The sequence below is a fragment of the Anolis carolinensis genome, chromosome 1, assembly GCF_035594765.1.
Source record: "Anolis carolinensis isolate JA03-04 chromosome 1, rAnoCar3.1.pri, whole genome shotgun sequence".
In the NCBI taxonomy this organism is placed as follows: Eukaryota; Metazoa; Chordata; class Lepidosauria; order Squamata; family Dactyloidae; genus Anolis; species Anolis carolinensis.
Window position 1 is genome coordinate 106,412,717 of NC_085841.1, and position 72,089 is coordinate 106,484,805.

Sequence of the window (72,089 nt, forward strand, 5' to 3'; positions counted from 1 at the left end):
AGCTTGGATAGCAATATATATGAATTATATAAACAAATAAAGATAACATCAATGCTTATTTTATTTAAGTATTAAAATACTGCAAAGCCACTTCCCACCCCCAAATTAGGATATCCTAAGGCAGTTCACAAATGAAAGATTAAAGCAGACACTAACGTAATAAAAATAAAATAAGAAATTTCAGAAAACAAAACTAATTAGTGGCATAAACTGCAATTTGACCCATATTCATGTCCAATTGACTTTTGGGAGGAATCCAGATCTTAACATTCATAAGGAACTATATTTCTGTAAGGTATTGGTCAATAATGGAATTGCTATCTTAAATCAGATACTTAGTGGGGGTTTTTCCATTTTATTACCTCTATCAGTTAATTTGCAATATTTATCACTGAAATATTTCTTAAAACCAGATTTCTTACAATCCAGCTTTAAGTGCATTTAAAATTCCTATAGTCAATTATTGAGGCTAAGCAAATAAACAAACAAAAATTATATATATATAATTTTTGTTACCTACAAATAAACATGGCATGCAAGATTTGCAGTAAGAGTGGAAGAGAGAACTGGAAAATCCAGATCTGACTAATCAATGGCCATCATTTTTAACTTTTTCAACTAGTACACATATAGATCTCCAATTATGTCTTATAGAGCAGAAATAGCTCTTTGGGATATAGATTATCACAACATCCATTCAAGAAAGAGCTGTCTAAATCAGCAAAATGTTGGCAATACAATACTGCTAATGTTTCCATAATACATATATTTTGAAGTTGTCTCATAGTCACTATATTTTGGGAGAAAGTAGCCACATAAGTAAATTTGGTCTTGAAAGGTTCCTTGCTATTTAGGAGCCTGCATCTTCTTTTAAATGATTTGTTTATATCTTGGAAGGTAACAAATGTCCATTGGAACTATATTTTTACACCATTTTAACTAATAAAAGATTGATTCTTCATTAATGGAAAGATAGTTTTTCCCACTTTTGATCCAATTGACAAAAAATTCTAATTATGCTTATAGCATTTGAAAAAATAACACATAGACAAAAACTATAAAGGGGCTTATATTTGGATACTTGGTAAGCTTTTATAGAAACTTCCAATTAGTATGTTTTCCCCTACTGTGGTTTGTTATATTGGAACATTAATGTATATAGCTGGAATACCTTCTGGATATAAATAAACAATTAACAGCATGAACAGAAAAAATGAAACTTCCTTTAGTTCTAATACCTGTGGAGGAAACATTTTAAATAGAATGGTAAAAATGAATTCTGCCTTCAAGACCTTAATATAATCAGTAATACATTAGTGCAGTCATTCCTTTCTATGGGCTGAATCAAGTTTCAAACTAATCAAACAGAACATAAAAGATCAATACCAATGTAGTAAACACAGTACAGGGTATAGAGACCTCTTTCTTTCAATTACTGGTAAAGTTATTTTCTATAAGAATGATTTTGGGGGTTAGCTGAAAACAATCATTCTGAAATCTGCTTAAGCAGATGGTGGCAACTTACTGTATATACTCGAGTATAAGCCTAGTTTTTCAGCCCTTTTTTTAGGACTGAAAAAGCCCCTCTTGGCTTATACTCGAGTGAGGGTCCTCTCTGGCTTATACTCGAGTATATATGGTACATTTATTACTTTTCTCTATTTTCATTGGTATTATTACATTTATTATTTTACTCTATTATTATTGTTAGTATTACATTTATTTTACTCTATTATTATTATTATTATTATTATTAATAATAATACATTTATTATTTCACTCTGATATTATTATTGTTATTACATTTATTATTTTACTCTATTATTATTAAAAGGATACATAAGGGCATTTACATTGAAGAAGATGAAAATAATGATTTAATCAGAGTTGGACAGTCTTATCTTAAATTAGAGTTTTATGTAAATATTCAAAAACATTTAACCTACCGATGGCTCGATTAATGTAATTTTATTGGTTTCTATTTTTATTTCTGAAATTTACCACTCTTGGCTTTTACTTGAGTCAATGTTTTCCCAGTTTTCTTGTGATAAAATTAGATGCCTCGGCTTATATTTGGGTCAGCTTATACTCGAGTATGGGTTTATGTACCGTAGTACATAAATCCACAAGAATCTGGGTAATGGAGCCAGATTTCAGAAAAGTTTCTAATTTGGGTTTCAGATTTATCCATGCCTCAAGCAGTATGGCCCGGAAACTGTAGTCCACAAAATAGATGCCCCCAAATTTTCAACTGGATGCTGCAGCTGAACTGCATTTTAGTTCATGAAATTAAAGCCCTAAATGCAAATAATGGGTTTATAAAGGATAAAATATAAAGCAGTAAACTTTGTGTATTAGAGAATATGTGTATATTGCTGATAACACAGACATGGGCCAGTTCTAATCAGAATGCTAGCATAACTATAAACAAGATAAGAAAATGTTCAAAATTAATTGCATAATAATTATAAGTACTGCATTAAAGAGAATGGCTGGGCCAATTGGATGGTTGATATAATCTGAGGGAAGACAGTCAAGAATTGAATGTGCACAGTGTTATGTCAGGGAGGAGAGCAATTGTTTACATAAATGATCACTAGTAACTGTCTCTTACTTTTTTTGGATGAAATATATCCTGATTGGACTGGAAAAACTACCAAACAAGCCAAAAAGAAATAAATGTCAGACTGACTTGTCAGTCTCCATGGCAGATAAGGCTGCAATGCATCTTCTAACCCAGTGGCACAGTGGGTTAAACACTTGTGCTGGCATGACCGATTACTTGAAGGTTGAGTTGCTGACCTGAAGGTTGCCAGTTGGGGGACCCCAGGTTGAGAACCACTGAGATAGACCATCCTGGTAAGTGAAGAGAGAATCTCTGCTTTTAACTAGGTTTGAAATTTGAGTTCTTCTATAGATGATCCTGCTGAAGAAATGCAGAAAACAGAAAGGTTCAGTCCTTACGAAAGTGTAACATCTTACTTGCCATACATACTAATCTAATGAATGTATGATACATTACAAGCAATATAATGCAATAAAACAATGTACCTAAACTTTAACATGTCTGTATTTCTCAATAAGGTGAGTGTGTATTTTGGTATATCTATGACTAAATATAATAAATAGCCTAAAAGATTAACAACCTATTCATTCTTTTCTAAATATCCTAAGATTCCAGTACTTCAGAACACATAAGAGGAATGCTGATATTAACTCTGCCTGTCTGGATTTTACAATTAGCCACAGACTGGATGCCCAGATGGCTAGAAAGTGATCAAAGAGACCACAGACTGATACAGATTAACAAATTGCGAAAAATCCTCAATCCATGAGTTTCTCCTATCCTATTAAATTTTCATTGATATACTCCTTTGAGCTTCACGCAAATCTACCATTTGCCAAAATATACGATCCTGTGCTTTTCTTTTCCATTTCTGGCCAAATAGCTTAACCATTGGTTCATCTCACTGAGTATGAGGTCTGCCCAAGGGCCGCTTGTGGTCTCTTGGTATCCAATTTGTTAGTCAACATGTCAATTGGTTGTCTTTTGTTTGTGCTATATGCTCTGCCCATCTTCTTTTTGCCTCATAGATTTCATTGACCATGGCACATACCCCGGTTCTTTGACACAGCTCTTTATTGCTGACTTTATCTCTTATTGTCATGCCACGCATCCTTCTTTCCATTGCTCTCTGAATCACTGCCAGTTTTTCCTCCTCTAACGATGTTGTTGCCCATGTTTCAGATGTGTATAGCATTGCCAGTAAAACTGTAGTGTTGAAGATATCTGCTCTGACCTTCATTGGCAGCTTATCGTATGTTGCCATTGTCCAGTTTTGATTAAAAGCTGTCCAAGCTGCCTTACATCTTCTTGCCCATTCACCATTTGCCAAATTATTTGACTGTACTTGTTGTCCAAGATATACATATTCAGTCACTTCCTTAATTTCATCTCCGTTTAGAATGATGCAGCTCTGGACACACTGCTCATTTTTATTCATTTCATTTTCTTCAAGTTCATTTCCAGTCCTAGAAGAATCCTACCCAGAAGAATCCTCCACCTTGTGTGACTGTGGAACAGAACAATCAACTCCGCATCTGTATGCTTGCCCGCAATGCCCTACCTCATTCACAGAGGAGGAATTGTTTAGAGTTACGGACAATGCAGTCACTGTTGCCTGTTTTTGGTCTAAATTATTTAGTCGCTTATGCTCCCTCTATTTTATCAGTTTTATACCTATTTATGCAATGCTTTTGACAGAAAATAAATAAATTTACAGGACTGCCCACGAGACCACAGCAGCAGCAACAGATTTTGGCTTGCTGGCAAGAGAAGATCCAGAACTTCAAAATGTATAGTTAGCCAGTTCAGCAGCAGCAAATGTGTCTCTCAGCAATCAGAATTACAAATAAAGCCCATATTTACCTTCAAAAGCATGTGCTTTGGCATACAGTAGGAAAAACACAAGCAGCTGTTGCTGAAAGAAGCAGTTGGGAGGAGGAGATAGGCTAGGATATAAAACTGAGAAGGGTTAATGTGTATGTGTATATATGTGTGTTTAACGGGAAGAGGTGGCTGTAAAGGTGAGGATGTGATGCAGAGAAACATCCTATATAGATGTGTGGGAAAGAGGGTGGGAATTTGAGGAGAGTTCTTCTGAGCATGTGCAAGGAATGAGGGCAGAGACGAGTAAGACAGGGCTCTTTCCTGCTAGCTTTCAGTGAGCATTATTTGCCTACTTTTTCCCCTCCAACTTGCCTATCTCTCTCCCAACTCCTACGGTTGGTGTCATCCCTTTGATGAGGTCACACACCACTCTTGTAGCGACATTATTGGTTAGGTGTGCTTTACTTACTTAGGTGATCCCTCGTAGCCCAAGGATGATGCACCTCCAAGTGTAGTGGCAGTGGATGCATAGGTGGCTGTGAAAACCTATTCTTGACCCGTATATTCTTCTCCAGTGAAGTGCAGGGTGGTGACCCCTCTGGATGCGGCAGTCCAGTCAGGGATAAGAGAGGCATACGATGTTTAGGACACCTTTTCTAGCCCCTTTCCCATATGGGGTGAGCAGAGTGGATCCTAAAAGGGGCTGCTCAATCATCGATACAGCTGTCGGACTACTCAACTGCCTCGGACCTTGAGGTAAAGTGACTGAGTCCGTATCCATCGCCCATGTGCCAGTCTGTGACTAGGAGCTTCCAGATTTCACAGTCCTGCCCCCGTCGCCACTCACTGATCGCCATGGGAAATTTGTTGATTTGTTTTTATTTTTCTTGGAAGACGCCTGTGCTTGACCTTTTTTAATGTGTGAAGGTCAGTGCACAGCCGATCAACACACAGTCTTCACAGAGCGGGGTCCAAACCACTGGCGTGGTTGACACTATGTCGATGGCTTCCCAATCTGTTGCAGCCTTCTTCCACCTTCACAGGCATTGTAACGTGTACCATGTTATCCTCTGCCTGATACGTTGTTGAGGACTTCAAGTCTTCAAATTGTGCTTAGTCTGGAACCTCCTACATGGCCCCTACTGGGAGTACATGACTCTGGTGGTTTCACCCGCAGGTTAATTGGAACATGCAAGCCCCCTCACCACGACAAGATGACAATTGACTAAAGCCTAAAGGTGTAATCCTATGCATATTTACTTGGAGGCAAGTATCACAATATTTCTTGGGGTTTACTCCCTTATGAGCATGTTTGCAGCCTGGAATTGAGAGTCCCATAATCCTGGAGCCATCACTCTCTGGCTTTATGAAAAATGAATTAATGAAATTAACCATGAGTAAATTTTGCTTTGACTTTTAAAAAGCTTTACATGCATTCCTTTTGCATGTATATCCCAAAGCAGGAATGGCTGGTACCCTCATTATCAAGGGAGCAGTAAATTTTCTCTGGGTTTTATTCTGAATTTTAAAGAAGGTATCCAATCTATTTTGGGAATAGGGTTCAGTAATTTGATTTACAATGTATTTTAAAGGGTGAATTGGCTTTACTGTCCCATTGAAATGACTAGAGCTGCCAGACTTCCTGTGCAAAAGGATGATAGCCAAGAGCCAAACACAGTAACTTCCATTTGTGAGGAAGCATAAAAGAAAGTATTAATACTGAGATTTATTGCTGTACTTGTATTCCCGAAATGAGCTTTCTTGTGCTGATTTTAGTATTTTGAAATTAAAATATTGGATTTGGAATCACAATTTAGCCAGCAAAGCGTCACATGCAATATATAAATATGCTTGCAGATCTACAAGCATTCAAATATAACATTTCTAAGAGTTTAGGATGTAAAAATCTTCAGTGCAATATATCCTTTTCTGCATTCACAACTCACAGGCAAACCTCACAAGGCTTTTTCAAACCCTTTGCACAACATCCAGTCCATTTGCCTTCTGGCACATGCAGATTGTGCCAGAATTTGCAAGCCACACAAGTCCTGGTGCTGAATTGGACACAAACCCCACACCCTTCCCTTCTCCATGGATGGATACTGAGCCCCACTACTTCTGAAGGATTTGCTCCAAGAGGAAATTACTGGGTAACACTAGCCTATCATGAGCCACATTGAGCCATGTGACCACCATTTCCTCTCCCGCTGCTTCAGCTCCCCTCCCTTTGATACCATTCATAGTTACTAGGCTTGAGCGATCCATGAAAAAAATGTTTCTAAACTCGCTTCAAAAGTAGGGGGCGCTGGTGCTTCGTTTCTGAAACTACTTCCGAAATTTGGCCCAAAAAAGTTTCAAAACTTAAGAATATTTGGAATATTCAAAAATAATTCGTTAATGGTGGACGCACATGCGCAGTGGCCAAAAACAGCAGGGGGGAATTTACAGGACTCTCCTGCGCTCATTTTTTTTAGCTATCCTCTTCAAACTTGGTACAATGGTAGAACACAGTTAACACTGCTAGCTTACAAAAATTCAGAACTTTTCCCTTATCCTCTGATTTTTGGCAAATTTTGATAGCTTTTATAATAAAACCATTTTTAATAATTGCAGAAATCTGTTCCTGGTTTGAAAGTCTTATTTCCAGTTTCATTGGGTTGTCTTTACTTTTAAAGTCATTGTTCTACTACAGAAACTTTGTTTTTGTGGCTGAAACTTTGTTAAATTGGTGGACAGTGTCCCAGGAAACCATATGTGCTATAGCACCATGTCCCTTGTGCAAAGACAAAGTTCAGATTATATGCAGTGGGGACATATATTATCCTTATCCTCCTTATCCTTCCCCTCCTCCTCTTCTTTTTCCTCCTCCTTCTTTCGGAGGAGGTTTGCAAAGCTTTGGAGAACTTTTGTGCAAAAGAGGGAGAGAGAAAGGGAAGCCAAGGGAAACGTCTTCTCCTTTTTCCCCTCCTCCTCCTTCCTTCCTCCTTTATCCCAGATTATATGCAGTGGGTGCTCATATAATCCAGTTTAAATCAGATAATCTGGAATCAGATCCTGGGATATAAGGCAGTGTAGATCTTCAACACTCTATGTCAAGATCTGATCCCAGATTATCTGCTTTGAACTGGATTATATGTCCACACTGCCAGATAATAATCTTGGATAAGATAATCTAGGAGTGGATGTCTTCCGATGGGGCTTAGCCTGCTTCTAACCAGGAGGGGAGGGAACTCGCTCAGGAATGGGGCTTATGTCACATACACACAAATATAGAGCAAATTTTAAAAGGAAAAAAACATAGATTCCCAGAATGAGACTATTAATATTATATATATACGAGGGTTATCCAGAAAGTTCATTACATTTTGGAATTAAAAATATACAAAGTATAGAAGAAAACATTTACCATATTCAGTTGAAAGCCAGACCCAAATACCAGTTCTCACCATAGTCCCCACTGAAATCTAGGCAGTTTTCATAGCGATAAAAGTGTTTGGAAAGCCCTCCCTCCCCCAAACATTCCCGCCTGTCCTGAATTAATCTGCTTTTACCAGAGGAATCTTTTAGATACCTCCAATAAAATTCTGGCAGGGCCCACATTTTGGGCGCTATCTGGAAGCGTTCTGAGATGATCACCAACAAGCAAGCAGGATGACTTCAGCAAGCAGGATGTTCAGCAAACAGGATGACTTCCACCTCCTTCCCTTTCCATTTTTTCAACAATTAATACTCCACATGCCTGGCTTGTGTCCTGAACCAGGCTGGCTTCCCTTCCCTCAGCTGTGCATGTGCTGCACTCAGATTTCCACACAATCTTCCTGGATTGCTCTTCTGTTTTGCAAATGCTTGCAAGGAAGGTTTTTTGGGACAGGAAAGGTGTGCTTCTTGAAAAACCTTAGAAGAGCACCTTCCTTGCAAGCATTTGCAAAACGAAAGCGATCCAGGAGGATCGTGGGGAAAGCTAATGGGAGTACTAATTGTTGAAAAAATGGAAAGGAAAGGAGGTGGAAGTCATCCTGTTTGCTGAACATCCTGCTTGCTGAAGTCATCCTGCTTGCTTGTTGGTGATCATCTCAGAAAGCTTCCAGATAGGGCCCAAAATGTGGGCCCCGACGGAATTTTACTGGAGGTATCTAAAAGATTCCTCTGGTAAAAGCAGATTAATTCAGGACAAAGTAGGTACACCTGCTTTGTCCTGAATTAATTTGATACCACATAAGACCCAGGCCTTCCTGAAAGGCCCAGGTCTAATGGGTTATGAGACCTGTGGGTAATAACTACAGGGTAATCCTGGAACTACCGAGGGCCAATCCCTACTTCCCATCTTGCTTCTTCAGGTTCCATGAGCACCCACCCTCTCCACAAAAAGCCCCCCAAAGGCCCTTAAAATAAATAAAAACTTACTGGGCCACCATTATGGTCCTCCGACAGACCTCCTGGAGAGTAGAAATGATGTACCAAGAGGTGGGAGGCCGAGGAGAAAAATTGCTCCTCCTCCCACCTCCTGGTGTAATTTCTACATGCCAGAAGGCCTGCCAGAGGAGCATTATGGCAGCCTGGTAAGTTTTTACTTATTTTAAGGGCCCTTTGGGGGGGGGGGGGGTGGCCCCATGTCATCCCAAAAGTTACAAGGATGGCATGGGGACACCCAACCGGGAAAGCCTGGGTTTTTTGAGTGGGCGTGGAAACAAAAACCCATGCCAAAGTGGGTTTTTTAAACCCATTTTGGCATGGATTTTCCCTATGTCTGGAAGCGCCCTTGGTTAAGACCACAAGAAAAGCCCAAATAGATTAGATGGAGGCAACAGCAAGAAGTGAAGGTACCATCACCAGGGGCTTTGAGGGAAGGGGCAGTGTTTGTTTGGTGCTGCCAGACTCCATCTTGACCAGCCTCCATCTCGGCATCCTGGGGTCAGCACAGAGATACCGGCATTTGTTTCTTCCAGCCTATGTCCTTGACGTACCTGGGCCCTCTTGAGTGAATGGTGGCACTGTGACCCCAGTTTTGTCTCATTCTGCTCCTTTAAAACTTTGGTTTAATCTGTTTTAATGCATTTATGTGTTTTAATTGTTTTATAATTTGATATATTATATTTATTATTTGTTGTATAATGCGGCATTGAATTTTGCCAAAATCTGTAAGCCGCTCTGAGTCCCCTTCGGGGTTGAGAAGAGCGGGGTATAAATATAGTAAATAAATAAATAAATAATCTAGCCCAGCATTTTGTTCATACAGTGGCCATCCAATTGCCTATGGGAAGTCCTTAGTAGGATGAGAATGTGACAACATCATCCCATTTTTGATCTCCCGTAATGTATATACAGGGACGTACTGCACTAGTTCTGGTTCTGCACTTGTGATGCAAGCACCTAGTTGCTGTTGATGGGTAGGGATTCTGATGTTGATCTCCATGATGAATTTTAAACTTGCATCTTATGTTAAATCTCTGTTTTGTGCATTTTAATATGCATTTTGTGGAAATATATTTTAATACGTGAATTTTAAAGAATGATTTTAGAGGAATGTGTGTTTTAGCAATGTTGTAATCTACTTCAAGCAGTGAGGAGAGGTGGGCTAAAAATAAAAATTATTATTATTATTATTATTATTATTATTATTATTATTATTATGTTGTATGACACAGCAAACAAGATAGACATGCTGGATTTCGTTTCACAAAACCACAAGTCGAACACTTCCCAAGTGTCTAGGACTGTGTGATGTATTTTCGGATGATGCGTGCAGATCCCAGCAGGGTGGCCTTTTGCAGTTGGCAGATCGTAATTTTGTCAATGTCTATTGTTTCCAAATGCCGGCTGAGATCTTTTGGCACGGCACCCAATGTGCCCATCACCACCGGGACCACCTGCACTGGTTTCTGCCAGAGTCTTTGAAGTTCAATCTTGAGGTCCTGATAGCGGCTGAGTTTTTCCTGTTGTTTTTCATCAATGCGACTGTCACCTGGGATGGCGACATCAATTATCCAAACCTTGTTCTTTTCCACAACTGTGATATCTGGTGTGTTGTGTTCCAGAACTTTGTCAGTCTGGATTCGGAAGTCCCACAGTATCTTTGCGTGTTCATTTTCCACGACCTTTGCTGGTTTGTGATCCCACCAGTTCTTTGCTGCTGGCAGGTGGTACTTGATGCATAAGTTCCAATGGATCATTTGGGCCACACAGTTATGCCTCTGTTTGTAGTCTGTCTGTGCAATTTTCTTACAGCAGCTGAGGAGATGATCAATGGTTTCGTCAGCTTCCTTGCACAGTCTGCATTTTGGGTCATCAGCTGATTTTTCAATCTTGGCCTTAATTGCATTTGTTCTGATGGCTTGCTCCTGGGCTGCAAGGATCAGGCCTTCTGTCTCCTTCTTCAGGGTCCCATTCGTGAGCCAGAGCCAGGTCTTCTCCTTGTCAGCTTTTCCTTCAATTTTGTCGAGGAACTTTCCATGCAATGTTTTGTTGTGCCAGCTGTCAGCTCTAGTTTGTAGTGTGGCTTTCTTGTACTGGTTTTTTGTCTGCTGTGCTTTGAGGAGTTTCTGATTTTTGACTTCAATCAAAGCAGGTCCTTCACTTTGCTTTACATATTCTGCCAGGGCATGTTCTTCTTCTTTGACTGCTTGTTTTACTTGTAAGAGTCCTCTGCCCCCTGATCTTCTAGGCAGATATAGCCGGTCAACATCACTGCGAGGGTGCAGTGAGTGATGAATGGTCATGAGTTTTCTTGTTTTTCTGTCCAAATTGTCCAGTTCCATCTGTGTCCAGTTTATAATGCCAGCAGTATATCTTATGACAGGCATGGCCCAGGTGTTTATGACCTTGATGGTGTTGCCTCCATTGAGCTTGCTTTTGAGAATTTTTCTGACCCTTTGTGTGTATTCTTTACTGACCACAGTCTTCACATGTTCATGCTTGATGTTGTCCAGCTGTAATATGCCCAGGTATTTATAGGCCTCTGGCTGGTGACACTTTATTGTTTGGCCATTAGGCATATTATTATTATTATTATTATTATTATTATTATTATTATTATTATTATTATTATTTGCACATAATGTTCTTGCATTTCATTGAACCACCTATTTCACAACACCTTCCCAATCAGCAAAGCTTTTCTGGGGCAACTTTCATGCACCACCCATGACTCTTATGCTGACTTACCAAAAATGTCAGATGCATATTCTCAAGCACCTGTATGGGTAAACCATTTATGTATGGGCTTACTTATAAAGAAAGTTGTGCAAACATTATTTATTTATTTATTTATTTATTTATTTACCCTATTTATACCCCACCTTTCTCTACTCCAAAGGGGACTCAAATAAAAAATATCTTTAAGGTGCACTGTTTGATGGCCAGAGTAATAGAATTAGTTTAGTCAGCAAATGTAATAAAAAAGGGTATTGGCATATTACTATGCAAATTAGGAAAATAAAAAGTTTATTTTTTCACTTCTTGTAGCTCTTTTTATTATGTCAAAAAAGGCTGCCTTCTCAGACAATAGTTCATTTTTCAGTTAGTTTTATTTTCATTTATTAACTGGTTCTACATTTGGAAAATAATCTATTTTACAACAGTGTGTTATTAGTGCAAGGCAATAAAAATCTAATGAGGATTGAGTTGAGTTTTTTCTAGCAATGTTATAGAAAGCAAAATAATTATGACTATTGTTCTTGTTTAATTACAGACTGTAGTTATATCTGAAGTCACAGTAAAAGCTTGAAATGCATAAATCAAAAATAAAGTAACAATACTACTAACATGCCACTAGAATAGTTTCCTCACACTGCCAGCCAATTTGAAATCCTTTAACAAGCTCACTATAGACAATATATACAATACTTGCCAAAGGCACAAATGAGCTTACAGGGCATTCTTTTTATTATCCTAGGAGAAAGAAATGATCAAATTTGACGTGCAAATCAATTTTGCTGTAGCATTTCCTAGTCCGAATGCATTTCAAATGCAAAGAAACTAAATCTTGGTAAATTAACCCCAAGTTGTTGGGTTTTTAAAAAAATTTAAGCACTATGTTCTATACAAGTCACACACCTTTATAGAAAAATAATTTTTGAGAAACTAATGGGATAAATTTAATATTAGTCCTAAGGTGGATCACTAAATGCATGGGACTTGTTAGTCATAAGTTTCCCATGATTTCAATGGATTTGTTCTAGGTAGGATTTATGTTGATTTCAGCCCCATATGTTTAGGCAGCCTGGCCAAAACTTTAGAACTGTATGTGTCTGGGTTCCTTGGAAATATACTTTATGGTGTACACATGGTTTTGAACCAGTTGAGACTGAAATGTGCTGAAGTGGAAATGTGTAGACATGGTCAAGATCATTTAGGAAAATCTTAAAATTTAATATTATATATATATGTGTGTGTGTGTGTGCTTGTGAAACTCTTCCGGCTTCCTGCTGTGAGATGAGCTCACCTGAGGATACAATGCTGTTAAACCAGAAAATCAATCTTTTTAGTCAGCCTAGCCCCTTCCTTCTGGGTGGACTCTCCTTATGGCTCCAGCTTCAAAATTGACAAATGATAGCTTTTCATTTTTCCTGTCACAAAGGAGACTCCATCCACTTCTGATGTCACAGGGATTCCCTAGCAATGACAACCTGGCTCCAAACCTGAACACTTTTCAACCAATCAGGGAAGGGAGCAGGGACTTAGAATTACTGTCAAAGGGGATAAAATATTTTACATTGCATTGCATGGCTATGCCTGGTTCCTTTTGAGCAGAGACTCTGTAGCAGACATCATTTCAGGCCTGAAAGTAACAATCTTCTGTTCCGTCTAACCAGTTTGTGTTTTGATCTGGTTTAAAAGTAGCAGACACGCCAGGCAGCGGATCCTCATCCCACCCCTTTGGCGGGTAGCTGAATTTTGACTTCAAGTTGAAGAGGGAAAGGGAAACAACAAACATAGCAACTACATGGTAGAAGGAAATTTTTATTACAATTGTACATCATCATCTTGGCATAATGGTGTAGGGAAGAAAAGTTTAAAATTGAATCGAAGAAACTTGCATTAACTTTTCAGGAGATTTAGCCAAAATTTCACATGTAAGAGAAGCGATAATGAACAACGTTCAACATTACCTGGTGGTAACTCTTGTTTGGCAGTGGAATATGCTGCCTGGGAGTATGGTGGAGTCTGCTTCTCTGGAAGTTTTTTAATAGAGGCTGGATGGTCATCTGTCAATAAGGTTTTGACTATGTATTCCTGCATGACTCTTGTGATCTCTTTCAACTTTATGGATCTATGATTAGTAAATATTACTGTGGAGATAGAATGTGCACTAAAACACCAGCACATACCACTGCTGATTCGTAATCATTCTTACCAGCATGCATTGTGGATGAAGATACAAAATAACTTAATATGAGTGCAGGAGCGGCCCTAAGTTTTTTTAATATGTAAGTAAACCTAGGGCTGCGCCCCCCCCCCCCCCGACTCAACGGCGTAGCGGCGGCGGCAACCATTGGGTCGCTCTCTGCGGAACAAGGAAGTACTTGGTATTCTCGTGAGATTTTGCAAGATTTCTGCGAGATCTCACAAAATCTCGAGAGAATACCAAGCACTTCCTTGTTCGGCAGCGAGTGACCCATTGGTCACCACCGCTGCCGTTGCCACTGCCGCCACCGCCGCTTCGAGTGCACCCAGCAAGGGCTGCTCCCAAAGCGGGGGCTTCATGTGCCTGTATGTGTATGCTAGAAGATTTTTGTTATATGTATCTGCCATAGCTGGGAGTATGCAACTTTAAAATCACATGCATCCCTCCTACTGGAATGATAGGATCTTCTTCCTTAAATGAACATAAATCATGAATATGACACATATCTCTATATCTTCATTTAAAAAGAAAGACCATTATACCGAAAAGCCTGAGGTCTTTAACTTAATAAATAGTTTATTGATTACCTAGGTTTTATCTTCTTTCTTCGGGCAAGGTCAGGCTATAATGTTTTCCTATATTCAGGAAAAGAAAAAACTACTGAAATGAACTATACTTAAAGATCTGTCCATGGTGTCAGTGGCTTTTCCAGTTAAGGGTGTATTTCTACTATAGAATTAATGCAGTTTGACATCACTTTAACGGCAATCACTCAATGCTGTGGAACCCTGGGAGTTGTAATTTGGTGACGCAACCACACTCTTTAACAGAGAAGGCCAAAAACCATGTAAAATTACAAATCCCAGGATTCCATAGTATTGAGCCAGACAGTTAAAGTGGTGTCAAAGTATTAGTTATACAGAGGCACCCTAAGAGTGCCTCCATGCTGCACATAGTAATCAAGTTTGCTGAGGTTCACAAGAAAGAGAGTAGCCCTATTCAGGCATCATGCCAAAACGGGGTACAGTAATACGTATATAGTAAAATGGATGGAACTATGCATGTTGATCCTGCCTTTGACAGACTTCAAAGGGAAATCCATAATAGGCTATTACACCAATGTTGGCAAAGGGTTTTTTTTTAACTACAACTCCCAAGATCCCCCAAATAACTCAATTTTTCTAAGATTTGTATTACATGTATTTGAATGTTATTAGAGCCTCCATGCATTCAAGTTCACAGATGTTGCAATGGTCTTACTTATGTACAAGATGTTCAGAAAACTCTGCATAGGTCCCACTAAACACAGAAAGATCAATAACTGAGAAAGCACACTGAGTGCACAAGAGGATGTTACAGTAGCACACACATACATGTTACATTGTAGATAATGTGTCAAAACTACATATAAACACAGGAATATGATGGGCTAAATGTAGACTGCAGTCTATGACAGAAAGCCATGAATCATAGAACAGTCACAATGAAATTTCTCAGATCACTCCAGAGGTTCTCCAGATATATGACCTTATTGAGACCTCAATCTTTTTCATTTCAGTAGGCACATTTTTTTAAAAAAGTACTATGACATGCTGATAATTTTCTCAAGCAATGGAAGCAAATTGCATCCTTCACACTTGAATTCTGCTACCCAAGTAGTTTATGAACTAAGGAATAAGGTTAAGCCCAACCCTACAATTAATACAAATCTACATTTATTATGTATACTTAAAGGAAAGTAAAATCCCACTGGAAATTATTTCTAGAAGATCAGGCTACAAGCCTGTAACCTTTCTATATTCTGTAACAAAATTACCTGTAGAAATCCATGAAATATAGCGCACTCATGTTTGTTGCTACACCAACAGCTGAAACAGTAAGCTAACAAGCTTTTAAAAATACATATAAGTGCAAGAGACATTTCAGGCTTCAACAGATGGCTAGCTTAAGCAGACATGTTTCAACAGATGGCTAGAACGACATTCTGTTTAAAAATACTGGTTTGCTTGGTTTTCAAATTTGGACGAAGAATTCTTCACACGCACATACCCCACTTCCCCAATACCTTAAAAGGTCTCTGAACTAATAGAGTGCAACAGTTTTTCTCTTCTGGGCATTTTATTTTCTACTTACGATCACACATTGTTGGAGTATGGACCAGTTTCAATGCAATTGAATCTGAATGCATCATCTGACTACTGCCAGAAAGACCTGCTGTTATGAAAGGGAGTCATTTGGTGGTTGCAGAAGAACACTACAGAGGAACCGGGTAGCTGGCAGACACCAAGCCTAGAGAACGGCTGCTGTTATTGCTATGTGCCTTCAAGTTGATTTTAACCCTATGGCCCTATCGTAGAGTTTCTTTGGCAAGGTTTATTATTATAAGGAGGTCTATGATTGCCTTTTTCTGAAAGTGTGTATCTTACTTAAGGTCATCCAGTGGATTTCTATGAGTACAGATTTAAACCCTGGTTCTCCTAAACTTCTCCTTAACACCCAAATTACTATATTATCCTGATTCTAGAAAATATCTAGCATACCCAATGAGGTCCAAAAATGTCTTCTGTCTTATTTTCATCCATGCAGATTGTTTGCAAACAGATAGTGCCAGATCCAAACATTGCCACCCCCAGGCAAGACCTGGAAATATTCCTGTCTGAAACCCTGAAGAGCTTCTACCAGTTAATGTGGATGATACTGAGCTAGATGAAGTAATGGTCTGATTCGCGGTATCATAGGTTTCATTGAAGGAAGACCCTCTGTCAGCCACGAAGCCCTTCCTCTCTTTCGTTGCTATGCAACTGCAGCAACTGAGTAATAGGCAAGTGTATAAGCAAACATTGCAAGCATGTTATATTACAGAGTATTCTACTCATTATCTCTAGTGTGATGGATGCTTCAGCTATGAGCAGTTTGACGGGCTGCGGCAGGTATTCCAAATTTCCTAGGCTAAAAATGTTTCAATGTGGGAAATACTATCATCAAAGCAAATACCCAAGCATCTATTTTTCTTCATGCACCCAAGCTGAGGATTGCTGCAGTTTTTCAGAGCAGGCAGCAGAATGATGAAAATGTATAAAAACAAGTGGAAGGTAGCACAAAAAGAGGGAAACCACATTACAGGTGGCCTACAAGGAAGGTGCAGCTCTGAGTCTGCAAGATTAGTTGATGGCCAAGGCTGTCAGTCAGACACTCTAAAGTCAAATTTGACTTGACAGTAAAATAACATGGAATTAATACTGCATAGCTTTTTAAATGCAGTACAACCTTCATATCTGCATGGGATACACTCGTAAACTGGAAACAGAAAACTATGGATGAGAGCAAAATCTATTGAATGACTTCAGATGGGAGTTACTATCTTTTTGGAGAACCTAGAAAAAGATAATGATGCCAGAGAAAATGGAAGGAAAAAGGAAGAGGGGCTGACCAAGGGCAAGATGGATGGATGGTATCCTTGAAGAGACTGGTTTGACCTTGAGGGAGCTGGGGGTGGCGACGGCTGACAGGAAACTCTGACGTGGGCTGGTCAATGACGTCACAGAGTCAGAAGCGACTGAACGAATAAACAACAACAAGAAAATTCCTACAGAGGAAATCTCTCCAGGAATTTTCTAGGTCCTATGATAGAGTAGATTCTCTCCAGAGAGTTGCTAGTTCATCCAGTGAGACTCTATGGTAACACCTAGTGAACTTGTCTGAAAGAGCTAAAAATTCTCAGAAATTATGTATTTTGCCAGATACAGGTAGGAGAAATTGCAGATATTAGGCACATGGGTGTACATAAAAGATATATAATTCTATATGTAGCTTTAGGAATAGTCTTATGAGAACACAATTTTATACCTAGGGTCATATAATCAACCCATTGGTCTGTCCAGGCCAGTACTTTTGGAAACAGCTCTCCAGGGTTTGGGAAGGAGTTTTTCCTGCTCTTACCAAGAAATATAAGGGACTGAACCTGGGATCTTTTGCATGCAAAGCACTGAGATACAGCCCTTCCTCATACAGGCATAGATATGTGAGAAATTGCTGCGAGTGTGAAATAGATAATATCCTGTCTTTAACTGTTTTCCTCAATATTTGGAGAGCTCAATTGCTTCTTGCTTGGCTGTTCCAGACAGCTGTTTTCAGTTACAGCCTACCTCAAGTTTATGTGAGATAGAAGTTTTTTAATGGTGAAGACGCTGAGTAACTCTGACAGACAAGTTAACAAAAGGAAGGTAAATAAAATTATATGGTGGGTAAAAGATTGATGAGAGCGATTATAAAACCAAGCACTTGTCAGCCTAATGCACTGGGTGAGATAACAAGAACCCATTTCATCAAATAATTTGAATTTAGGAATGCATGTGGGCCTTTGGACAATGCCACTCTCACAAAACTCTTTACAAATGCTAAAACGCTCCCTGTAGTTAGTTATTCATTGTTTCCAAGTGATGGATTGTTTGGGACTGAATCCTCTCTTGTTCAGGCAGGGCTCCACTGGGCACCTGCTAGAATGCTATTCACCCTCATCACTAATGCTGAGTGCAGACAAGTAGATAAATGGGGGCAGGCCACTGAAGCACAGCAATGAGCATCTTAAAAGCCAACCTGAGGTCTATATACAGCCACCTATGTAGCTGTCAGCTAAAGAGAGATAGCTGACACATAATGTGACATTTTTCCATTTCCAAATTTTTAGAATATAATCCAGAATGCAACAGAAAATCAGCAATGCCTTTTGTCCAATTTCTAGAGATAACTGAGTCCTACCTCCCTTTGTACTTCCCAGAACTACAGAAGAAGAGCCCTCTAGTAGAGAACTATTAAGTACAAGCTGAACATTTCTTATCTAGAATTCCAAAATCTAAAATTCTCAAAATTTCTTACATGAGCGGCTGAAACCGTGGCATCTTTGCCTTCTGAACATTCACTGTACACACACTTTGATTCATTTACAAAAATATTAAAAATATTATATAAAATTGCCTTACGACTATGTGTTTAGGGTATATACAAAACACAAAAGAATTTATTGTTTAGACATGGGGCTCATCTCCAAGATATCTCATTAGATATATGAAAGTACAGTATTCCAAAATCTAGAAAAATCAAAATATGGAACACTTCTGGCCCCAAATTTTGGATAAAGGATACTCAACTTGTACTGTAAGAAATTATAAAATCCAGGATTCCTTACTATGGACCCATGGCAGTTAAAGAAAGTGGAATCAACCTACTACAATGTGCAGTGCCAATATTCTAATAATGGAAGAGTTCCCTGCTTCCAGATCATAGTGAAAGGAATAAAGGTTTTTGATGAGTTTCTGCTATAATTTCTCTATGTTTAACAATCTCATTTTCTTTGATTCCAAAATCTGTCCATTTTTCACCATATTATTTTCAGACTAATATGGAACTACTGATTACATGGTATCCTTTTATGTCTTATGTCTGTGACAAAAATGAGCAGTCTCATAATCTCACATCTTCATGAACAAATTTGGATACACCAGTCTTTACACAATGGGCACTACAGTATATTACCAAGGTTGCATTTTTGTTTTGTTTTGATCTGCGAGTGTTTCAAAATTTCTCCAGATTTCAATGCTTGTCCCTAAGTCACCATATTTTGTCAGCCATCTCCAGGTTCAAATTTTCCAGTTTTGACTCACTCATTATATCTGTACAAGAGAAAAGGCTATGTGCAACTTTCCAATTCAGCAAGTAGATCAGCAATATGATATAATATCTAATATTTAATTGATTTGTTGCTGCAACTTACAAAGATTCTCCAGAAGAGCTATGTATTTAATGAACTTCCTCTTTCCCTTCCAGTCATTGCAGTGCCAGGGCTCGTGCTCTGCTCTGTGTCCACCTGTTCATGAGTAACATGTTTGCTACACCAGGATTTCTTAAACTTTTCCACTGGCATCCCCTTTCAGCCTGGGAAATTTTTACATGACCCCAGGTATTTTTAAAAGAGGTATAAAAATCAAACATTTCAAACAGAGTCCACTCTAATCACGATACAGCAGATTCATGTAAATGTCCAAACAACCACTAGATGACATTCAGATTTATTTATTTTTTACTTTTTCCAATTTTTTCAGGACCTCAACACTGAGCTAAAGGATGCCTTTCGGGATCGGAACCCACAGTTTAAGAAGCAATGGGCTAGATCCTGACCCAGGTGAGGCCCCCTTACCTCAATGCTGGGGTCACGAGAAATTTGACAAAAGTAAACAGTTTCTGAACATCACCCATTTACACCAATCTGTTAGCAACAACACACAAGTTTACAGTGGGCTCTGCAGAAAATACTTCAACTGTACTCCATAAAAAGGAGTATCGGACTGTTTAAGCAAGCCTTGCAAATGTTGATTTGTTATCAGTAAATGTTTGATCTTTATATCTGGTTATTATTCCTATATACTAGAATCATGTAAAAATTCCTCAGGTGGAAAGGGGTCATGAGTAAAAAAAAAAAAGGTTAAGAAGCCCTGGGCTAGATTAAATATTATCTCTTTAATAAGCAAGACAGAATAATCTCCTTATTTGACTTTGATCTGTTTGTTTATTTCCAAAAAAGAAAAATATTCTCTCTTCATCTGCATTTTGTATGTTTGTTTGAATGGCAAACTAAATAAACTGTGGTTGATACTTAATGCACAATGCTTAATAGTGTCAACAGGAGCCATCCCTTGATCTTAAGGTCTGGAAAGACCTTCAACTGGCAACCCTACCCAGAACACAAGTATTCCAATGTATTCCAGTTCCAATGATTGGCCAGAATCAAATGCAGATGGACTTTCCCCTTTGTTCAGCAAGCTCTCATGAAGCCAAGAGACCTGATCCAGAGATTTTGGGAAAAAATCTAGACCTGGTCTCTGAGTAACATTGAGGGAGGGCAGGGGGAGAAACCTGCATCATGTTGGTGCTCAAGCCTCACAAAATATTGGATCTGTACCTCTGTTTAACCATTAATCAATATTCAGATTGCATTTGCTGGAAAACATTACATGGTGGCATAGTATTTCTGTGTTACTTTTTAAAGCAGTTATTCAAAACTCTATTTCTCAACAGATGAATAGTTCACATATTAAGGTTACTAGAATATAGTAGAAGTACAGGTTTGCAATCATGTTGCCATAGAAAATAAACATTAAAATGCTACCACTACACTAAACCCACTCAGATATGGCATGTGATAAATACAATCCTCTTATGCACGACTTCCATTGCCATCTTCTTTGCAAGCTCAGTCCTGTTTCCAGCACTTCATAACAGATGGTGTTCCTCTTCTGAAGCAAACTCTCACCTTGTCAGCCAGTTACTATGCTTCCATAGAGCATTCCTAGATAACATTTTGCTTCTTCAAAAAAATGCATGCAGTGATATAGACCAAAGAGCTCTGCTGGCCACACCAGGGTTGCCAGGTATCTCCCTTAAAAATAAGGGACACACAGCCAGGAGAGGCAAGCTTTCTGGGCATGCTTTCCGGGGCCTTGGCCAATGAAGGCGAGCCTGGGACAGGCCGGTGGTGGTGCATGCCAGGTGATAGTGGGGTGGTTGCAGCAATAGTTACCAACAAGGAGGACCCTCATTGATCTCGCACTGGCATCAAAGCCTGCCCTACACTTCTGGCCTGCCCTTTGATTTAATTGGCAGGTCAGAAAGTCAGGAGCAGGGCCTGGCACAGCACAAGGCCAATGGGGCTCACCTGTCCAGTGGCAGGTATGTGCCGGGTGGAAGGGACAGTTGTGATGGTGGTTTTCAATGGCAACTGCCTCACCAACATGTGCCCATCACCATACATATGTGCCCCACTGGCCTTGTTCTGCACCAGGCCCGCCCCACCTTTCCAGCCTTCCCTTTCAATCAAAGGGCAGTCTGGAAGGGCAGAGGCAGGCCTTGGCACTGGTGCAATTGGCCCAAGGGTGCTCCTGGATGGGGTCCGAGCCAGTGGGCATGTGTTGCTGGCATTGCTGTTGGGAGGGTGTGGTGGGGGAAGTACTGCCTGAAAATGGAACATAAAGAACAAGAAAATGGGACACTGGACACTTACTTGAAATAAGGGAGTGTCCCTTAAAATACGGGACTCCTGGCAATGCTGGGCCACACACTGGTAATCTTGGAGCCAGAAAATGATACAATAAATATCCAGATCATTTAAATTCATTAGTTCTTCACAAAATATAAACTCCACCATCACTATCTTTACATTACATTTGTTTGCTCTGAAAACTTCTGCACATATCCATTTCTGAATAAATTAATTTCCTTGCTTTCATTACTGACTTCCCTTAGATGCTGTTCAGGGACGAATCTGTGTAGAATTAATGTAGCGGGTTAAAGATTTTGTAAAACTACAACTCCCATGATTTCATAACATTGAGCCCCACAGGTATATCTACATTGTTCAATTAATGCAGTTTGATGCCACTTTAACTACCATGGCTTGATCTACTCACATTTACATGTTTTCGAACTGCTAGGTTGGCAGAAGCTGAAGCTGACAGTGGGAGCTCACTCTGCTACTCGGATTCAAATGGTTGACCTTTCAGTCAGCAAGTTCAGCAGCTCAGCAGTTTAACCCACTGTGCCACCGGAGGCTCTTTACTACTATTTTATATAAGGTACACAATTTTGTTATACCATTATTTATAATGCACTTGGCTATTTTAGTATCCATGTAGGGGATTCCAGAAAGAAATCCTCATGAATATCAAAGGCCAGTGTTCCGAAAAATATAATAGAAAAACTTCATCAAGCTTACTACATGAAAAATTGTATATACTCATGAATACATCAACCGTATGTATGTATATATTAAGGGTAGGATTTCAGGCAAAAAATATTGGTTTTGATATGACCATGGATAAATTGAGGGTTATTCTATAGAAAGGGAAATGTACCAATGCTCAATCAGGGGGCTAGCTGCTCCTCAATGTCACAGCCATTTCCCACTAAGGTATTCAAAAAGGCCAGGAGATTAAAGGGATCAATGCTTCTTTTAGATTCTTCTGGAAAGGAATAAGTGTTTGCCTTCTGGTACTCAGAGAAGAGGGTGGTTTCTTTTTCGATAAGAGTTAAGGTGCAATTATCTGTAAATAAATTGACCCACTGGGGTTTTTAAAGGATTTTTAAAAACTAAAATTTTGAGACTTATTCATGGGTAGATAGGATATATCAAAAAAGTAAACAAAAACATAGCAATATGGTGTATTAGTTTCATTGCTGGGCTAGGACACTGAGGCTCCATCAACACTGCCACTAAGTGCAGTGTAGCAAATGCATTAGACTAGGATGTTCAGATGCACACAGGCTAATGCGTTTTAACTAGGAATTAACATTTAAATCCAGGTTTATTTCAGGTTAAAAAAAATACTTACAAAGTTCTGGGTGTTCCAAGGAGTACCATATCTTGTGGGTGCTGTGGCAGTGGAGACTGCCATCTGGGATTGCTATGCACAATCCCAGATGGTGTCCCCACAAAATGATAGGAACAACTCCTTACCTTCATAGCAGGTTCTGCAGTTCCTGGATCTGCATCACTGAGGACACAACAAGATTTTGTATGATGAGAGGGCTCTTCCTGCTCCTAAGCTCCCATTGCATCTTGGTGATGCACATCCAGGAACTACAGAGCTTGCTGCAAAAGTAAGGCATTATCACTGTTGTTTTGCAGGGGAAACGGGGTACAGGAAAGGTAGGCAGGCTGTGTCCATATGCAGCTGTGCCAAACAGGTGTCAGCACAGTTGGGCAGTGTGGACTGCTTCTTGTCACTGAGGTAGCATAGGGCAGTCACATGTGGATGCCATACAGCTGCTGCAGCAGCATTATGTGACTATGTGGAAATGCCCTGAGGAAACATGGTCTGAATCTCCACTCAACTATGGCAATCCACTGGATGCTCTTGGGCAAGTCACATTCTCTCAGCCTCAGAGGGAGGCTGAACAAATCCTGTCAAGAAAACCTCATTATAAGTTCCACATAGGATCATTGTAAGTGAGAAATTACTTGAAGGAACTAAGGGGGAGAGACATTTTAGAGGAAATGGAATAAGTAGAAGGTGCAATATTTTTATTATTCATGCTCTCACTCTCTTGCATCACTTCTTTTTTTCTTTTCATCTTACCCATGTACCTATAACTCCAGATGAATGTATACTGCTCTATCATATAGAGGTAGTCAATCCTAAATTCCCAAAACTGATGATGATCATAATAATGATGATAATTATGATAATAATAGAAAAAGAACATTTGTTTATTTCCAAGAAACACAGACAGTGTTTTGTATAGTTCCTCAGAAGTAAGTGCGATGATAACATAACCTCATTAAATGCACTCACAAGAAAATCTTGGAATTTTTTTTAATGCTTTTACTACTCTACAGCAAAGTTGTGAATGAAGAAAATGCAGCAAGTTCCCAGTTCAATGCCCTCAAACTCCACCCCCTCAATTTTCAAAAGTTCCTCTGTTCAGCCTCCAGGTCTCCCAATCTGAGCAGGTTCGACTTACCAGGCTCTTTCCCACACTGGCCTCCAGATGGTTTCACTCTGTTTTCTTAAATACACCAGATATGAGTCCATGACAGTAAGTCCCACTGTATTCAACGACATTTACTTCTTGGTAAAAGTGTTCAGGGTTGGAATTGAAGTCTGCTTCTCATGTCCCAGCATTTATACAATGCTAACCCATAATATTGTTACTTTCCATCTTACTTAAATCACATCTGCTAAATGAATCTGAGAGTATCAATTAATTAAACGTGAATAGCACATTTTAAGTACAGGAACAATACTGTTGTCAAATAAAAGAAATACTCAACTCTGTGATTAGACATGATAGGATATGTTACACCTACTTCAGGAATTAACATTTTGAAATGACTGACATGCTGAAATTTTCGTCAGTCTAATATAATCAAGCAAGATACTTGTACATAGAGCTGTTAAAAAGTGAAGCATTTCCCTCCAAAAAATGTATTTTAATATATTTACTGTCAATGCCATTTCTACAAATAGTGTACTCCTTAAACATAACTAAATACAAGGGGCTCAAAGGATTCCAGTCTAAATGTCAATCCAATGTTTCAGCATTTGTCCCCAAACTAGTTCACAACATAACAGAAAGAAAATGTGCAGCACAAACCATGTTTTGATTATGAATGCTATTGTGCAATTTTCTCAAGTCCCTACTTCCCAGCTGCTACCCCTACACCATATCTATGACATTGTGTTGGTTCTGCACACTTTCAAAATTACATTATCATACCATAGGTCTTGCACAACAACAAGAAGGGATAAGTAGGGAATCTTTCTTCTGTAAGCAGAATTTTACTCCTAAAGGTTACGATCCAAGCCACTATACCATAATAATAATAAAACAACTGCAATGCAAAAGCAAAGGCTACATTTAATATTAGTCCTGACCATAATAGACCTGCAGAAAGAAGGTTTATACTGGCATATAATGCAGTCACTACTTCATATCCTTCAATTGTCCCAATTCTTCTTCTTCATTCACACAGTCGTTTCCGACTCTTCGTGACCTCATGGACCAGTCCACACCAGAGCTCGCTGTTGGCTGTCGCCACCCCAGTTCCTTCAAGTTCATGCCAGTCCCTTCAAGGATACCATCCATCCATCTCACCCTTAGTCGGCCTCTCTTCCTTTTTCCTTCCATTTTCCCCAGCATCATGATCTCTTCCAAGCTTTCCTGTCTTCTCATGATGTGGCCAAAATACTTCATCTTTGCCTCTAATATCCTTCCCTCCAGTGAGCAGCCGGGCATTATTTCCTGGAGGATAGACTGGTTGGATCTTCTTACGGTCCAAGGCACTCTCAGGATTTTCCTCCAGCACCAAAGTTTGAAGGCATCTATCTTCCTTCGCTCAGCCTTCCTTATGGTCCAGCTCTCGCATCCATAGGTTACTATGGGGAATACCATTACTTTCACTATGCGGACCTTGCTTGGATATCTGGCAACTCTCGCTCCATGTATTGCTGGAGTCTTCGTTGCAGGATCTTGAACATTACCTTATTGGCATAGGAGATAAGTGCTATTGTACAGAAGTTAGAGCATTCTTTAGCATTTCCCTTTTTTGGTATGGGGATATAAATTGATTTTTTTTCCCAATCTGGTGGCCATTCTTGTGTTTTCCATATTTACTGTCATATGGCATGCATCACCTTGACAGCATCATCTTCCAAGATTTTAAATAACTCAGCTGGGATCCTGTCGTCTCCTGCTGCCTTGTTATTAGCAATGCTTCTTAAGGCCCATTCAACCTCGCTTCTTAGGATGTCTGGTTCTAGTTCACTCACCACACTGTCAAAGCTATCCTCTAAATCAGGGGTCCTCAAACCTTTTAAGTGGAGTGCCAGTTCATGGTCCCTCAGGCTGTTGAGGGGCCGAATTATCATTTGAAAAAAGAAACGAACAAATTCCTATGCACACTGCACATGTCTTATTTGTAGTGCAAAAAAACAACAACCCAATAACAACTATTTATTAATTTATTTACTACATTTATACCCCACCCTCTCTCACCCCAAAGGGGACACAGAGCAGCTTACAAGTTGTATGTACATACAATATATTATATTATTGGCTTAGCACAATATTAGCATTATATATTACTATATTGTCCTATACCACTACCGTAATATTATTAGTAATATTACATTTAATATATAATGTATAATTAATATTATTATATTGTATAATTATTAGTATTATATTGCATTACATTATAATATTAGTATCAATATTATATGTATACACAATATATTCAATTATTACCATAGCACAATATTAGTAAATGAAAGAACAATACAATATTTAAAAATAAAAACAGTATTAACCAACATAAACCTATCAGGATTTCAATGGGAAGTGTGGTTCTGCTTCTGGCCACTGAGATAGTCAAGTTAAGTAGGATTGTTGGTATTGTGTGCCTTCAAGTCATTTCTGACTGAGGGCGGGGGCCAGGTAAATGACCTTGGAGGGCCGCATCCGGCCCCCGGGCCTTAGTTTGGGGACCCCTGCTCTAAATTATTATCCTTCCTATACTGATCTTCTGTATATTCTCGCCATCTTTCCTTGATCTCTTCAGCTTCTGTTAGGTCCCTGCTGTCAGACCCCTGGCAGCAGGGCACCAAGAACCATACACGGAGGCCAATCTCTATCTAATATCTTTATTAAGGAAATGTATAAAAGTAATAAAAACAAGTGAAGGATATAGTTCAGAAGCAGACCTTTCAAATGAGGTCAAATATAGTCCAAAATGTATTGTCCAATAAATGATATTAGAGTTCAAAGTTTAAATCCAATACCGAAACACACACTATTGCCAAGCAATAGTGTGGGGAAATGCCAGAGTCTTAGGAGTCCAAGGTAACTTGACAACAAGGCTGGATATAATCTTGGTTCTTTAACAAGGTCCGTGACTAGGAACAAGGCAACCAGTGATTCTTGGAACTAGATCCGTGGTTAAAAGCAAGGCAAGGCAGTACTTGAATTCTTGATCCGGGAAGCAAGGAACTGGGGTTACGAAGTCCACACACGATCTTACTCCTGAAGCAGCTCTGTTGACTCCGCAAAGATTCTCCCGCGTCAGGCACCTATATTGGGGTCTCGTTTTCCCGCCAACAATCTCTTTCCCTAGAGAACGGGAAGCGAAACCCAACTTTGTCCAGATGCAAGACTCCTTAGAATTTCCCAAGGGAAGCAGGTCTAATCAGCCTGTTGTTTGGCTGCAATCCGTAAACTCCTGCAATTCTGTTCCCTCACTCCTCTGTCAGCACAATAGGATTCTCTCCTAGGGAACGGAGGCGAGGAATGTCCAAGGTCTGTTTTACTGAATTCTTGGGTACAAACATCAACATCCGGCAGGTGAAAAGACTCCGGCTCTTGTTGAGCCGGCGAAAACCCCATGTTTTCGTCTTCATCTGCCACGATGGCACTAGGAACAGGACTACAAGGCTCATGAGGCATCACACCTGCCATCTTTGTTTTTGATCATGCCCATTTTTGCCTGAAATTTACCTCCAATGTTTCTGATCTTCTGGAAGAGGTCTCTTGTCCTTCTTATTCCACTGTCTTCTTCTACTTCCTTGCATTGCTTGTTTAAAAATAGTTCCTTATCTCTCCTGGCTAACCTCTGGAATTGTGCATTTAATTGGGCATAACTCCCCCTATCACTGTTTCCTTTCACCTTCCTTCTTTCTTGGGCTACTTCCAGTGTCTCAGCAGACAACCATCTTGCCTTCTTGGTTTTCTTTTTCTTTGGGATGTACTTTGTTGCCGCCTCCTGAACAATGTTGTGAAGTTCTGTCCATAGTTCTTCTGGGACTCTATTTATTAAATCTAGTCCCTGAAATCTATTCTTCACCTCCACTGCATATTCACTAGGAATAATTGTGAGATCATATCTAATTGGTCTGTGTATTTTCCCCATTCTCTTTAGTTTGATTCTAAATTGTGCAATATGAAATTCGTGATCTGAACTACAGTCAGCTCCAGGTCTTGTTTTCACTGACTGGATGGATGTCCACCACCTTTGGCTGCAAAGGATGTAGTCAATCTGATTTCAGTGTTGACCATCTGGTGAAGTCCATGCGTAAAGCCATCTTTTAGGTTGTTGGAAAAGAATGTTTGTTATGCACAGTGAGTTTTCCTGGCAAAATTCTATCAGTCTACATCCTGCTTCATTTTGTTGTCCCAGACCATGCTTGCCTGTGATCCCGGTTGTCATTTGACTGCCCACCTTAGCATTCCAATCTCCTGTAATGAAAATAATGTCTCTTTTAGGTGTATTATTGTTGTAGTTGCACCAAGGGGCAGTTCTGGTACTACTGGTAAAATTGCTAGTAGGAGAAAAAGGGATAATGTTGAGCAGGTGCTTGATGAGGAACAGCAAGTAAAGTGGGTTCGGGAAATACTTATGGCTCCTATTGAGGATGAAACATTTGAAGGATTCTCTAGTGAAGAAGAGTCAATGCTGGAAGATGATGGGTTAACAGAAAGTAGAGGAACTAAGAGGTCAACTCGGGAGCAAGAGTCAGATGAGGAAAGGGAAAGAAAGAAGATCTGGGATATACTTACTGCTCCCATGGAAGATGAAACATTTAAGGGTCTTTCTGGGGATGTTGGGTCTGAGAGTGAGATGGAAGAGGCTGCAGGTTGGACTCAAGTAAATGTCTGTGCAGCACCAGTTTCTGAGGATGCATCGGGAGACTGGCATACTACTGGTACGCCAGGGACATGGGGAGATCTAAGTCTTGAACAAAGATGGAGTGATTGGAGGGCTGGTGGGCGAGGTTCACATATGAGATCAAGATCAGCTGTGGATAATGATGACAGGGCGGAGGCCTCATCATCATCGGACTCCGAGGTGTAAGTTAAAAGTGGAATTGAAAGTGAAGGGTCCTTGCAGAAGGCAAGGTGTCTTTTGGGGGACATTGCTTTGTCGCTGCCTGTTCTCCTTGGGTCCTGGCTGTACAGCTTCGTGTTCCTGAATCCGGACTGACTCCTGACGACAACGGCGTTCATTTCTGGCTTGGCGTTCCTGACTTCCTTTGGCTCCTGAATCCAGTTTGGCTTCTTGACGACAACGTTCATTTCTGGCTTAACGTTCCTGGCTTCTTCTGGCTTTTGAATCCAGTTTGGCTCCTGACGGCAGCGTTTGTTCCTGACTTGGCGTTTCTGGCTTCCTCTGGCTCCTGAATCTGGTCTGGCTCCTAACTATCACAGCGTTTTGCTCCTGGCTTGGCGATTCCGATTTGGCGTTTCTGGTTTGGCATTTCTGGCTTCATCTGGCTCCTGAATCTGGTCTGCTTTCTGACAATGACAGTGTTTGCTCCTGGCTTGGCGTTTCTGGCTCCTCTTTGGCTTCTGAATCCGGTTTAGTTCCTGATGACAGCAACGTTTGCTCCTGGCTTGGTGTTCGCTGGCTCCCCTTTTGGCTTTGAAACTAGGCTTGGCTTTTGACAGCGGTATCGTTTGCACTCATTATTTGAGAGCATTTGGCTCTTCCTTAACTCTCTGTGCCACAGCATAGCGTGGCGCTTGTTCCAGTTTTGGTCGCATAGATAATCCGGGTTATTTTTCTGTTCCTGTTTAGTGCCTTTTCTTGAAGCAAAGACATTGACTTTTGATTGAAACACTTAAGTTAATTGTTTCTGAGTTCAAAATATCATTTAATAAACATTTGTTAACTTTACTAATTGTGTGTGGCTCTTTAAGAGGAATCTGCATCACGACAATTATCCAGTAGGTGCTGCAGATCCTCATAGAACTGATCTAATTCTGCTTCTTCCGCAGCTGTGGTTGGGGCGTATATTTGAATTACTGTGATGTTAAACAGCTTGCCTTGAACTCGAATTGAGATCATTCTATCATTTTTGGGTTCTATCCAAGCACTGTTTAGCAACTTTATTATTAATTATGAAGGCTACTCCATTTCTTTGGTGTTCCTCTTGTCCACAGTAGTAGATCTGGTGGTCATCTGTTGTGAAGTGGCCCATTCCAGTCCATTTCAGTTCACTGACTCCCAGAATGTCTATCTTTAATCTTGACATCTCACCAATAACCACGTCCAGTTTGCCCTGGCTTATAGATCTTACATTCCAGGTTCCTATAGTGTGTTGATCTTTAGAACATCAGATTTGTCGTTTGCCTCCAGCACTGTCGGCCGTTAGCCTTCCTTCCAGCTTTGAGCTAACTGCGTCATCACATCTAGGGCTAGTTGAGCATGTCCTCTGTTCCTCCCCAGTAGCATTTTGACCATCCTCCGACCTGGGAGTCCCACCTTCTGATGGCATACCGACATTTCTCTGGTTGTACTGGTCCATTTAGTTTTCATGGCAAGAATGCTGGGGTGGGCTGCCGTTACCTTCTCCAGGGATCGTATTTAGTCTGATCTCTCTGCCATGATCTTCCCGTCTTAGGTGGTCCTGCACAGTTTAGCTCATGGCATCATTGAGGCGCACAAGTCCCAGCACCACATCAAGGTAACAATCCTTTGCATGGGGTTGTCCCAATTAGGTGGGGGGAAATTCTAATTAATCTTCTGTTGTCCCACTTTTCAGCTGCTTTTACAGTTTCCCAGTTTTCTCTTGTCCTCTCATTTGCCTTCTTGGTCCTTCATTTGTGAACTGAGTTTACAGAAAGAGGACTTTATAAATGTTTTGTTGGAAGAATTGCTATTTACATAACAGAGATAATCACTGGTCATCCATCTGAAATGGCAGCATTTTCACACCGCCTCCTTTGCCTTGACTTAAAATGATTTCTGCCCCCTACTACAACTCTTCTGGAAAGAGTTATGACACTGTTTTGAAACATTTCTAAAACAGTGCAAGATGTCATGGGAGAAGTTTTTTGCTCATCCTTCTGTTAAACTAATCTTATAAAACATATCCAGAAAGGAAAGACTGGGATCTCATTAAAACTGCACAAATATAACCCTACCATCCCACTTTAATTGCCATGGCAATTTGCTATGGAATCATGAGGTTGGTGTTCTGTTGTAGTGAAGCTCTCTGGTTGAGAATTTCAAATCCTTCTTGCTAAACCGAAATTCCCAAGATTATTTAGATGGAACTAAGGCAGACTAAGACCCCATCTATACTGCCATATAATGCAGTTTCAAACTGCATTGTATGGTCAGTGTCAACTCATTTAATGCAGTTAAACTGCATTATATGATTCTACACTGACCATCTATATATATAAATGAGTGATGGCATCACGGCGACCCACAAAACAACAAAACTACAGGCCCCCCAACCTCGAAATTTGACAACACAACCCATCATCCATGCTTCTAGGTTGATACAACAAAAAGAAAAGAAAAATAAAGTCCTAATTAGAGGGAGAGCAATAATTGTTTTTATCCAATTGCTGCCAGTTAGAGCAGGGGTCCTCAAACTTTTTATGCAGAGGGCCGTTCCACAATCCTTCAGACTGTTGAGGGGCCGAATTATCATTTGAAAAAAAAATACAAATTCCTATGCATACTGCACATGTCTTATTTGTAATGTAACAACAACAACAACAACAAAAGAACAATACAATATTTAAAAATGAAAACAATTTTAACCAACATAAACCTATAAGGATTTCAATGGAAAGTGTGGGCCTGCTCCTGGCGAATGAGATAGTCAAGTTAATTAGGATTGTTGTTGTTGTTGTTGTGTGCCTTCAAGTCATTTTAGACTTTAGGTGAGCCTAAGTCTAAAATTATTTATTTACTGCATTTATTTGCTACATTTATATCCCACCCTTCTCACCCTGAAGGGGACTCAGAGCAGCTGTATGTACATACAATATATTATATTAGCATAGCACAATATTAGCACTATATATTACTATATTGAACTATACCACTATAGTATTATATAATATTAATTAAATAATTAATTTTATTATATGGTATTATTATTAGTATTATATTGTATAACATAATATTATTATCAATAGTATATGTATATACAATATATTATTAAAAGTGATATAAAAATATATTATAAAACTGAGGGCGGGGGGCAGGTAAATGACCTTGGAGGGCCGCATCCGGCCCCCTGGCCTTAGTTTGGGGACCCCTGAGTTAGAGGGTTAAGCTCCACACATAGACCCCCTCTACCCTCACCACTTTCACATTACACAAACAACCAAATGCATACTAAACATAAAAACAACCATACAACACACATTCAATACCACCACTACCTCAACAATTTCTCACCAACACCACCAGACAACGCCACAGCAACGCGTGGCCGGGCACAGCTAGTATAATACAATTTTAAACTGCATGATATGGAATGTAGATGGGGCCTAAGTGAAACAATAGTGCCAAAATTGCATAATGTGAACAGATCCAAGTACATCATCCAAACAGAACCCAAACAAGCAGAACAAACCAATGTGGATGCTTTTAATTCTGAACTGTGCAACTCCAGAATGCCTCAACAATATGCAGACTTTTTTTCCCTCTCTCCCCGCCCCCTCTATCGATATATTACACAATTTCTGAGTCTCAGTGTATGATACTACTACATAAAAGGTACTCGTATGCATAGAACTACAGAAGTAAGGGGAAGAATTAGTAGGAAATCTGGGGTAGAAGAGGGAGATCCCCCAGAGTTGTTGTTTCTCTCTCTCTCTCTCTCTCTCTCTCTCTCTCTCTCTCTTTTCCATTGTTGTTTATTTATTAGGCTTGAGCGATCCACGTAAAAATTGATTCTAAACTCGCTTCAAAAGTAGGGGGCGCTAGCGTTTCGTTTCTGATGTTATTTCCGAATTTTGCCCTCAAAATTTTTCGAAATTTAACGAAAATTCGTTAGTTTCAAAAGTAATTCATTAATGGCGGACGCGCATGCGCTGTGGCCCAAAACAGCCCGGGTGGGGGGGAGTAAGATACCCATCCAATGTGCACTTACTGCATTAATGTGCAAGAAAATAAAAGGGAAAAATACAGCCTCCCTTTTGCCCAAGTTCTATTTGTGTGGATTATGGGAATTGCACCGTTTGCCAGACTTTGCAAGCATTGATAGGAGTAAGATACCCAGCCAATGTGCACTTACTGCACTAATGTGCAAGAGAATAAAAGGGAAAAAATACAGCCTCCCTTTTGCCCAAGTTCTATTTGTGTGGATTATTGGAATTGCACCGTTTGCCAGACTTTGCAAGCATTGATAGGAGTAAGATACCCAGCCAATGTGCACTTACTGCACTAATGTGCAAGAAAATAAAAGGGAAAAATACAGCCTCCCTTTTGCCCAAGTTCTATTTGTGTGGATTATGGGAATTGCACCGTTTGCCACACTTTGCAAGCATTGATAGGAGTAAGATACCCAGCCAATGTGCACTTACTGCACTAATGTGCAAGAAAATAAAAGGGAAAAATACAGCCTCCCTTTTGCCCAAGTTCTATTTGTGTGGATTATGGGAATTGCACCATTTCCCAGACTTTGCAAGCATTGATAGGAGTAAGATACCCAGCCAATGTACACTTACTGCACTAATGTGCAAGAGAATAAAAGGGAAAAATACAGCCTCCCTTTTGCCCAAGTTCTATTTGTGTGCATTATGGGAATTGCACCGTTTGCCACACTTTGCAAGCATTGATAGGAGTAAGATACCCAGCCAATGTGCACTTACTGCACTAATGTGCAAGAAAATAAAAGGGAAAAATACAGCCTCCCTTTTGCCCAAGTTCTATTTGTGTGGATTATGGGAATTGCACCATTTCCCAGACTTTGCAAGCATTGATAGGAGTAAGATACCCAGCCAATGTACACTTACTGCACTAATGTGCAAGAGAATAAAAGGGAAAAATACAGCCTCCCTTTTGCCCAAGTTCTATTTGTGTGCATTATGGGAATTGCACCGTTTGCCAGACTTTGCAAGCATTGATAGGAGTAAGATACCCAGCCAATGTGCACTTACTGCACTAATGTGCAAGAAAATAACAGGGAAAAATACAGCCTCCCTTTTGCCCAAGTTCTATTTGTGTGGATTATGGGAATTGCACCGTTTGCCAGACTTTGCAAGCATTGATAGGAGTAAGATACCCAGCCAATGTGCACTTACTGCACTAATGTGCAAGAAAATAAAAGGGAAAAATACAGCTTCCCTTTTGCCCAAGTTCTATTTGTGTGGATTATGGGAATTGCACCGTTTCCCAGACTTTGCAAGCATTGATAGGAGTAAGATACCCAGCCAATGTACACTTACTGCACTAATGTGCAAGAGAATAAAAGGGAAAAATACAGCCTCCCTTTTGCCCAAGTTCTATTTGTGTGCATTATGGGAATTGCACCGTTTCCCAGACTTTGCAAGCATTGATAGGAGTAAGATACCCAGCCAGACTTTGCAAACGTTGATAAGCTTAAGAGAGCCAGCCATTTGTGCAGTGCAAGAAAATAAAAGGGCTACAGAAGTGATTTTTTACCGGTGGCTCTTGAAATTATCTCCAGTGTTGTATTCATGTTACTTGCTCTGTACTCATTACAAGTAGTTCTGCTGGTACTGAGGGATGAGCTAGTGAGAAAGAAACCCTCTCTCTCCAGATCCCCAGGCCGAATGAGCCACGAGGCTCCCTGCAGTTTTCATTCAGGACGTACAAGCCCCTCCCCTGAGTTAAACGTGCTCTCCGATTGGCCACAAGGTGGAAACAACATGCTAGGTTGCCCCAGTGCACTGAAACAAGTTTGGGTGATTTGCAAATGCTTGCTTACCTAACCAAAAAAACCCGATGACATCAGAAAAATTGCCTATCGCGGTTCAAAACCGCGGGATCCACACGACGGGATAATGCGATTCAAATATCGCTTCAAAAGCGACAAAACAAACGAATTACTAATGATAAACGGGGAAATCGAATTTTTTGAGCAAGCCTATTATTTATGTATACCTTTTGAAATACTCAATAAAGATCATTATAAAAAAAACAATGTGCAGGCTTTTTCATCCTCCTGAACTCTTAAGCACCAAAGAAAGTATGGAATTTTTTTTTACCAACCCTCCAGTTTTAGAGAAAAGTTCCTTCTTGAATTCTGAGGAATCCTAAGCTTGTTGCTTTTTATGACTATTTAGCTAGACTTAAAAAAGACTCAGCATATACAGTATGGTACTTTCCCCTTTTTATTCCTTTTATATCAAAATTACTACCATTAAAATGACAATAACATAGTAAGCAGTAATCACAGGCAAATATTTTCATTTTTATCATCATAATCATCATCAACCTCCTCACTGTAATATTTTTCATTTTTATTTCACAGTATAGGATCCAAGGTAGGTTACAAAAGTTAAAACCAACACAATTTTAATTGCCCCCTTTCACACAGCTGAATAAAACCCTACATTATCTGCTTTAAGCAGGAATATATGGCAGTATGGACTCAACCAGTTCAAAGCAGATATTGTGGGATATCTGCCTTGGGTTGTATGACTGTGTGGAAGAACCTGTAGGTAGGCTTCTATGTGAGAACATGGTCTTGTATGTGGCTTTATAGACCAATACTTTTAATTGTATTGGGGAAAGTAGTCAACATTAGTGGCATTCTTGCAAGAAGGGAATTGTGTGCTCCCTATTTCAAATTGCAAAATATCCATGCATATTAAAAGCTGAACTGAGCATTACAAGGAAAATGTCAAGTATAGGAAATGTGTTTTGGCTACAGGTTTCAATTCAATCCCATGTCCAGCTAGATGGCCAAGAGAAGCAACATTGTCAGTAAGGCTCTAGCAGGAAGCTTCTGGTGACACTATAGTAGGTTTTAGGCATGGGTGAAAATACCGTAAATCTCGGTAATCATTATAAAATTGTATTTATTCCTACTTGCGAACATGGTTCTGACGAGGGTTATCACAGCGGATCTAACCCACAATTTTGAACCATTATAGACCATTATATGTTTGTAATTTTTTCATAACTTTATCGGTAATAAATAAAGCCATTTTTTAATGCAACCAAACTTTTCTTGGAGGGAAGCGCAGCCTAGCTTGGGTTTGCCTCCCTGACCAATCTCAGTGCACATTCATGTAAGGGGAGGGGTTTGCACGTCCTCCACATCCCTCCCTACGTGCCTCCTTGAAAAATGCCTGTGGAGCACCACGAGCCTGCATTCGCATCAGGGCGTCGGAGAGGGAGGTTGGGGCTGGCTGTGCTTTGTAGGTGCAGTGGGTAGCTATTTCTGCCGCAACACAGCCTTGCAGAGCCTTGCAGTGCGGTGCCATTGCTGCCTGAGTACCTGCCTGGCCTTGGGGTCTGGGCAGCCATTGAAGAAAAGGGGGTGTTGGAATGGGAAAGGGCGAAGGGATCCTTTTTCTTTCTTTTTAAGTATTAAAAATAAATAATTAGGAGAAGTTAACTAAAGAAAAGTTTTATTTTTGATAAGAAAGGTGTAAGTTAGGACCAGGAGGGAGAAGAGTGTGACACATTTTGTTTAATTCAATAGCATAGGCTATAGCCATAGGCGGGGGCCGGGGCACTCAAACGCCAAGCTGCCCTCCTCATTTTGCATGTGTTTGGGTGGGTCTGGGTAAAGCAAAGAGTCTGCCAAGTTACATTCTCTGCCTGGGTGTTTGCTTGCGTGGAGTGTGTAGTCCTACAAGACCCATCATCACTCCAGAATCCCAGTAATCAGTGGCCCACTCTAATGTCAGGAAACTCTAATGCCCCAGAAAACCCAATGAAATGGAAAATAACACTTTCAAACCAGGAACAGATTTCCTTTTTCAGAGGCTGATGGCCATCTGTCGGGAGTGATTTGATGGTTTGCTATGATTCTGTTCCTAGATTATAATTGTCACTTCCTGATTCGTTCTTTTACAAAACATGTATGACACTGCCAAGAGCGTTGTCTTTGCTCAAGGGACATGGTGCTAAGATAGCACATTATGGTTTGCTGGGTGTCCACTGTCCACCAATTTCACAGAGTTTCAGCCACAAAAACAAAGTTTCTGAAGTAGAACAAGGACTTTCAAAGTAAATACAACTCAATGAAACAGGAAATAAGACTTTCAAAGCAGGAACAGATTTCTGTAATTACTAAAAATGGTTTCTTATATAAGCTATGAAAATTCGCCAAAAATCAGAGGATAAGGGAAACGTTCTGAAATTTGATGAGCTATCAGTGTTAAATGTGTTTTACTACTGTAACAAATTTGATCAGGATAGGTCAAAAAATGAGGGTGGGAGAGTCCTCTAAATTTCCCCCAGCGCTGTTTTTTGCCATTGCGCATGCGCATCCACCATTAATGAATTAATTGCGAATATTCCAAATTTTCGTAAAGTTTCAAATTTTTGGGTTCAAAAATCGGAAATGATTTTAGAAACAAAGTGCCAGCACCCCCTACTTTTGGAGCGAGTATTGAACCATTTCTTTCATGAATCGCACATGCCTAGTAGGTATTTTGACATGTGGACACTGGATCATCTTAGATCCAGCCCAATCCAGCTGTCCATTTGTCAAAAACACCAAGGTCACTTTAGAGTTTCCTAGAAGCTTTGGAGTAACTTGCAGTTCTTCTTGTGCTGGATTAACATATGGAAGAAGCCCTATTCTGCAAAACCAATTATAGTTTGAGTGGACTGCTCACAGCTGGTTCACGGTGAATTAGTTTTAATTGGCTCATGTAGATCCCATCTACATTGCCATATAATCCAGTTTGAACTGCTTTATAATGGTCAGTGTAACCTCATATACGTAATGCAAATTGAACTGCATTGAACTAGATTATATGGCAATGTAGATGGGGCCATGGACATGCCATAGTCACATGCAAAAGATCCAGGTTCAGTTCTTGGTATATCTCTCTTTATATTAAAATCCTGGAAAGCCATTGCCAGAAGAAGAAAAGGTTGAAAGAAAATATAATGGCTATCCTTAAATATTTGGATGATTTCCATGTGAAAGATGAAACAAGGTTATTTGTCTTTGACTAATGAGGCTAAAACCAAGACAAGTGGTTAAAATAAGAATAAAGGAAACTTTTACTGAAATTTGATGAAGAACATCCTAATAGTAGAACCTCGGAGGTTATTGGCTATGCCTCGGAAGGTTGTAATTGCTCTAAAACTAGCAGGGGATTGGATACAATGGCCTTTGGGATCCCTTCCCACTCAATGATTCTGTGGCCCCTTTGACACTAACAATTTAATGCAGTTCAAAGCTAGCTTCAAATTGGCAGGCAACAAACTCCTGCAAAAGTGCAAAAATGAAAGCCCTTAATACATCTCAATGCTTTGTCATTTGTGTAATAATCATCTGGCCCTCAAACTGAATTCAGGATTTCTTATGTAATCATCTGCACAACAAAACTACTTTATTAAAAACCGGTTTGAAGCTACATTAAATGGTCAGTGCAGATGGGACATGTGATTCAGTCAGAATAGACAATATTGGACTGAATAGACCAACAAAAGTAGATTTTGTGAAAGCTTATCATGTTCTCATAAGAAAAGATTTTTAAAAAAATCATAATTACTTTCTTTGCAACTTATGCATTGATGCTGTCTAATGCTTCTGCATTTGTAAAGCTAATTTTGATGCCTATAAAATGTAGGAATTTGCATGCTCAGTGAGGGAACCCACCTTAGTCAGCGAAACCTCTAGCAATGGCTGAGCATTAGACCTAGAAAGTTCACAAGCAGAACATGAGAAGACAGATACAATTTGTTTATCTTAATATTGAATTATTGGAGACATACTGGCCCTGTTGCAGGGAAGTTCAACTTCTTTTGTTTTAAAGAGCTATCCTTATTATTATAGATGGGTCTGTCATCCATGAATTAGACAGAGTGAGATAGCCTCCTGAGGCAGCTGATTTGGGGTGTCATGAAAGGACAGCAAATTGTTAGTTGTTTAACATATAATGATGGCAGAGGGATTTCCTCCCAGGGAGAGGCAACTGTTGGATTTTCCTGCCAAAGAAAGTTGGACAGCCTTGGTTGCTATACAACTTGACAAGAGGAAGAGGCATCATTTGCCATTCCACCTCAGGCAGTAAGATAACTTGGAATGACCCTGAATTTGCTCAGTCCTTTTATAAATGCAATCACAGTGTTGTGTGGCAATGAAATGCTTGTAAACATACTCTGCCTTCTATGAAGATGCAGATGTATTTGCTTATATTCACACAATAGCTGTTCAAGGAAAGCACATTCTAACAGTAAAGGGTATCTTTATTGTAATAGCATTATTTTCTATATTTTGCACAGTCAATAGGATTCTTTCATATATTTTGCACATTTCTATGAAATCACCTATTCATCTACATAATTCTTTCAGATTTTGATAATTTATAGAGCTTGGGTTAAGGCTATTTAAAGGATCATATTTCCCTCCACAAGCCAATCAGAGTTTCGAGATCTTATTTTCATTGACTGGATGGGTGGTTAGTTAATTTTTTAACACTAACCATCTAATATACAATCAGAATAATATATGTATTAAAATGGGGAAAAGAAAAAAGAGAGAAAGGGGGAAAGAAAAAGAAAGATAATTAAAACACAGTAGGGCTCTGAACAACTAATTGTTGCTGAAATCAGAAGGAAAAAATATATTCTACCATAACAAATTCAGGTAAATAATCCAACTGAAATTATGAGTAGTCAAAACCACAGATTGTTTCATAATTAGATTTCATATTGTTAAAAAAGGAAATTTGTAACAGTTTCCAGTCTTTCACAAAACACCTTCAACTGGTTTATTCTTTAGAACCCATGTTAAGTTGTAGGAGTGTGCAATGCCCAAAAAAAGTACAATTTCTGGCTGCCTCCTCCCCCTTTCCATTTTCCTGGAAATTCCTGAAATCAGGAGGGGGTGTCATTTTTGTTCTGGAAAGATTTGGTTCATTGGTGCCAATTGAGAAACTTTGGAGGCTTGTTTCTCTATCATTTTAAGGCCTATCAGGATGAAACTTGTCTAACTTGTAGGCCACATTTATGACTGCAGCCCTACTAAGTTTCAGAATGTTACACCAATCCACTCTCTGGAGGAGAGGCCTACGGAAGCCTTTCCCACCCTTTTCTCTATTTCTCTCTCACTCTTTCCAACTTTATTTGCCTCAAGTGGGCACTCTGCAGGGGAGGGGGCTTCAGATATGGATGGAGGAGGCTGCTGGGGAAAAAAGAAGAGGAGGGGTCAATGCCACCAGGCACCAACTCTTGTGTGATTTCAGAGGCTGCCCTCATGCCACAGCCTCCACCTCTGATAGCATGCCGCTCAGCTCCATCGCCGCCATTAGCCTAAAGTTCTGGCTGCTCATGCTCTATTCCGGTTAAGACTTTGGCTGGATTCTGCTCGGCCTATCGGGAAGAGGTGGATTGGCTGCTCTCATGGTGCAGAGACAATAATCTGGTTCTTAACATTAATAAGACCAAGGAGTTCATCGTGGACTACAGAAAGAACAGGCCAGAAATCCAGCTCTTGGTCATAAATGGGGACCAAATGGAGTGGGTGGCTAGTTTTAAGTTCCTGAGTGTCACGGTTCGCTCGTTAGGCGAACTACGCAGTTGCGGAAGGCGCCATACTCTGGGGGGAGGGGAGCGGCAGAGGCCTCAGAGGCTGGCGCCAGGCCTCAGAGGCCAGCCAGAGGCCTCGGAGGCCGGCATCAGGCCGTGGAGGCCGGTGTCAGGCCATGGAGGCCTCAGAGGCCGGCCAGAGGCACGAAAGGGGAAGAATCAGCAGGAGCCGCGTGCCTGGGGCGCCCCTGGAGGCGGCGGGAGAAGCAAAAGCCGTCAGTCGGAGGATGGAGATCGACAGCAAATGTACCAACGCAGCAGAGCTGGCTGTAGAGGAGGCGCTGCCAGTCTCCCTCGGGTGAGGAGAGCCACTCCGAGGCCCCGCCCAGAAGCACCACCTGCTTGCATGCGAAGTAGGCATCCACTGAGGATGCCGAGCCCTCACCCGACAACATTGCACCCAGGAAAGAGCAAGGACGGTGAGAAGGAGAAGCGGCGCCTGCCCACACGCCCGCACGCACGCCCACATGCATACACGCCCATGTTGCTTTTTTGTTGCTGACGCCGGCAAAGCCCGCTCTGCTACTCTTTGCACCCCACCCCCAAGCCACGCCAGACCTGCCAACGGGACAGGCCCACTGCCCAAGCAGGTTCAAAACCAGGCTATTCTCCCTAGGAAGATGTTTACTCCTTAATACATTCACAGGCAGACCTTGAGGGAACAGCCAGAGAGCTGTTCGGTAGGCTGGTTCTCAAGCTGGACTGGCATGCAATCGGGACAAGGACTTTTACAAGCGAAACTCCAGCCCTGTGTGCTGTGTGTGTGTGTGTGTGTATATATATATATATATATCTGTATATATGTGTGTGTGTGTGTGCGTATATATGTGTGTGTATGTATATATGTATATGTGTGTGTATAGGTATATGTGTATATATATATATGTACATGTATATATGTATATGAATATATATGTCTGCATATATATGTTTATGTGTATATATGCATGTATATATGTGTATATATATATATATATGTCTGCATATATATGTGTATGTGTATATGTGTGTGTATATATGTATATATGTGTGTGTATATGTGTATGTATATGTGCATGTATATATGTGCGTATATGTGTTTGTGTATATATGTGTGTGGGTATATATCTATATGTGTGTGTATATGTGTATGTATATGGGATGGGGTGGGGGTCCCTACATTCTCCAGCCTCCCCCTCCTCAATCTCGGCACCATTGTAGCAGCAACAGCAACAGAAGAAGGGGTCTCCCATGGCAGAGGAGTCCCGAGGAAAACTGCTCAGAAAGTGTCCCCCTCCTTTCCCTTTTCCCCAAAGGCGGAGGAGGAGGAGGAGGGCCACCCACAATATCTGCTTTGAACTGGGTTATCTGAGTCCACGCTTCCTATATCCCAGTTCAATGTTTGGTGCTAAATTCGCAAATATAGTAATTCCTACATAACATAACCATGTATTGAACTGTGTTTTCTGTCGATTCGTTGTAAAACATGATGTTTTGGTGCTTAATTTGTAAAATCATAATGTAATTTAATGTTTAATAGACTTTTCCTTAATCCCTCCTTATTATCCAACATTTTTGCTTATCCAACGCTTTTATTTTTCAGTGATTGATTTAGGGGGGGGCGTCAAAATTCTGTTTGCTTACACTTGAAAATTACCTTGGGCCGGCCCTGCCTGGGGCACTCATATGGCAGCATTGGTGAAGAGGACCCAGCAGACACTGTACTACCTGAGACTTCTAAGGAACCAACAACTGAATGAAAAACTGCTGGTGACTTTCTATGCTGTGCTATAGAGAGTGTCCTAACCTACTGCCTCCAGTGGCCTAGGGGATAAAAGCCTTGTGACTTGAAGGTTGGGTTGCTGACCTGAAGGCTGCCAGGTTCTAATCCCACCCGGGGAGAGCGCGGATGAGCTTCCTCTATCAGTTCCAGCTCCATGCGGGGACATGAGAGAAGCTTCCCACAAGGATGGTAAAACATGAAAAAACATCCGGGCATCCCCTGGGTAACATCCTTGCAGACGGCCAATTCTCTCACTCCAGAAGCAACTCAGGTGTCTCCTGACACGAAAAAAAAACCTACTGCATCTGTGCATGGTTTGATAGCTGAACAGTGACAGATAAAAAGGCACTCCAAACGGTCACCACTTCTGTACAGAGAATATTGGTAGCCCTCTTCCCTCTTTCTTTCTCAGAACATTCTTGAGGATCTATCTCACTCAGCATATTCTTTTTTTGAACTATTACCATCTGGCAGATAGTACAGGGTGACAAATGCAATGACAAACAAATTGAGAGACAGCTTTTATCCTAGAGTTGTAAATATATTGAACTTCATGATTTCGCATTGATGTGGCATTGGGGGGTGTGAGGTAGGGTGGGAGTGCGGAGGGATGGGTGTGTTGTTTGTGATGTGTGCTGGGGAAAGCATTTAATTTTGTTGTACAGTGTACAATGATAAAGTTTTTCTATTTTCTATTTTCAGCAATCTGTTTACCAGATCGCCAATTTTCCTGAATCTTGAATCACCAAATGAAATTCTACATATCCCTATTAAGTTGGCATTTGGGACAACTCAGCAACCTGAACAATTCATTCTTCCATCATTGATATGCCAATCCTTTTTGCCACTGTTGATATGGGACAAAGAATACATTTTGGATTATAGATAAAGAATTTGATATGTTAACATCCAATTCTTTATAATAGGCCCACCAAACACACACACACACACACACACACACATTTCTGGTAATATGACAAAATCTATTTCTCTTTTCTTCTTTTTTTGGATTAACATATTAATCCTACACCAGTAACCTTCTTATAAGTATATCACATAAAAAAGAGTTCCTTCTCATTTTACCATCCCCAACATTGATTTGAAACATCTGGGACATTTTTGGTAGAGCTCTAAGATCTTCTGAAGAGTCCTTTCTCTATGTCCCAAGACCTTGCTGGTAACAAGGGAGGTGATTTTCAGATTTTTGAATTGTACCCTTAGGAAGGCCAGGAGGGCCCTATTCTGGCTCTTCTTTCACCTGCAAATTAAAACATTTTTGTGCTATCAGGTTTTTAGAAACAGAAACAGCTTTTAATGCTGTGTGGTGCTGTTTTTAAGATTTGCATGCAGACTTTTAATAATATTTTAAAAATTCAGTGTTTAATGTTTTAAATGTTATACATTGTTTAATTATTTTTAAATAACATGAATATTTATATCTTTATTGAGAGTTTTGTAAAGGTTTAATCTGTATTGTTTTTAAATATGCTGTAAGGTACCTTTGTTTCTATTATTATAAAAGTAGGATGCAAACTATATATATATACCTATATATATACAGAGAGAGAGAGAGAGAGAGAGAGAGAGAGAGAGAGAGAGATGTACACTCTCCTACATTGATGAAGCCTTTGCAAGAAAGAGCTGGAGAGGCAGTAGAGAGCAAAGGTAGGAATCTGGAGATCATTCTTCCTGGTTTATTATCCTGTCCTTTAAAAGCATACTCTCATGTTTAGAAGCTCAACATCAAAAGAAGTATTCTTGGACATGCACTCGCAGATGGCATGCACACTTACTGACCAACTATTTCTCAAGATCACTCAAAATCTTGCCCAGACACAGAAAGAAAAGAATGCATCTATTAAGTCTTACAAAGTTGATGGTGGCAGCAGATTTACAAAGCATTTTTCTTTTAAAATAGAATTGACCGAAACAACAGCCAGTAACCCCTTTCCCCATGCTAAGATGAAAAATAAATACAAGCAAAAACTGTTTTCAAAGTGGCCACATGCATCCTCTGTGTGATGCATAAAATATATGATGTATGGTTTGAATGGAATTGTATGAAAGATTTATAGTTGGGTCTATATAGTCTAGAGATGCCATCCTAAGGAATCAGAACTGGAAAACTACAAGAAGGAGGTGAAGAATTCATGAATTGTAATTAAAACTTGCTAATGAGAACTGAAATGGTTGATCTGCCCTAGTAAACTGTGATAAAAACTGTGACAGTGATAAGAGAAATGTTTACATCAGTTTACATCTATCAACATTTACTAACCAGAAACCAATATCTGTTAAGAAGGAAGTCAACACAAGGCTCCTTACGTTTACCAACACCAATTAAGAAGAGTCAGCATCTGCCAGGAACTTAGATGAAGCCAGGATGTTTCAGGCTGGAAAAACATCTATCATTCATTTGCAACTTTGGAACAACATCATCAGAATATTCCTATAAAAGACTCAATCTAATATTCTCAAGTGTGACAGACAGCTGTGCTGTTCACCCAACCATGCTCTATTGAAAGAGACAAAATCATAGAATTAGAAGAGACCTCATGGGCCATCTAGTCCAACCCCCTGCCAAGAAGCAGGAATCACAGCAGATGGTGTACCTTTGGAGTGTCAGATCTGCTATGGGAAAGCAGGATTCTGGACACTTGTCTCCTTTTCTCAAGGGAAGAGAAAGGAGTGCAATTTTAGAGTCAGTTTCTACTGTAGGGAAAACACAGATCTGATCATTGGCATTGTTCTTAGAGAAAGAAGATGTGTTTTGGCACAGGAGACAGTGTGAGAAATGGTGATGTATGCATGAGGATGAATGAATATATATGTATAATGTGAATTCTGAGTAAAAATGGAATTGCCCTTTGTTTGTTAGCCAACTGTAGGTTGTTTGTGGATTCCATGTAGTTACATAGAATTTGTATGTCTGTATGGCCAATGGCATTCTTTGTGTAAAAGAGTAAAAGTTCTGATATCCTTTCTCTTACTGGAGAATCGCAATAAAAATCACCTGTGCTTTAAAGTTATTAAAAAGTTATTAATATCATCTGGCCCCCACTGTGGTGGCAGGTTGGAAAGTTCCAGTTGGGGCAAGACTCTGCCAGCCCCGTGTCAGCCCCTTCACCATCTGTTTTGCCATTGGTGGTCCCAACCAGGCATATAGCTCTATGTGAGCTCATAACAATCATAGATTTTTTTTAATTGCCTTCCAGACAATTAAATCAATATATTGATTCAAGCAACCCAGATGGGGGTGGGAGGGGGGTTGGAAGAGGGTGGTAAGAGTGGGTGGGATGAGGGGTTTAAAGGGGTAATTAATTACGATATATGGTAAAGGGAATCACAATTGGAAGCTGCATCCCAGCCATAAAGTTTGTAATTAGTTTTTGTGTTATCATTTAGATGGCAAAGGTTTGCAGTGTATTGTTTTGTTATCTGTATGAAGAAATAATAATAATAATAATAATAATAATAATAATAATAATAATAATAACAACAATCATAGATGACCCATGCTTACATCAGCAGATGAATGAAGGGAAAAGGAGATGGTGGCAATGTCCCATATAGATAGCAGATCAGTTCAAATTAGACCCTAGTAGTAATAGGGGCCACCTCTCGTCAAACTCATTTTTGACAGGTGCCACGCCCCCTTGAAGCAGGAAGTCCTGCCCCTTGAAGCAGGAAGTGCCACCTCCTAAAAGAGGAACTCCCTCCTCCTAAAAACAGGAAATGCAATCCCGGGAGACCCTTCCCCCTGAGGTGAAGCCCTCCCACAGCCCACAGCCCACCCCCCCCCCCACCCCTACCATAAGCCGCCCATGTGATGGGTATGTCTATGGTGCATGTTCCCTACTCCTACTGCAGGAGCTTACCACGTGGTGGGGCAAGCACAGACATGTTTCAATGAGGCATTCATGGTGATGCGTATGGGCTGAAAGGCCCCTTGCCTAGACTGACCCCTCTGCTTGAGGAAATGGGGCAGCCAGGACCGTGTGCTAGGTCTTAGTGGTGAGCTCTGTGCTCTGTGTCCAACAGCCAATGGATTTAGGCCCATAAGGTCATCATGTGATACTGGGAGGGCCCATTAGGGCGGAGCTTTTAGGAATAAATACTCCATGTGAGTTTTAGTGCATCCCTTGACTGCTTTCAGAGGAATGGAAAATATGGAATTATCAGATGCCAGTGTTTCTTCCTCAGAGCTACCTGATTCAACAGTTGATGAATCCCAAAGCAGGAAACGCTTCATAAGTTCAAGTTCTGATGAGGATGATGACTGTGATTTAGCTAAAAGAAAATGTGAGGAAGACCGGGTGGTTTCCGAATCAGCTAACAGGCTTTTGGAAACACTTTCATCAGAACCAGCAATACCATCCTCTGAGCAGGTAAAAAACATAAAACTATTATTCTGATCCCTCTTAGGGTTGAAAGGGTCTATTTCAAGGAGCAAAATTGTGAACTGAAAGCACTTACACTTATCTTTTAAATCATTTTAGGGGGTTACAGAAAATTCATCAGGGGCAGCTAAAGAAGAAGAAGTGAAGTCACCATCTATCGCTGCTATTTGGAAGCTATGCTGCGTAGCATCAAGCCAGCTACAAGTAAGTATGAGTTTTGAAGAGATGTGTTTTATGTATGGGTGGGGTGGTAGTCACTGAATGTGCGTGTTTTAAAATCTGATTAATTTTATTATTTATAGGAGACCCCTGAAATGAGTGCTATTCAACGCCCAGGCCATGTGATTATGTCAAGCATTCTTGGATTGGATGTCAAGACTGAAACAGGGAATGTAGAGCAGAAGACGGTCATGTTGGAGACCGCCAAAGCAACCGTTTACGGGATATTAGATCACTGTTTAAACGAAATATTATTTGAGGCGTGTCCGGGTTGTCAGATTTTTGCAGGGAATCAGATGAGTCATGAATGTGTGTTATGGAACAACAAATTCCTAAGCAAAAAATTGAAGGATATTTGTGGAAATTTATGCTTCATAAATACCCTTCATATTTTACTTTTGATAGGTTACTGTCAAAACTCTCTGTATATGACCTCTGAAATATTGGACTACATTATGAATTTGGTAACATATATTGGCCAAACTGATAAGGCTATTAAAGTTCTAAATGCTGGATTGAAGAGTTGCAACCAGGAGATTCTGCAGCAAGTCAAAACTATGCTAAAAAACCGTCCATACAAACATTATGTCAAATTTTGGCCTATTATAACTAATTTTAAGAAAGAGTAAAACTTGCAGCTATTGATGACTGTTTTTAAAAATTCAAAAAAGTGTGTTACATTGAAATAAAATATATGGTACTTTCAATAATGGGATAAAATAAAATGGATTTAAAAACAACATAATGCTCAATGTGTTTTTTATTTGAGGGCTTCCCTTTAGAAGTACATTTAATGAACACTCATAAGTTTTCTAATGTATATATATATATCTAACTAAATAGAAAAGTGAAAATGCGTGCCTGTTTATTGATCCTTCTGACAAAACAGGAAATGCATATTTCAGTGGTCATGCCATGGACAGATGCTGATGACTTCTGAAAAACAGAGATAATAACCATCTCTGTGCCTGGATCTTTAAGTGTTACATTCCTTTAGAAATACGACCTTATTAACCCAACATGCCCCATTTACCAGAAGATTATTTTAAAATGGGTAAAATAAAATGGATTTAAAAACAACATAATGCTCATTGTGTTTTTTATTTGAGGGGCTTACCTTTAGAAGTACATTTAATGAACACTCATAAGATTTCTAATGATATATATATATCTAACTAAATAGAAAAGTGAAAATATGTGCCTGTTTATTGATCCTTCTGACAATCAGGATATGCATATTTTCAGTGGCGTGGGGCCGGATGCTTAAGACTTCTGAAAAACAGAGATAATAAGCATCTCTGTGCCTGGATCTTTAACTGAATACACAAGGCGAAGTGTGGGCCCCTTTCTTTAACCATGTATTAATATATATATATTAAAATGCATCATTGGAAACATGGTTTATTTTTACAACCAAAAATAAAATAAATAATAAAATAAGGGTCCAACAGAACAACCCAATGTCTATAGGGAAGGGAGAGTGTTACAGTCCTTTAGAAAATACAAGTCCTTATAGCCCATCATGCCCCATTTAGCAGATTATTTTAAAATGGGGTAAAATAAAAATGGATTTTAAAAAAAACATAATGCACAATGTGCTTTTATTTGAGGGTTTCCCTTTTGGAAATACATTTCAACTACTCTTTAAGGCGTATATTGCTAATTTTCTTCAATATACCTTTCCCCAACCCCTTCCCTCAAAATAAAAAAAAGTATGATACCCATTTATTTAATAGAGATTTATATAAATGTTTCTGTACAACATGTATGCCTAACTGCAAATATGACCACACCTCAAAAGGAGGGTGTTTGTCTCATCAGCCAATGGGAATTCTCAGTTTAAAAGCGGATGGAAAGGCGGCCCCAACCAGAAAAGAGGACCCCCTTACGCTTTAAAAACCCTGGGACATCCTGGGTTCAATCCTCTGGCCCATGCAACATTTCTGGCTGAATTGGTAAGTCCAAACCTTTCTCCCAACCTCCTCTCTCTCTCTCTCTCTCTCTCTCTCTCTCTCTATATATATATATATATATATATATATATATATATATAGTTTAAGATTTTAAAATAATTTAACATGTGGGTCAACCTCTTATGGGATGTTTTTTTTAAAAAGTCTCTATGGCTGAATCCTGTCCTTTAAAAGGCTATGATGGGTGACCCTTGGTGGTAAAACTGTACCTATTTCACTTAACATTAAATTAAAATGTTATTTATTTGTTATTAAATTGTTATTATTAAATTGTTATTAATAGAGTTTTATATATTTTACATATAAAATATATATAGCTAATTTCCATAGCTATATATATTTCCATAGCCGTGTCTTGTTTGGTTAGGTGGGAGAAAGGCCCATTCAAAAAAAGTCAAGGAACATGAAAGGCCCCTGCAGATTATCTGTATATGCTTATCTACTGTATTGACCTAATTACTGTAACAAAAGAATGCTCCTCTGGAAATAGGTAATACACATTCAAACCATCCTAGGCAAATGGGTACTTATGAAAATCAGGGCTAATGAATTACTTGTGCCTGGTACTCTAACCTAATACACAATCCTATACCTCTAGGCTGGCTTCATTTGAGGTCAGACACCCAATTGTCATTTAATAGATTTTTATATATAATTTAACCTCTGAGGATGCCTGCCATAGATGTCCCCATTGGGGAGATGGTGGCGGGGTATAAATAAAGTATTATTATTATTATTATTATTATTATTATTATTATGTGGGCGAAACGTCAGGAGAGAATACTTTTGGAACATGGCCATTCAGCCCGAAAGACATACAACAACCCTATAATTTAATCTGTTTCATTGGAAGCTACGGCTTATTTTTACAACAGAAAATAGGGTACATTATTTTGTTTGTTTGCTTTATATAAATAATAACAAAAAGGATGTAGATTTTTATTTTATTTATTTATACAGGGAATATCAACCACTTTAGATTATAAACATATAACATAAATTCAACAATCGACAATTTTGTTTTACCATCCATTAGAGCATTCATGTATTTCACCCCATGTTCCTAGAAAAAATGAGAAATAAGATTCTGTTATGCTAGTTTTAATTAATTAATCTAATTACTATATTTATATATTGGCCTTCTTACCAGAAAAGTGGGGGGGGGGGGCAATTTGGCTCACAAATTATACGTACATACAATATATTATATTATTACCATAGTACAATATTAACATCATATATTACCATATTGTACTATGACACTATACGGTAATATTATTTATATATGTGTGTGTGTGTGTATGTGTATAATATTACCGGTATTATATTGTAATATTAATATTAGTATTATATTGTACCACATCATAATATTATTACCAATATTATATGTACATACAATAAATTATATGTACATACAATACTGTATATTATATATAATATTATTATCAATATTATATGTATACACAATAATGTATATTAAATTGAATATTATAAAGTTTTAAGAGTTTATTTTACTTACCAAGCCTCCATGACGGCAAAGCCATTTAGATTCATGATCTAGCAAGAATGCTGCGATGCATTCAGCTACATTATCGACATGAACTTCTGTGTAGGGCATTTTTCTGACTAAAATGCATCCAAATAATATTATAGAAAAAATTCTGCCCCAGTTAATCTTGCCATCGGAAAATGTTTGCTGCATCACATGTTGAAGGATTTCACAGCTCTGTGTGGGGGTGTCCAATTGCAGAGGTGATATTATAGGAAAGATCCTGGCATCCAACTCATTCATTTTTTGTAAAGAGATACATATCTCAGTATCTAATGATGTTTTGGGGGCTTTTCCAGCTGCCAAATTCAGGTAAGATTGAATAATCCTGAACGTTTGTTTTTCAATTTCTGGTAATCTGTCAGGGTGGGTCCAATCCATGTATGGAAATGTGTCTCAGCAATGATTGCACAACCTGTTTAATGCTTGCCTCTTAACCCTCTCCACCTTCTTAGATTCAACAACTCAAACCATCAGAAATGAGCAACATCAACCAACATTTCTATCCTAACGTTCATATCCAGTACCCAGCCATCATAGAAAATATGCCGTTACCAGATGAAATTACTTATGAGGATGTGCAAATTTCTCAGCTGGAAGTGGATGATGCTCAAATGATGGGTTTGTCCTTATACTCCAAAGGTTATTTAATAATAAAATGAACGCCCACCCAGTGTGTGTGTGTCTTTTCTGAAATGATTGTCTGTTTTCCACAGAACAAGCACTTCGTCATGAGGATGCTGATTTCAAGACTGTGGAGAAACCAAAGGCTATTCCACCAACTTCCAAGCATGCAGGTAATGATGAATGGTAGTAAAACACAGAACATAAATACTACAACAAAAATTAACAAAGTCGCAATCACACAAAATAACAAACTTACAGAAATCAACAGAACATCACTCTGTAAATATGAGAAACAGCTACTCAGGTGTATGTATTTGCATTTCCAGATAAGGAGACCAACATGCCCACTCCAAAGACTACCAATCTATCAACTTCAAAAACTCGAGGTAATTGTATGCCCCACAGAACATCTCTCTGTAAATATGAGAAATAGCCACACGTGATTGTGTTTAGGTATTTTATTATATTTATTATATCTTTTAGGAACCCGCTTGAAGCGAGCCAGGCCAGAAACTCAGGAATCAGCTAGACCTCAAAAGAAGAAGAAAGGCAACAATGACATTGTGCTGAATTCGGAAGATGATCATGACTGTGAAATTATGAGCACTGCGGGGGAATGCTTTGCTGAAATTCGTAGATTGAACGATGAAGCGGACGACAATTATAAACAGTCTATTGCTTTAAAAATGAGATTGGATCAAATCGTCGGTCATGAAATTCCAAAACTTCTCAAAGCAATTAAAGCATGTAAAAATTATAACCCTCTTACAAACTCAACTCACTATCAGATAGGTAGAGGGTTGCACAAGCGGGGTAGAAGAAAGCAAAAGAAGCTCACACCTAGAGAACTGTACTGGAAAAGGAGACGTAGATTGATAACAAAGGCGAGAAAAACTCTTGCCAGGTCCAGAAGTAAACAAAAACATAAAAGCAATAGAGACTCAATGAGGTCAGACCCGGCTTCTTCTTCCACTACAGACACCCAGAGGGATGGACATTCTCCTGAACCTCAACAGGTAGAATCCCCATCTAACGAGGTTGAGTACCGACCTCAACAGGAAGACACCTCTGGTGAGGAGGATGATGGGTCATCCCCTGTGTTTGCAGAATGCGTGCACAGGTGGCAATTTACCTTTCCTAGTTATAACACATTGCGGATCGGGGAGGTATACCGTTTCAGAAATTTAGAAACCGTGAGGTCATATGCACAGGTTATAAATGCATTATACACAGCGATCCAGGGCATCTTAGACAATCTGAACCAGAGAATTGATCCCGAAGATTTTGTTCAGGTGAGATTAGAAGCCTCAGGGTTACGAAATCCACTCTTCTCTTTTAAAAGAAGTAGGGATCTCTTTAATGCTGAGGAGTTTCTAGTCCAGTTGAGTCGTCTATTACAGAGCAATATGGAAATCTGCGCTCATGGTGATTTTGAGCTCGTGGTCACTATAACAAAACCGCCACAAGGTGGAGCACGTCGAAAACTGAGTTCCATTCCAGCCAGTGAAATAATTGCTAGGAAGAGACAGTATCTGATAGACCTGAATTATGCAGGTGGCAATATGTGTTTTGCTGGAGCTTTATTTGGTGTTATGAGTTTACATAAACCCACAGATTCAGAAATGTTGACAGCTGCTCAAAAACTGCATATGGAACTCGGATGGTCTGATCAAAAAAAGGTAACCCTTAATGATATTTCTACTGTTGAACAACATTTAAGAGTCAATATCGATGTTGCTTATTACTCAAAAAAGTCAGAGTGGGCTCTGTTTAAAACACAGGGCCCCATTTATCCTCAAGCCTATACTCTACTCTTACATGATGAGCATTTCTATGGGGTTCTGAATGTAAAAGCGCTATTTGGCATCCGAAACTACTGTCAATTTTGTCGCAAACTCTATAATCATGACCATCATTCATGTCTATTTTATTGCAGAATGTGTTTGAGAAAGGGGTGTGATAATGTGATAGGGAAACAGGTTCGATGCCCCCGATGTAAGTTTCATTGTAGGTCTGAGGCTTGCTTAAAATTACACCAACAGCTGGGTTTAGAGAAGAAAGTCAAATGTCTAGCGAGAATGTATTGTACAAAGTGTCGATATTATCAGGAGCTGGATCACGATGATGAAAAGTGTAAAGGGAGACAGTGTACGGTCTGCTGGGGTTACATTGTTGAAGATGAGGGTCATTTGTGTTACATGCAACCGCTTAAACAGCCAAAGCTTTCTGTGAAATATTTATTTTACGATTTTGAATGTCACCAGAGTACGGGGGCTCACGTGCCGAATTTTTGCTTTGTAAAAGCTTATTCTGGGGAGACTGTGGAGTGTTTTAAACCAGATTTTGTGGAGGAGAATAGTGGGTCTGAAGACAGTGATGGTGAAATTGAGGTGGAAGGGGAAAGGGAGCCATGGAAGTTTGCAGGCAAAACCTGGGAATTTAAGGGCGAAAACTGTATTGAACAATTTATTAAAACGTTTACAAAAGATGGAGCCTTTAAAGATGCAACATTCATAGCTCACAATTCAAAGGGATATGACTGTTATTTTATACTCCGACAGTTGGTGAAAGAAAAACTGGATGTTGAAATTATAGCACAGGGTGGGAAGTTGATCTGTGTTACTGTGGTAGGACTCTCCATAAAATTCATTGACTCACTCAGTCACCTACCCATGGCACTCTCTAAATTACCAAAGGCTTTGGGATTTGAGGATGCCAAGGGGTATTTTCCACATTATTTTAACAAGCCTGAGAATTGGGATTATGTAGGGCCAATGCCACAGCCCGAATGCTATGGCGTAGAATACATGATGCCTGCTGAAAAGGCAGCCTTTACAGCCTGGTATGCAGAGAACCAGTCAAAAACCTTTGATATGCAGAAAGAGCTTGCATTCTATTGTCAGAAGGATGTTGAGATTTTGGAGCAGGCCTGTACCAAGTACAGACATGAAATAGTGCAGCTCACAATGGGTATAAGAGAAGTCATGGTAGGCAAGAAAAAAGACAAAGTCAAGAGGTACAGGGTCGCTATTGATCCTTTTCAATACCCTACCATTGCAGGTGTGGCTCTCGCCATGTATAGGTTCAAATTTCTTAGGGTAAATACTATAGCGATTCCAAGTTGTAATGATTACCATAATCAGTACAAGCGATTCTCATCCGCCTCTATACAGTGGCTCTCTTTTGTCAGTCATAAGGAAAAAGTTGAAATACGTCACGCATTGAATGGTGGGGAGGTTAAAGTTGGAAATTATTTTCTGGATGGTTTTGCAGTTGTGGATGATAAGAAAGTTGCCTATGAGTATTTCGGTTGTTTTTTTCATGGTTGTTTGATTTGTTATTCTCCAGAGGAGGACAACCCCGTGGTGGGGAAATCTTACGAGTTTCTTTTTAACGCGACACAGAAAAGGACCGCGGAGCTCCAAAGCCTAGGGTTTGAAGTGCGTTCCATTTGGGAGCACGAGTGGAGAAATATGGTAAAAACAGATTTGGAAATCCAGGCTTATCTTGCAAAAGCCAGTTTTCCTGAACCCCTAAAACCTCGCGATGCGCTTTTTGGGGGTCGTACAAATGCAATATGCCTCTATTATAAACCTAAAGATGGGGAATCTGTGAAATATTATGACTTTACTAGTCTGTACCCCTATGTAAACAAAACAAAAGAGTACCCCTTGGGGCATCCTGAAATCATTTACAAGGATTTCAAGCCCCTTTCAAATTATTTTGGACTAGTTAAGGCCAAGGTTTTTCCCCCTAGAAATCTCTATTTTCCAGTTTTGCCTTCCAGAATCTCTGGAAAACTCATGTTCGTACTGTGCTCAACCTGTGCAGAAGCACGACATCTGGACCCTTGTGACCACACAGATGAGGAAAGAGCGATAATTGGAACATGGTGTACAATCGAGTTGAATGTAGCTATAGAGAAGGGCTACAAAGTTGTTGAAATTTATGAGGTGTGGCATTTTGAGCATCGTTCTGCAGATCTGTTTTCAGGGTATATAAAGATGCATCTTCGTCAAAAGCAGGAGGCTTCAGGTTACCCACAGTGGTGTGTGAGTAAACAAGATAAATCTAAATATATAAGGGAATATCATGCACGGGAGGGGGTGCGTTTACGCAGAAACAAGATTGCAGTGAATCCTGCAAAACGTCAAATTGCCAAACTGTTTTTAAACTCATTGTGGGGCAAGTTTGGACAGAGAACAAATTTACCTGTCACACAAGTACTGAGAGATCCTGAGGATTTCTTTCAGATTCTATTTTCTGATGCTTATAAGGTGTCCATGTCTGAATGTCTGGATGATGAGGCTGTCTGTCTCTCATGGAAATATTCAGAGGACCGTGTGACAACCGCTGGGCGTAAAAATGAATTCATAGCATGTTTTACCACTGCTTATGCTAGACTTGAACTCTACAAGTTGCTAGATAAATTAGGTAGACGTGTTTTGTATCACGACACGGACAGTGTCATTTTTGTGAGTCGGGAAGGGGAATGGGAACCGCCTCTAGGAGATTATTTAGGGGATCTTACTGACGAAATTTCATCAGGCCGGTCTATCACAGAATTTGTCAGTGTAGGTCCAAAATCCTATGGATATAAATTGACTGATGGCACAGCTTGTTTGAAAGTTAAGGGAATCACCCTGAATAGTGCTAACTGTGAGAAAATTAATTTCAGCAGTCTAAAAGACTTGGCATTCGCTTACGTCTCGGACAAGAAAGGCTGCCAGCCTCGTGAAATTGTGATACATCAGCCGGGTATTGTTCGAAATAAGCGTCAGTGGACGCTTCATACGAAAACCCTCAAAAAAACACAGAAGGTTGTTTTTGATAAAAGAGTAATTAAAGACGGATTTACAACGCTCCCTTATGGATACTGATTTGCAGACCCGATGGCAGCATCCCTTCTCTGCTATTCTAGCAGGTCCGAGTGGCTGTGGTAAAACCTTTTTTATAAAAAATATGCTGGATAATGCCGATCATGTGTTCTCTGTACTACCTCAAAATATTGTGTGGTTTTACAGTTGCTGGCAACCCCTGTACAATGAACTCCAATGTAAATACCCCTTTATCCAGTTTGTGCAGGGTTTACCTGAAAAATTTGATGATGATGAATTGTTACCACCCAATAAAGTCAATTTTATAGTAATCGATGATTTGATGCAGCCTGCTTGCGATAACCGTGGTTTGGAGATGTGTTTCACCCAGTATGTCCATCACCGGAATATAAGTGTTTTCCTCATCACACAAAATATTTTTTGCAAAGGAAAAAGCAACAGAACCATCAGTCTTAATGCAAAATATATGGTACTGTTTAAAAACCCCCGGGATAAACTACAAATTGCTACTTTGGCACGACAGATGTATCCAGGAAATGTGAGTTTTTTCATGGAATCCTACGCAGACGCAACAAGCAAACCTCACGGTTATTTAATGATAGATTTGAATGGTACTACACCCGAAACATACAGATTAAGAACTGGAATCTTCCCACCAGATTGGCCTGTGGTATATTTGATGAAGAAAAAATCCCGGAGTTACAAAAGGCAACTGTTTTAAAACGGCGTAGGACCTGCGGCTGCCTGCTCCTCCTGGATAATATGTCCAATCGTGTAAAGAGAAACCTGGAACTTTTAAAACTACTTATTAAGGTACCACCACGCCAGAGAAAAGCCATTTTGTGCACGGGCTCCAATGATTTAATTGCTACTATCTCAGAAATAGCACTCAATACTTTAAAGGGAAACATCCCCTTGGCCCCGCACCAGCTACGGGCGTTGAGAAAAAGGCGCCGCCTTATTAGAATTCTGGGAAACAGCAAAGTGTCTCTTCGAAAAAAGAAGTGCCTTGTGAAACAGTCTGGAGGGTTTTTGGGACCTCTGCTAAGTTTTGCCGTTCCTCTGTTAACCAGTTTTCTAACCAAACAGTGATGGAATATGCTGAAAAAATGTATCTGGTTCCCAGCCGTCAACTGGATCAATTAAGAGGCGCACCTCCCAAGGATGAAAACATCCGAACTACAGCCATCTCATCCCTAGATAGAGAAATGCAAGAGATTCTACGAAGGTCTGATTTATCCGAACATGAAAAAGCACGACTCTACGATACCTTACTTCAAAAATATTTAACTCATGTAAAACAGAGGGATGCTGAGAAGCAAAGTTTAAATCTGTTTCTATCTGAACCACCTGCTGAAGAAACACCACAGCCCCCTTCTGACACCGTGTTTCGTGAAGTGGTGGACGGCCTGCCTGCTAGATACAAGAATCATGCGAGATTGATGCTCAGCAAAATAAGCCAAAACAAGAATATTTCTACATGGGATGATAAAGGATCCTTTGTGTATAAAGGAGCGGTGATTCCCGGATCTAACATCTTGGACCTGGTCAAAGCTGCGATCCAAACTCACGCCTTACCTGTCACACGTCTCCCTAAAGGGTGGGATGCCTTTATGAGGGCCTTGGCCGAAATAAACACCCCGACATCTGTGGTTGGTAATACGTCCAATAGAGAACTTCTGGACTATCTAAAGAACCCTAAGGGTTCACCCCCAACTCAAACTCCGTCTCTGTCACGCAGATCTTCTAAAAAGCAACGCCAGGCCAGCACCCCTGCATGGCTCAGCTTATAATACATTTTATTTTCAATGAATAAAATACTTATATTCTTAAAACCTATTTTGTTGTTTGTGAATGTTCTTTTAAAAACGACAGACACGTATCATATTCCAAAAGCAGCTCTAGGAGGAGCTTTTTATTAAACACGATTATGAAATGCACTACAGGACATACATTGTTGTATCGTTTGGAACATATCCGAGGCAAGTGGTCTTGTGTTCATTTTCTTTACAAATTGAAGAACCATTTTGTCATTTTTATCCAAATCGTCGGAATATAATGCGTGAATATTTTTAAAGTCCAGTCCCTTGCAGCGTTGATGAAGGAAAAATATGCAGTGATGTCCGCAAACAACAGAGTCTGAGGCCTGTACAGGCCTGCATTGATACACAGTTTTGTCGGCGTTTCTTTTTAAAAAGTTCACGATGGTTTTGGGAAACAAGGCATAGTCAGGAGGGTGTCCATATGAGTCAAAAAATTCTGCAGTTCTTTCATTCGGCAGGTAAACAGCTAACCAGTGTTCCCCGGGGAGGTTATGGGGATGAGTGTTGATAATCAACGCGAGCGGCCTTTGCTGCAGATGCTTTCTCGGAAGCATGTCACATGGTAACACCCCATAGAAACTCTTTTGAGTATAGGGATTTGAGCTTAGTAGATGAGTTAACTGAAGGCTATCCATCTCACATATAATCAAACAAGACATTTCTCCTGTGATTTATTTCTATCACGTTGTCAAAAACACCGTAAACCAGCATATTGACGGTTGTTGGTAGAGGCTTGGCGAAACGCAGCTCTGCCCTCAGGTTTCCAGTTTTAATCAGGGAGTAGTGGTCGGCACATTCTTGATCTGGAGTCAAGTCAAACGCAAAGAGCGTGTAGCCTTTTGCATACTCCTCACGGTTAATTAAAAGTGCGCTGTCTTTCATGTGTTTGCCAGCAGTCTGAACCAAACTCATATATTCTCTCACACAATTATCCTCTTCAAAATTGGGCTGAAATGGTTTCATGGGATACTGTTCTCCATCCAAGTAGAGAGCTGCAAAATTGATGTCATAATGCTTAAAGTTGAAAGGGTTTTTATTGTATGCACCACTGAAAGAATCGTTATCGACCAACCCTATCACCACCTGTTTAGGAAGTTGACCCAAAAACAGGTTCTCTTGATTGGAGACACGGCTCCCTACCGGTATGCTGAATACTTTCATGCTTACACGGTCCACTGGGTATTTGGCATTAGATGTCAAGAGGGCTTCAGCATGTCCAAGGCGGACACCGGGTGTCAATTTCACTTTTTTGACAAAGAGGGAGGCTGATAAAATATGTAATTTGTAACGCTTGTTTGCATCATTGCTCATTAAGCAGAAGGCATTTTTATTGCGGGTAAGTTTAATTTTCACATCGACACCGTTCAGCAGCAGTTTTTCTTGAAAAAACAGGTCAGCATGGAGATGTCCCATCAAGTCTATTTTTCTACTACCGGCTCCCAGGGTTGCTCTTTTGATAAAACCATCATTTTCTCCATCCAGCTCGGTAGACTCATGCTCCCCAGCATCATCTTTATAAAAAAGCCCCGCTGTAAATTGCGTGGCTAGTGTGTCTTCGCAATAGTTCAGCACGGATTCAATGTATGCTCTGTAAGGATAGCAGTTGTTACTTTGACTGATGAGACGGTCCCCTAAAGTCACATCTAACTGACTGAAAATGGAGGCTATCGGGTAATTCACGAGGCCTACCGCAGCATCGTTGGGGAGGTTTGTTCCGTCTTCATTCACCACTTTGCACGTCAAATATAGAAGTGTGTTGTTGAGATCCATGTAGTCTTCACCATTTCCAGCAATAAAAAAATCCAAGGGTGCGGCTTCTGTAAGAGCCGTTAGTGGGGGTACTTCGATATAAAGGCTTCTCTCGATACTAGTTTGTGTAGGCCCAATGTGAAACAAATCTAGTTCAGATTTAGTGCACTCTTCAGAACATCCGTGAATAAAAGCCATGATGCTGTTTTAGAATATATCGCTCATAGACTGTATCCTCTGCCTCTTTCTCGCTCCACGACGCTTCTGTGGTTTCTTTCTACGCTGCGCTTTCCTTTTAACAGGGCGGGGCGGGCCTTTCAACCTCACTTGTGATGCTTTTCTTTTTAAGCCTCTTCTCCTTCTAATATACATCAGCCCTGATCCCTCTTGTGGGTTTTCATGGGTTGTTCTGTTTAGAACTGCCTGTGTAAAATGACCGACCATGTCTTTGGCTATATTACGCGCAGCTGTTTTTGCGTGGGGTTTAATGATGTCCAGGCCTCTTCTCAAAAGCGGTACAGCTTTTCGGAAAAGGCTCCTGAAAATCCCACCCAGTCCTGAGCCGTACATTTGGGGGATACCATGATAACCCGGAAGTCCATTTCCAGCTTGTGCTCTGTAATAGTTTTTATAAAGACCGGGATCCCCATAGGATTTCAGGATGACCATTTTCTTTTTTAAAGATCCAATGTCCTCCTGGGACGGAAGTGTAGCTTCACAATCACCTTTCCAAAGCGAAATGGTATCTTTTTGTTCTGGTCTGACTTTATCTCAACAGTGAGAGTGTCGATGTGGTGTTTGCTCACCGGAATGTAGTGAGGTTTATCGTAACAAATGTTGACACACTCGTTATTCTTTCCCTTCACAGGTACGCAGCGCAGCAGAGGCACGTAGAAATCACCAACGAGCTGGTGCTCCACTATATTAGTGTAAACATATAATGTGTTGAAACCTCCTGTGATGTCTGCTGAGAAAGCTGACGCTCTGAGAGGAATGTTGGGAGACAGTCCTAATATACGCTGTAATTCCACGTCAGCTTCGATTGTACACTGATTCTCGGGTTTAATTAGGACCTTTCTGGTTGCGGGGTCATACTTAAGAATCGCATCGGGCGGTCTCTTGCGTGATGATATGCGCTCGTTCATGTATTCCAACAGCTCGGGGATGCTGGAATAATATCCATTCTGCAGCTGGAAGGACCACTTCTTTTCCCCCTGTGCAATTTCAAAGCGTGGGTCGGTGGTCACGTTATTCCAGGTGTGGGGGTACTGTATCTCAACTAGTCCTACTTCCCATGCCCCTGAGAGCTCTAGAGGTTTTGCTAAAGATATAGTAAAGCTTGAAATGCTGTTCCTAGGGAAGGCTCTAGCACTCGCGTTGCTAGGTAGTGTGAGATAAAAACTACCTCCCCCCATTTTCCTAGGCGTATAAAAAACACTGCCGCTACTCAGGTTCTGTTACTTCGGAAGCCAGAACCCAACTGTTGAACTTGCTAGGCCAGCCTAACCATTTCACTAGGCATTGCTTTCTCGCACCCCGACCTTTTGTGGCTAGAATTTTTTCAATCCTGTAGATGCGGTCTTTGTCAGTATTAATCTTTTGCAGTTCTTCAGGATAAAAGGTGCCAATGACATCTTCACCCGCATAATCTTTCAATAGAAATACAGGCCTGGATGTTTTTTGAAGAACCTGGTCCACGATGAATATCTCACTGGTAAAATTCTGTTCGTACCCCTTAGCAAATTTACCCTTGCTTTTGGAAATCCTCACATGGTCTCCTTTTCTGAATTGCGATAACTCCTCTTTTCTTTTCACATGTGGCCCATAAACTTTCCTCCACACGTCTAGAGCGTTGGAATCGTTAACATCTACGGGCCTTGTTTTGATAGTATGGTGAAAACTGTGGTTATAACTTTTGAGGAACATAGGCAATACATCAATATATGTAAAAGTGTTATGAGCTGTGAAATATCTCCACATTTTTGTTTTTAAAGTTCTGTTAAACCGCTCCACAACTCCTGCTTTAACTTCATTGTTGGTGACAAAGTGGTGAACCCCATGATGTTTCAACAGAGTGCTTACCGCCTTGTTTAGAAACTCCCGACCCCGGTCTGTCTGTAATTTTTCAGGTTTTCGACCATCTTGAGTGAAGATAGTGTTAAAGGCCTCCGACACCTCTCTACCTGACTTATCCTTCAGAGGCAACCCCCATGCGTATTTAGACAGGATATCTATCACTGTTAAAATGTACTTGTAACCCCTGTTAAACTTGGAAAGTCGCTGCATATCCACTAAATCAGCCTGCCATTGAGAATCCACATGAGATACAATAGTCTTGTTTCTTTTAAAATGGATCCTTGCTGGCCTGTGTAACGTGTAACTGTCTTGTTTGGATAGCCATTGAGTAACATCCCCCTTCCTTACAGTTTTGCATTGTTTTTTGGCCTCTTGAAAAAGCGGCCAAACACCTCCGAGGCTTCCTACCTTACCCGGCGAAAAATATATTTTCTTTAGGATTTCATCGGACTCTGACATTATGTCACCGAATGCAAGTATGAACACAGGGGTACAAAACAAACCAATTTTATTGTGAGACACACATAGCAGCTCTGCTCTGCAGAACAGGCTTTAAACACGCGGCATGCTGAAAAGCTCCATGGTCTGAGAGTCGCCAATCTGAAGATCCTCCACATCACCAGAAAACTGGATACAGCCCTACGGAGATCAAACAAATAGCATTGAGTCTACAACACTCATTTCATCATTCCTAAAGATATCTCATATTGCTCACACATCTCCCTTCCCCATACCAGACCAATCCCCACCAACTCCCCAAACAAGTATTCTAACACGTACCGTAATATTCTCGAAACCATCAGTTGTGTTTTCATCAACAGCCATGACTTCCTTTTCCGCCGCTCCATCCTTCAACAGCTCCTCTAGGAGTGACCGATGGACGCATCTGCCTGAGGTTGGTTCTTCTCCCGTTCTCTCAATATCCTTATAGTCTGTTTTACAAAGCATCTCTTCATCCGCCTCTTCAAGAACAGCAGTAGCATCAGCATGATACATTCTCGGCATTTCAGGGAAAAGCTTTTTCAAATCGATCCTGTCTGTGCCCTGATCATTTAAATCAGGCTTAACCTCTGTGAATTTATTTTTCACAGCATAAAGACCTGGTAATAAGTTAAGCCTTGTCGGAGGTTTAGCATTCGAGGATTCTCGCGGCTTTTTAGGACTATTCATTGGTGTCACAGGTAGGGAAAGTCCTGTTGTTCCTGACATGTTTGGATAGGCCCAATACCTATAGCCGCTTTCAGCTCTTCTTTTCATAGCAGTTTGTTTCTTTCTAGGCACTTCCGGTACTGAAAGGCACGCTGAGCTTGAAGGGCCATCTGGTGATTCCATATTTTCTATTCCTCTGAAAGCAGTCAAGGGATGCACTAAAACTCACATGGAGTATTTATTCCTAAAAGCTCCGCCCTAATGGGCCCTCCCAGTATCACATGATGACCTTATGGGCCTAAATCCATTGGCTGTTGGTCACAGAGCACAGAGCTCACCACTAAGACCTAGCACACGGTCCTGGCTGCCCCATTTCCTCAAGCAGAGGGGTCAGTCTAGGCAAGGGGCCTTTCAGCCCATACGCATCACCATGAATGCCTCATTGAAACATGTCTGTGCTTGCCCCACCACGTGGTAAGCTCCTGCAGTAGGAGTAGGGAACATGCACCATAGACATACCCATCACATGGGCGGCTTATGGTAGGGGTGGGGGTGGGGGGGGTGGGCTGTGGGCTGTGGGAGGGCTTCACCTCAGGGGGAAGGGTCTCCCGGGATTGCATTTCCTGTTTTTTAGGAGGAGGGAGTTCCTCTTTTAGGAGGTGGCACTTCCTGCTTCAAGGGGCAGGACTTCCTGCTTCAAGGGGGCGTGGCACCTGTCAAAAATGAGTTTGACGAGAGGTGGCCCCTATTACTACTGACCCTATCTTATTGTTCACACTGTCATGAGGATACTCCAGAGTTTCAAGTTATTTCCAGAGCATCCCTGGACTTTTACTAATGTGGGGCTAATTCAGATTAATGGAGGTCAAAAAAATACTCAACAGAAGCTGAGAATCATCACAGGAAGAGCCAGGAGTCACCTCAGGGTGAGTCCAGGTTTTAATGTTTGTGTAGATGAGCAAAACTGGCCTGGGAAAAGATGTTATTAACCATCAAACTACTTGTCCGATGTATTGTTTAGCTGACTGGACAAAAAAGGGGATTCTGAAAGCTTGAATTCATCTCAGCAGTAGATTATGTTCCTCAGGTTACTGAGATACTGCATAACACATAGCTGAGGATATGCAAAGGTAGTAATTGAATTCTGTAGCTAAGATCCCAATTCTAAGGGCTTTTAAAAAGTATGTGTCCAAACTTTAAGGGATTTCCTTTATGCCAATGTTTTATATGCAGAAGCTATGAATTCTCAGCACACTATGCTTTTTACATACTTTAGAGCTTCAATCTAGATTCTACCCCCCTACCCCAACACACACACACACTTCATTGGGTTAGGAATGTGAACATTAGGAAGACTGCTCACTGAAGGCCACTGAAGAGCCTTGCCAGGAAATGGTATAAAACTTTGCTAATCTACTAGCTATGTTAAAAATATCTGTGTTAATTTTGAATTCAGCAATTGACAAACAACAAAGCAAACAAATAGTTTGTAGCTGGTCCTCCCTGTTGAAGAAAGAGCACTCAGCTATGTTCAAAAGCATTATTCAGTTTATTATTTTACAAGGTTGAGAACTCAGCAGGGCCTCTGAGAGAAATTTTGAAAGGTGAAACAAGACTGCTTCTGAGTTTGGAGTGGGAAGGTCTCCTCTCAAAATTGAGAATTTAAGATCCGCCTAGACCTTAAATTATCAATTATGCCTTTTCAATAAATATGAAATTTTAAAGTTACAATATTTGCCTTCGTAGAATAATCTATATATATAAAAATGTAACGTGGAGCTTTATTATGGAGTAAACAGCAAAACCACTGAACCCAATCACACCAAATTTGGCCACAAAAGTCAGTCATCCAAGGTATGTCTTTCAATTAAAAAAACCCTATAAAATAGTCCAAATTACAGAGGATGAGGAAGAGCCTTTCTCCCACTAACTGCCAGTTAGAAAGGTAGGCTCCACTGCCTTTAGCCCCCCCCCCCCCCCCGGCTGCCTTTAGGCCGCGCCCCCTTCATATCCTAGCAACTCCCTCAGCCAAAATGGCATCCAGGGCAGAGGCAGAGTGCACTTAGGCCTCATCCACACTGCCTATAAAATATAGATTATCTTATTTGAACTGGATTATATAGCAGTGTAGACTCAAGGCCCTTCCACACAGCTATATTACCCAGAATGCCAAGGCAGATAATCCACAGCATCTGCTTTGAACTGGATTATCTTTAGTACATACTGCCATATAATCCAGTTCAGTGCGGATTTTATACAGCTGTGTAGAAAGGGCCTCATATAATCCAGTTTTAAGCAGGTAATATAATATGTAATAATTACTGTGGTATAATAATACAGAACAGTATAATCTCTAAAATCAGGACAGCAAATAAAGAGCAATACTCCAAAAGCAGGGAAATTGGGAATCCCAGAAAGGAAACAATCAGGGCCAGCTAACACCTCCCAACAAAGGATTCCCCCAGGCAGAAAGCAGCCAGGCTTTGAAGCTGCAAGACCATTAAATACTAATAAAGGTGGCTAATTGCAGCATTCATACCTGCCACACTGAGACTATTAATTGCTATTTAAACTGGCCAATCAAGGATTCCGTAAGATATAAAGCGGTCAGGCTTACAAGCAGCAAGGCTATTCAGTGCGATTCAACCTGGCCAATCAAGATTTCCCCTAAATAGAAAACCCCCAGGCTTTGAAGCCACGAGGCTACTCCGTCCCATTCAACTGGCCTAGCAAGGATGCCCTATGTAGAAAGCAGCCAGGCTTTTAAGCTGCAAGACTATTCAGTGCAATTCAAGCTGGCCAAATGATGATTTCCCTGCAAAGGACGTAGCAAGGCTTCACAGAGGCTCTTTGATTGAGGGTGCTACTCCAGCTACTCCAGAAAACAGCCAGGCTTTGAGGCTGCAAGGCTATTCACTGCTATTTCACCTGGCCAACAAATGATTCCCATAAGCCACAGCAACACGTGGCCGGGCAAAGCTAGTATGGTTATAAAATATGAACTAGGTAGACAGCTTTGGGGGTTAGAAATTCACAGGCTGGCCTTCATTCTCCAGGGCCCGGATGATGTCCCCCTGTTATAATTCTTGGAGCTGGCCTTGGCATGAAACTGAGCTCCCCCTGCTGTGTTTCCATGTATAAAATCCACTGTCAAGCTTTTTGTGGAATGCCAGTTTTGATAGATAAAGGAGAGGGGCTGCTATAAGTGACTCTACATGATTCATAGGGCTGGTCTGCAGATGTATGTACATAATTGGATTTTTTTTATCACTGATTACTTGTTGACGCAGCACTTCAATCGGTCAAGCAACTTCATTGCAAAGCATTGTGTTTGAGGGTTTTACCAGATAATATGAAAACTCCTTCTCCCTGGTGATTAATTTGGACAGGCTCATTCACATATGTCAATAATCACTTGATGCAAAAGTCAGTGAGTAATGAGCATGACCTGATGCACTTAATTCTGAAGTTACTGGAGACTTTCCACATGTCTCTACCAAAGTGATGAACACAATTTAGTGATGAGCACTAAAATTGAGCACTGAATACCGTCTGAATATCAAGCCTCCAACAATGTTGGCAGGCAACAGCATTTTGAATAATGTGGGGCAACATTGGAAAGTATTCTTTAAAAGAGGACAAAGTATATCAGGGAGTGGAAAAATAGTGAAGCAAGTATATTAAAAATAGCACACTAATTCACTCTCCTACTGTAAAGATGGAGAAATAGGCCACTTTTACTTGGAAATTATATTCTGTTTGATGGGCTGAAATCCCTTGCTTTGTCAGTCACCTAGAAAAGGCAATTGTCACTGAATGGACAAACTGTACTTCTCACAACTGATATTCAGGTTTATCTAATGAAGAAAATTGGGAGATAAACTTTTGCTTGCAAAAAAAGTGAGAATTCCAGCTAGAATGAGGCCATGAACCAAGATATTTAAGAAACAACTGGAATATACATATCTATACTATAGTTACTTTATAGCTTTCTTTTGTAAACCCAGGCAGGGAGGGCAAGCATACAAGCACACACATGGGCATACACCGACTAGGAGCTGAGTCTATCATGAAAGGATCAGGCACACTTGAACCACCAAGGCTACAATGTAGTTGAGTTCCATCAAAAATAATCAATTAGAATAACAGAAAGCCCCCCCACATTTGCTAAAGTTAGAAGCTCAGGGGCCCTGTAAACATAGAAAAAGTGCATTTTAAACCCATCTAAGAATCTCACGGGAGGACCTAGAGATTCCAAAAGAAATGTTCTCTCTAGGAATCTCTAGGTTTTCAAGTACAATTCTATGGTCAACTTCCATTGGATTTTTAAATCAAATCTATGATTAATCTAAACGGCAAAAGTCAAACCTGTGAATGTGGAGCTTCAGCTGTATATGAAATAACCAAAAAAAACCTGCACGCAAAAGATTTAAGACAGTTTTTGTGGTTGAATTTTTCCAAGAACTCACAGTCTATCCTATGCATAATTATTTAGAAGTAGGCTATACTGAGTATTTTTAAGTGCACATTGAGCTTGCTAAGAGTATTCATATTGGATAATTGGATGAAAATTGGTGGGAAAATTTACTGTCCCGATGACTGTGTTCTCGAGGTCTAATGTCGCTTCAAGACAGCAATTAAAGTAACCTGTTTTCTCCCGTGTTGCTGTTCACACTGGCGTCCAAAAAAGTGGGCATTCCTGTGTGTTGTCCCCATTGTCACACAGTAATAACCATGCTACAATGGGGACAACCCAAATCCCCCTCTAAAACTTTTAAAATAAATGAAAAACTTACCCGGTTGCCAATGGGCTTGTCTGCATGATTTTTGGAATGTATCAATGTCGCACCAGGAAACGAGGGGGTGGGCAGAAGCAACCCCCCTCCCCAGCTCTAGATTGGTACATTCCAAAAAGCATGCAGAAAGGCCTAATGGCAGCCCGGTAAGTTTTTCTTTTAATTTAAAGATTGCGGGGGGGGGGGGGGGGTGAGAAGGGGCTGAGTTCCATCTTCGCTTCTCCAGGCCCACTGGGCTTCTCCAGGCCCATTGGGCAATAGGGACTGACCCTTGGTAGTCCCAAGACTACCGAGGGGTTAGTCCTCACACAACCCATACTCCATTATACCCAGGTCTTTCAGGAAGACCCAGGTCTAATGGAATATCAAATTGATTCAGGACGAAGCAGGGTTTTTCTGCTTTGTCTCGTATTAATTCAGTTTTACCAGAGACATCATTTAGATGCCTCCGGTAAAACTGTGGGAGCTCCTGCATTATGGACCTTGTCTGGATGGACCCTAAGATGCTTTGAGTGGAAATGCAAGATGGTAGAATGGCTTATCCTCAATGAAACATCCATTCTCTCCTTAATAATTGTTCCATTTATCTAAAGATGAACTTATCACTTGGAGTAACAAAATGAAGCAAGGGAGTTTGCAGCAGCTTTTTTATTTTGTGTGTGTGCTAGAGAGAAGTCTGGGGCAGAAAGTTGGGGGAGGATTGCTACAGCATTGTTGCTGACGGCTCATCCATATGAGCAACAAAATCCGGGATAGGTCCAAAGTGCCAATACTCTGGACTGGACCAAAAGTGGCTACATTGCCCACCTCCATCCTGCAGTTTGGCAGGATGGACATTCTTACCTGGACTGTTGGGTGGACATCCCTACCTGGACTGTCCTTCTCACTGTCACAGCTGGCTATGTAGCTGCGGAAAGCTTGTGCCATTGCAGGGTACCTTTATTGATATTAAAAGTGCAACTTGGGGAAAGAAGGGGGAATTGCTCCCTCCTTTCCCAGATGACTTGAGCACCTTTTTTGAAGTCAGCAAACATGTCCAGTGATGTTATGAATTCTCCAGAGCTCCATGGCCAGCTTCCAAGGCAACAATGGACAACAAAGCTAAGTTCCATTGCCTGTTCCCTGCACTATGAAGAACAGAGAAAAGGAGATGGAAGAACTGGCCTATGTGGACAGCAGACCAGTTTGAATTAGAACTGGCTCAGCTGTCACACCAACCTCAAAGTGCAGGGCTGCTCCAGAGCACTCAGCACCTTTTGCTAATGTATGGTAAAATTACAGACCAGAAATACCTGGATACCCTCTGGAAATCCAGAAGTGACTTCTGGCCCAATTTAGGATTTGTAGCCATTGTAGACATGCCTTGGGCCATCTTTTGAAGTTAGTAGCATCTAACAAAATATTTTTCTTCTAATATTTGTACACTGACTATGCTCTGAAGTTAATTTCTCTTGATACTTTATGTCCTTAGGACAATTATGGCTTTGATCAAAATAACAGAATCATAAAGTTGGAAAGAATCCCAAGAAGCTATGTAGTCCAATTTCTGTCAGGGCAAGATTCCAAAATAAAGCATTTTTGTCATGTGACCATCCAGCCTCAGCATTTTCTAATGGAAGGGGATTTCACCATGGCAGTCAAAATGACCTTTTTGCACATGATACAGGCAAAAGAATACTAAATTTAACAGGGCTATGTTATGTTTTAAGCCTTTAATTTCTGTAAAATGTAAAAATAATTTCTGGTTCTCCAGTCATAGTGATAAACCTGACCAACTACTAAAGAAGCAGGATTTTTAACCAAGATGAATTCCAAAATAGGAGTTGTCAGAAAAATACAAATGGTATATTTTATTTATATTAACAAGGAATCAAAATATAACATTTTTTCTTCCTTTTTTACCTCCTTGTGGATTCTATTTCTTCTTAGTTGCAATGACTGGAATCTTCCCAAAAGAAGAAGGAAGACCACCTTTTGCTATTCACTGCATAGACCAGGAAGAGTTTTGGTGCTTCATAGTCTATCTTTTTATATATTCTTTACTGTTCTTTTCAAAATGTAAAAGTTCTTTTAAAAGCCCACAGAATTTTCCAGTTCTTCAACACTTGGGCTCATGCAGGGACATAAGGATAATATTCTGCACTAGACTATCTAGTCCAGGTAAAGGTAAACTTCATCCCTCCAGGTGTTTCAACTCCCATAATTCCTAACAGCCAGTATGCTGGCTAAGATTTCTGGGAATGGGAGAGCCGAATCTTGCCCATGCCTGATCTTTACACATAGACCAACCATGGATGCCTATTATCAAATGATTCATGAAATGTTCCTCTTCATCTTGATTCTCTAACAACAAATACATAAAAGTACACTGCCCCAGATACAGGAGGTTATATATGTTTTCCTCCTTGCTAATAGCAATTGATGGGCCCACATACCATGAATTTATCTTTTTCCCATACAAGAGCATTTAAGTTGGCAACCAGCAGTACATCTTGTGGCAATGAGTTCCACACTTTTATTTCACTCTATTTAATTAAACATGTATCTGTCCTGAATCTCCCATTCAGTGTCAGTGGATGACTTTGAATTTTAGAGTTATGAGTGCTTTATCCAATGTCAAACAGTCCTAATCTATTCTTATAGATGAATTGTATTACTCATCTGTTCATTCTAATTAGGCTTTTCTGCCTATTTTTTAATCTTGACAAAATCCTTATTGAGTACAGTGACCAGAACTCTAGAGAGTATTTCAGTGATGGCCATGGACACATAATGGATTTCTATAAGGGAAATAAGATATTGTTATTTATGATTACATTTATAATTATACTTGTTTTGGAATAGCCTTTTTGTTGCTGATGGAGCAGAAACAGCCACATACTGGGCCTATCTACACAGGCCACTAAATGCAGAGCCAGTCCGAAGTGGCAGTACTTCAGATCAACCCTGGAGGAGACTACATTGCCTGCCTCTGTCACACTGTGGTGACGGGATGAAGTCCATGCCATCCCAGAGCAGGATGGAGTTTAGACCACCTAGCAGGGTCAAACCTGGTTTCAAGCTCTATAGCCACCACCACAGAGACAAAAAATAACACAGTTAGGTGCCATCTGCTTTCCCCCGCACTTGTGTTCACACCACCTTGAAGTGCAGGGCTACTCCAGAGCTTCAGGGAAAATTCCAGAGCATTCCATGACTTTACTGAACATGAAGCAAAATTGTGTTAATTGTTAATTCAGGGTTATATGTACATAATGATGGGATTCAGGATGAATTTGAAGATAACTCTGATGCTGGGAATTATAGGAGCGTTCCTGCTGTGGGAAATGAAGAGCAGGGAGTTGTTCCCATGGGAATAAATCATAATGTTGTTTCTAATGAGGAATTTCAGGTGCAGGAAGCAGAAAGGGAGGGTAGCGTGTTGCCTCCGCCTGATAACAGTAACGAGCTCAGTGGCCTTGACTCTGAGGATCTCAATCAGGCTACAAGACTGGAATTTAGAGGGTTGTGTAGAAGTCTTCGCATAGCTAATAAACAGGAGGTCAAAGGGCAAAGGAATGCCTTTATGTCATGCTTTTAAAACAGTCTGTTGGAAGAGAGATCTCTGTCAATGCAACTTCATCGCTAGATCAAGAAGCAAGTCTGCTTTCCTGTACCAAGTTTGCTTTCCTGTATTACCATGTGGAGATATTCTGTTTGCTGAGACTTTTGGCTTCTGTGAAAAGGACCTTGTTTCATGCTCTATGTTTCTATGGACTAATTGCACACAGCCTCGTTTTGTATCTACCTTCTGGAACTGAACTTTTACCTTTTATGAACTATCTTTTGCCTGTTTTCTAGATAAACTACAAAAGACTACATCCTGTGTGTGGCTTGGTGTCTTTAGCAAGGTGAAGCTAGCCTGAGGTGCGACACCATTGTTGTGTAAAAATTATACATTCAGGTCAGTAGAATTAATAATAATGTGCCACTTAAAAATAGTATTAGCGATCCTACAGTGTGTTACGGATTGGAAGTCACCACCCATACAAGGGCTTTAAAGTTGACAGCCCTGCATTCCTGCTGCCTGCCAAATTGTGGGAAATGTAGTTTAGGGCAGGGCCTCTTGAATTCTCATCTACAGAGGTCCTCGCCTTCCCAAACTACATGTTGCACCCCTAGGCTGCAGAGACACCTTAAAACCACACTGGAGCCCCAGGCTATAAGCAATGCAAACTGTTTATTGAAGATCGCAAATCAAAGTTCAATGTCAATAAAACAAGGTTTTAGTCCACAAGGTACGAGACACTTGAGAATCTTGAAGCAAGGGTCCATAGAAAAACAAACATAAGAATAAACTTCAATCAAGATACTCAAAA

At 40.3% G+C, this 72,089-nt stretch overlaps 2 protein-coding genes across 2 annotated transcripts; one reads left to right on the plus strand and one right to left on the minus strand.

The window, feature by feature from the left end:
- The first annotated feature begins 46,134 nt into the window (after nucleotides 1-46,134).
- On the plus strand, nucleotides 46,135-47,891 carry LOC103279367 (uncharacterized). Its single transcript, XM_008114086.3, has 3 exons — nucleotides 46,135-46,920; nucleotides 47,032-47,136; nucleotides 47,235-47,891. Exons 1-3 carry the CDS (start codon nucleotides 46,693-46,695, stop codon nucleotides 47,778-47,780), a joined length of 879 nt encoding a protein of 292 aa, XP_008112293.2. The 5' UTR covers nucleotides 46,135-46,692; the 3' UTR covers nucleotides 47,781-47,891.
- Nucleotides 47,892-58,597: 10,706 nt separating this feature from the next.
- Nucleotides 58,598-59,908, minus strand: LOC103282404 (uncharacterized protein F54H12.2-like). The gene has a single exon (XM_008125075.2). It carries the CDS (start codon nucleotides 59,906-59,908, stop codon nucleotides 58,598-58,600), a length of 1,311 nt encoding a protein of 436 aa, XP_008123282.2.
- Between the last annotated feature and the right edge of the window lie 12,181 nt (nucleotides 59,909-72,089).

Coding starts and splice junctions, on each gene's coding strand:
- LOC103279367 (XM_008114086.3), top strand. CDS start 46,693: ATGGAAAATATGGAATTATCAGATGCCAGTGTTTCTTCCTCAGAGCTA. Junction 46,921..47,031: donor CAATACCATCCTCTGAGCAG/GTAAAAAACATA, acceptor AAATCATTTTAG/GGGGTTACAGAAAATTCATC. Junction 47,137..47,234: donor TAGCATCAAGCCAGCTACAA/GTAAGTATGAGT, acceptor TATTATTTATAG/GAGACCCCTGAAATGAGTGC.
- LOC103282404 (XM_008125075.2), bottom strand. CDS start 59,908: ATGGCTTTTATTCACGGATGTTCTGAAGAGTGCACTAAATCTGAACTA.